The 64,210-nt window shown below is 50.9% G+C and overlaps 7 protein-coding genes and 1 long non-coding RNA gene across 16 annotated transcripts in view; 4 read left to right on the top strand and 4 right to left on the bottom strand.

Moving 5' to 3' along the window:
* Nucleotides 1-3,795: 3,795 nt before the first annotated feature.
* Nucleotides 3,796-21,585, bottom strand: LOC112874070. Of its 8 annotated transcripts, none has more exons than XR_003224882.1 (8): nt 21,398-21,585; nt 20,585-20,801; nt 8,250-8,327; nt 8,008-8,123; nt 7,408-7,481; nt 4,975-5,126; nt 4,422-4,545; nt 3,796-4,333 (listed from the first exon to the last, which is right to left on the bottom strand). It is a non-coding gene; the product is annotated as an uncharacterized LOC112874070 (long non-coding RNA). The 8 variants fall into 8 exon arrangements; XR_003224875.1 differs by having other exon boundaries at nt 7,413-7,481; XR_003224877.1 differs by having other exon boundaries at nt 7,413-7,481; nt 8,250-8,310.
* Nucleotides 21,586-24,665: 3,080 nt separating this feature from the next.
* Nucleotides 24,666-26,313, bottom strand: LOC112875806 (PIN2/TERF1-interacting telomerase inhibitor 1). Of its 2 annotated transcripts, none has more exons than XM_025939784.1 (4): nt 26,154-26,313; nt 26,004-26,057; nt 25,397-25,516; nt 24,666-25,018 (listed from the first exon to the last, which is right to left on the bottom strand). In XM_025939784.1, exons 1-4 carry the CDS (start codon nt 26,187-26,189, stop codon nt 24,887-24,889), a joined length of 342 nt encoding a protein of 113 aa, XP_025795569.1. In that variant the 5' UTR covers nt 26,190-26,313; the 3' UTR covers nt 24,666-24,886. The 2 variants fall into 2 exon arrangements, with proteins under 2 accessions (XP_025795569.1, XP_025795568.1); XM_025939783.1 differs by having other exon boundaries at nt 24,666-25,021; nt 26,154-26,312.
* Nucleotides 26,314-26,924: 611 nt separating this feature from the next.
* LOC112874120 (protein TIC110, chloroplastic) lies at nt 26,925-36,265 on the bottom strand. Its single transcript, XM_025937296.1, has 15 exons — nt 35,550-36,265; nt 34,925-34,984; nt 33,686-33,809; nt 33,492-33,560; nt 33,308-33,406; nt 32,448-32,514; nt 32,186-32,250; nt 31,625-31,713; nt 30,659-30,783; nt 30,474-30,574; nt 30,004-30,217; nt 29,155-29,309; nt 28,910-29,032; nt 27,654-28,631; nt 26,925-27,551 (listed from the first exon to the last, which is right to left on the bottom strand). Exons 1-15 carry the CDS (start codon nt 36,062-36,064, stop codon nt 27,294-27,296), a joined length of 3,042 nt encoding a protein of 1,013 aa, XP_025793081.1. The 5' UTR covers nt 36,065-36,265; the 3' UTR covers nt 26,925-27,293.
* Nucleotides 36,266-39,938: 3,673 nt separating this feature from the next.
* LOC112876717 (probable inactive receptor kinase At3g02880) lies at nt 39,939-42,597 on the top strand. Its single transcript, XM_025940885.1, has 3 exons — nt 39,939-41,154; nt 41,255-41,656; nt 41,750-42,597. The coding sequence occupies exons 1-3, from the start codon at nt 40,215-40,217 to the stop codon at nt 42,367-42,369; spliced, it is 1,962 nt and encodes a 653-aa protein (XP_025796670.1). The 5' UTR covers nt 39,939-40,214; the 3' UTR covers nt 42,370-42,597.
* A 595-nt stretch (nt 42,598-43,192) lies between these two features.
* On the top strand, nt 43,193-44,281 carry LOC112877038 (aquaporin TIP3-1). The gene is made up of 2 exons (XM_025941235.1): nt 43,193-43,440; nt 43,518-44,281. Exons 1-2 carry the CDS (start codon nt 43,293-43,295, stop codon nt 44,162-44,164), a joined length of 795 nt encoding a protein of 264 aa, XP_025797020.1. The 5' UTR covers nt 43,193-43,292; the 3' UTR covers nt 44,165-44,281.
* Nucleotides 44,282-46,754: 2,473 nt separating this feature from the next.
* LOC112878302 lies at nt 46,755-50,650 on the bottom strand. The gene is made up of 6 exons (XM_025942750.1): nt 49,918-50,650; nt 49,154-49,273; nt 48,992-49,045; nt 48,251-48,414; nt 47,425-47,601; nt 46,755-47,345 (listed from the first exon to the last, which is right to left on the bottom strand). Exons 1-6 carry the CDS (start codon nt 50,434-50,436, stop codon nt 47,129-47,131), a joined length of 1,251 nt encoding a protein of 416 aa, XP_025798535.1. The 5' UTR covers nt 50,437-50,650; the 3' UTR covers nt 46,755-47,128.
* Nucleotides 50,651-52,983: 2,333 nt separating this feature from the next.
* On the top strand, nt 52,984-55,970 carry LOC112875340 (alpha-galactosidase-like). Its single transcript, XM_025939160.1, has 14 exons — nt 52,984-53,304; nt 53,440-53,501; nt 53,647-53,703; nt 53,807-53,841; nt 53,985-54,088; nt 54,223-54,298; nt 54,414-54,472; nt 54,569-54,634; nt 54,735-54,818; nt 54,919-54,983; nt 55,084-55,166; nt 55,281-55,371; nt 55,463-55,656; nt 55,736-55,970. The coding sequence occupies exons 1-14, from the start codon at nt 53,126-53,128 to the stop codon at nt 55,829-55,831; spliced, it is 1,251 nt and encodes a 416-aa protein (XP_025794945.1). The 5' UTR covers nt 52,984-53,125; the 3' UTR covers nt 55,832-55,970.
* Nucleotides 55,971-62,311: 6,341 nt separating this feature from the next.
* LOC112874737 (alpha-galactosidase-like) overlaps nt 62,312-64,210 on the top strand; it is a 6,791-nt gene continuing 4,892 nt past the window's right edge. The window contains exons 1-2 of the mRNA XM_025938236.1: nt 62,312-62,573; nt 63,844-63,902. Of these exons, the coding sequence (XP_025794021.1) occupies nt 62,347-62,573; nt 63,844-63,902 (286 nt within the window). The 5' untranslated portion in view covers nt 62,312-62,346. The remainder of the gene's footprint in view (nt 62,574-63,843; nt 63,903-64,210) is intronic.

Below are 64,210 nucleotides of genomic sequence, written 5' to 3'. Positions count from 1 at the left end.
TCCAGCAGCATGGCTTCCTTTCCGTTTCAGCTACTTCACTGTGATGTATGGACATCACCCATAATAAGCAACGCTGGATATCAATTTTATTTGGTTGTTCTTGATGATCATACCCATTATGTTTGGACTTTCCCGCTGCGACACAAATCAGATGTTCTGGCTACTTTGTTATGCTTTCATGCTTATGTCCAAACTCAGTTTCGCACTAACATCTGCAACTTCCAAACAGATAACGGGAAAGAATTTGATAACCACGCGTTCCGCTCATTTCTGTCCACGCATGGCATCACTCTCCGTCTCACATGCCCATATACATCGCAGCAGAACGGCCGTGCCGAGCGCGCTCTACGGACGCTGAACGACAGCGTCCGTGCCCTCCTGTTCCATGCGGACGTCCCCACAACGTTCTGGCCCGACGCGCTTGTCACCGCGACTTACACGCTCAATCGCCGCCCTTGCCGTCCACGCAAAAATGCCACGCCATATGAGCTGCTCTTCGGTCATGCTCCAAGCTATGCCCACTTACGCGTGTTTGGGTGCTTGTGTTATCCAAATCTGACCGCCACTGCTGCTCATAAACTGGCACCCCGCTCTACGGCCTGCGTGTTCCTGGGTTACCCCGTGGACACCAAGGGCTATCGCTGCTATAACCCATCCACTCGGCACGTCATCATCTCCCGACATGTTTACTTTGATGAGCACCGTTTTCCGTTCAGGGACATGACGCCGCGGGCATCGACACCACCGCCCGTAGCCCCCGTCATCGACGTCGTGCCCGCGCCTCCCCGTCGCCGCCAAGCCACATCTCGTCGCCGGCACCCTGCGCCCTCCATTCAGTTTCCGGCTTTGACAACGCCCAGCGCCACGACACCATCATCAGGACCAGCACAAGCAGCGCAGGAAGGCCTTCCACTGCATCATCACCCGCGCCGACAGCAGCGACACCCACGACGCCGCCACCTCCTACCGCAGCGCCTGCGTCGCCCACAACGTCACCCACGCCGACGCCCACGGCGTCTCGCAGTGCCGCGCCCGCGTCGCCCACGCCATCACCCACCCCGACGCCCATAGCGTCGTCTCCAGCTGTGGGGCCCGCATCTGCACGACATCGCCGTCCTCAACGGGCACGTCTCCGGCCGCAACGCCTGCGTCGCCCATATCGCCGCCTCCGAGTTCTGCGCCTTCCGCACAATCGCTGACTCCTCCACCTGCAGGGCATCCAATGATGACACGGTCCCGGGCTGGCATTTTCATGCCCAACCCGCGCTATGCCAATGTCGCCACGACCGAGCACGAGCGTTCGTGCAGCGCTTCGTGATCCTGCGTGGCATGCGGCGATGCAAGAGGAGTTTGATGCTCTTCAACGGAACAACACATGGACGCTCGGGCCCCGGCCGGCCAATGCCCACATCATCACCGGTAAATGGATATTTCGGAACAAGCTCCGTCCCGATGGCACTCTCGAACGCCGGAAAGCAAGATGGGTTGTTCGCGGCTTCAACCAACGTCTTGGAGTCGACTTCGATCAGACCTTTTCGCCAGTGGTCAAGCCGGCCACGATTCGCATGGTCCTCACCCTCGCCGCATCCCGGCAGTGACCGGTGCATCAGCTCGATGTCAAGAATGCGTTCTTGCATGGCGAACTGCAGGAACGGGTCTACTGCCAGCAACCATCCGGCTCCGTCGACAGCATGCACCCCGATCATGTCTGCCTCCTCTCCAAGTCACTCTACGGCCTTCGTCAAGCACCTCGGGCATGGTATCAGCGGTTCGCCGGCCATCTTCAACAGCTCGGCTTCGTCTCCACCGGCTCTGACAGTTCCCTCTTTGTGCTCCAACGCGGCGGCGACATGGCCTGGTTACTGCTCTACGTCGACGACATCGTACTCACAGCATCCACGACGTCACTTCTGCAGGCCGTCATCCAGCAGCTGCATGAAGAATTTGCCATGAAGGATCTCGGGCCCTTGCACTATTTCCTTGGCATTCAAGTTCAACGTACTGCAGATGGCTTCTTCATTCATCAGCAGCAGGACGCGGACGACATTCTGGCACGAGCTAGTATGACGAACTGCAAGCCGGCAGCAACACCCGTCGACACCAAGCCCAAGTTGTCTGCAAGCGACGGCAAGCCATTCGACGACCCCACGTTCTATCGGAGCATTGCAGGCGCATTGCAATATCTGACGCTTACACGTCCAGAACTTGCATACGCGGTGCAATAGGCATGTCTGCACATGCATGCACCCCGCGACGTTCATTGGGCCTTGATCAGGCGGATACTTCGCTATGTCCGAGGGACTACACGCCACGGTATGCATCTACGCGGATCCTCTTTTCATGACCTGGTGGCATATACAGATGCCGACTGGGCCGGGTGCCCAGACACACGGCGATCCACTTCTGGGTTCTGTGTCTTCATCGGCGATTCACTGGTTTCCTGGTCATCGAAGAGACAGGCCATCGTCTCAAGATCAGGCGCTAAGGCCGAGCACCGGGGGTTGCAAATGTTGCCGCGGAATGCTGCTGGCTGCGCAATCTTCTTCGCGAATTGCACGTTTGAGTGCACGAGGCAAGCATCATATTCTGTGATAATGTCTCAGCAGTCTATCTTGCCCAGAATCCAGTGCACCACCGATGAACAAAGCTTGTGGAACTTGATATTCACTTGGTTCGGGAGAAAACAGCACTTGGGCAACTCCGAGTTCTTCATGTACCAACCAAGCATCAATTTGCCGATATCATGACCAAGGGCCTTCCCACAGCGCTCTTCGAAGACTTCCGAGACAATATGTGCATCAAGTCAGCCGATGCACTGACTGAGGGGGAGTGTTAGCACTATAGGATAAGCTAGGCTTACCGATTCCATCGGGTTGTTAGATCTAGCACCTGGTCCTTAGGCTAGTATATCGCACGCATCCGTTTGCCATGCATGCTACTGTTGTACATGTATAAAACTCACACGAGATGATCAATGCAATTGTTGATTGCCTCTCTATCTCTTTCACTGCCTGCTTTGCCTGCAGCGAGTGTCACACAGCAATACAGCCTGCAGTGTCGGGGGCCGTCAGCAAATCGGTCGGGCTTTATTTTACTCCCCACCAGTAATGATAAGATAACAGGAGGGGGGAGGGCGGTGAAACTAGGCCGGGCATGTGGATTAACGAATGTATGCGTATGTGTATGCATGTACTGCTGCTATGTATGGTGTAGTGAAAAGGGCCGGGATAGATCGTGCCAATCCCGATAAAGCAGTCGAAAGGGCAAAGCCCGAAAAGCTAACGTACGCGAGCAGCATGCAGCGTCAAGCCTGCCGGCGGTCCGACGAGCGAAACGGCGTGCCGCGCGCGAATGGAGGGGATCAGGGGATGGACGCGCCAGCGGTGATCACTGATGACACGATCTCTAATGGACACGCAACGGCTGCCACACGGAGTAGTCATCAGGGGCAGCGGCGCGGCAGTCCTCCCCGGGCCGGGCTCCTCTCCCCGCGGGCGGTTGCTGACATGATCTCTAACGGGCCAGATGTAATCGTTTGGGACTGACTGGGCTTGCAAGGACAGCCCAGGTCTGATTGTTTTTTTCTCTTTCGCGAAAGGGTCCTGCACAAATCCTCGTACACGAACAGTCATGCCGTGAGGAAAGGAGTGCAGCTCAATTTTACAGCAATGGTGGGTGTAGCGGCAACCACTCAAACGAATGCATTATCTGTTGCGCAAGCATTTTACAGCAATGGTGCCGATCAAGGGAGAAGCAGAAAAAGGAACTGGATGGGGTCGGTCACCCAAAGCCACAAAACAAAAACCCGTCGTATAATCCTTGTTGGGCACACAAATGGTATAATAATAAGTATCTAATTTAGATTCACACCCCCGAAACTTACAGGCGGCGACCTTGTGGTGGGTGTGCCCACGGTGTACCATCTAGCAGAGGACCCATCAACCGAAAACAGCGGCAACACAGTGTTCACTGATACATACACCCCCACCATGACCCACTCAAGAAACCAACTCCGACAGACTCTCACTAGTCGCTATGGTTGCCATCCATTTCCCCTAGAAATAGTGTGCCTCAAAACTGACCTCCCCAAAGCAGGTAGGCCAAGGCAACGAAAAAAACACCCCTCACCTGCGATCACCAAATCACAGACAGGATTCTGGCCCCGTGCCAGTCCCAGGCATCGGCAAAACTCAAGACACGACCCAACCATGCTGTAGTAATCACTGTGCAGTTGCCTTCTCCAACTTCTCTTTTGCAATTTCAGCTTTTCTTTCCTCGGCGTGCATAGTCTGCATAAGGCTCTGGAACCTACTTGGATCAGATGCTTGAAAACCTGTACCAAGAGATTACCACCTTGTCGGGTAACTTGGGACACAGGAATGTTTCGATAAGAATGGATTCGTGCATAAAACAATCCTTACCCTGGATGGTTTCGACAAAGAAAATAAATGGGCCCACCTCATCTATTGGTGTCTGTAGCTCTTCATCGTCGCTAAAATCATCATCAGAATCATCTTCTGAATCTTCTCGATGGAAACCTCTCACCTGAATCATGGAAAGCAAAAGAAATAAATAGTGTGCACAGGGGGCAACCAAACATTAAGGGATATGCCCAAACTAAAATCTCACATATTTTCTACAAAGCCTTCAAGTTCTCGCTACAAAAAATTTCTGCTTACTGGGGTTCTACTCAGATTCATACTAAAATGTCAACTGTAACTGTCCTCAGTATATTAGTAAAATATGCTAACAAAAAGCCTACTGCACTTCATTCACAGGTCAGCATTCCTGTTGTAATTCTGGACATTTCCATAAATGAAAATGAAGTACGATCTCCTTTTTTTATTAGTGGCTCTTTACACTAACTTCCCCATGATAGTGTTTTTGGGGGGAAATGATGACCTCCAAGTGAAAAGGAGAGCATGACGCCACAACATGCTAAAATACAAACCATGTCAAGAGCACGGCACAAACCTCCGCAAAACTCTGAGGATTGAAATTATTACTCCATCGCCATCTTCATTATCAAGACCAATCTCTGTCAGACTCAACTTCATCATCCTCTTCTTCATCAGTATCAAAGCCATCCAAACCATCTGCAGCAGCTTCATTCTGCCTCTTGGATTCTGCTTATTAACGCAAAAGATCAAGAGTCAACAGAAGGATTTCATGATGCCTGTATCTTTGAATCAGTACTGTCAGTTCCATAATACACTTCACCACAACAATATCACAGCAAAAGGTAAAATAAGCATAGAAAAAAGTCACTACCAAAAAGCATGCTGTGAGCATGATTAGCAAGGAGATCAAAACTCCACCGGAGGCTGATTAATTCAGCCAGCTGTTCAAAGTGTTAGAAGCACATATTACTCTATGAAGTGTTCGCCAATCATTAAACAATAAACAAGAGCAAAACTGGACCTGCAACTTGATCCTTGTAAGCCACAAGCAGCACTAGTGCAAGAACTACGTGATGGGTAACAACAACCTAGGGGCTTTTAATCTCGTAGCACTTGTTTTCTCTGCAGTTGTTGGGTTCCTATGTATTGGTACATAGTATATATGTATCTTGTAGCAGGACAGGGCTCTGGAGCTTGCGGGAGACAAGGCTCCTTGAATCTGAGGCAAAGAATGAATTTGGAGATGTTGGTTTTAAGGGGTAGAAAAGGTCTCTTACATGCCTTCAGAGGGTCCGTGGTTCTGTGACTTTCTTCTAGAAGGGAATGCAAGGGAGATGGGACACTAGCTCACTGGGGATCAAACAAGAAAGTGAAAGCATCCTCACATTATACATTTATAGCACCCAGGAAGCGAACATCGATGAGATAGAGGCATAGTTCAGAGTGAACCTAACTGAGAAAATATTAGCTGTTTAGATGACCTTGACATTTTGTTCGAGATATGGACCGAATGCAGGTGAGTAAGAAAATGAGAGTGGTAATTTGGCAACATGCAAAACAGAAGTGCCACAATAGGGAAGTTTCCAAAATAATCTACATATGTACACAGTAAATTAGCAACTGATACGGAAAATCTACTTACTAAAAAAAGATACCGAAAATCTACAAGAATTGAAAGAAAGCAATAAGAAGAAAGTGCCAGCAGCTATACGAATCTGATGCAAAAGCAAAACTGAAAGAAAATGAGGAACAGAGATCAGGAACAACTACTACTCCATTTCCATTAACATGATCAAATTGACAGAACTGGAACGTATTTGTTTTTGTTGCCAAAGTAATAAGAGCACATCAACCATCTGAAACACTACCCTCCCACTACTGCTGTTTTTACTCTGTTCACTCAGACAGATCTACTACAAGTTTGAGATGCTTCCCATTCTTAATTAGAGAGAGGGTTCATTTCCTGATTTCATGCATTCTCTTTTACCACCCTTTCACGGTTTCACCCTCTTCCAGCACAGAGGAATATACAGAAACATGAATAGATTAACTACAGGCATCATCTATTAGTGGCAACAAAAATCTTAAACAAGCAGGCAGACTGCCCGACATCCTAATAAAGGGATCATACTGAAACAAACATGGAAGACTCTAAATAATAAAATGAGTAATTCTCAGGCATGTGTTCTAGCTTGGAAGACATGCTGAAAAGCCTTTGAAGAAAACACAAAAGAAAATAGTAGTAACATAATATATTTGGAAACATCAATTCCAATCCGTGAGTCCTCGTGCCCTGCTTCAAGGTGCAATGCAAGCAGAACGATCGGAGGACCAATGGATGTGAATGTGGAAAATTAATGTGAACTATTAACCTATTTTTAGCCCCATGGCCTGCATGCTCCCACCACCATTTTATTGTTTCAGTAAAATATATGGATCATCTCATTCTCAAACAAAAAACCGAACCTCTCATATTGATAGCAGATCCATTAGGCCATGAACTCAGTTCAGAATCATTGAAAAGAAGACAGTATGAGCACTATACAACAACAACAACTTAACCTTTTGTCCCAACCAAGTTGGGGTAGGCTAGAAATGAAACTCACAGAAAACAAGAATAAGAAACACAAAAAGGTTAAGTTGTAGTATGAGCACTATATCAAAACAAAAAAAAATGAGCACTATACCAAAACAAAAAAAAATGACTGCACATGTAGTGATACTACCATACAAAGTTGTTAATGTACTCGTATTTATAAATCCAATGATCTAAAAGCCACAGTTATTTAGCCTCCCTGGCTTGAAAATATCAAAGCCCACAAATACATGTACTCAATTCGGAAACACCTATATGAACAAGGTTGGAGACGGCATCAACATCAACCTTGAGTTTCCAGGGTTGGCTGTGCCTAGGATCAAACGATTCCAATGGCTTAGCACAGGAACAAGATGAAGCTGGGGAATCACGTTTGTAATCTATTCATAGAGGAGAGGAAGAGAGGATCACCTCACCTCATCGCAGGGTGGCTGGAAGGAGTCGTCACACGTCGGACTGCTAGGCACCGGAGGTCCAGCCATGTACTGTGAAAAGAACTGTTTAGTTCAGCAGTTAAACCCAGTGAACACAAAACCATAAAAGAAAAAAACCATATTGAGCAAATCATTTTCGAAGTAATGCACTCTAGCTTTCAGTAATTCAGGTTATGCAATTTCTCAAAGCACATGTGTACATCATGTTTAATCTACCAAGCTGACTTTAATATTCTCCTAGATGCAACATAGGCCATACAGGTAGCAAACTTTAATAAGTGGAAGCCAAAATATAAATGTAGGTGCCAAAAAAAAGTGAGCAAAATAAAAGGCAAATCCGTGCATATTGTGCAGTTTCACACAATACGCAACACTAAAGTCACAGAAAAGTAACCGAAGAACAAATGGCCATTGGGAGTCTCAATCGGAATGCTGTGGATCCATTTCCTATCAGATGACTTCATCAAAGATATATATCTTTTGGTTCAAACTTATCATCTAGCTCCAAAAAAAAAAGTAGCAGGTAATCCTTTTGAGCAAACATACACATAAAAGCTTATGGTGATAATTAACTTACAAGTGCTAAAATGTGACCCAAAGCTACAGCAAAGGTGTAGTCCCAAGGTAAGCCCACCAAAACTGTTTGTAGGTAAGTTGAATTCGATAGCAGCAAACACCTTAAAAGCCATCGAGCTGCAAATAAATAGGAGAATATGCACAATTAGCTGAGGAAAAGCTGTTATATGGCAAACGCATGTCAATCTTGAACAGCAGAGCATGAGAGATTATAGGAGAATATGCACAAATAAATAAACTTACGATGACGGTTCAGCCAGATCACGCTTCACACAGATTGGTATGCATGCAACCACAAACGAATCTGATGCAAAAGCAAAACTGAAAGGAAGTAAGGAACAGAGATCAGGAACAACTTCTACTCCATTTCCATTAACAGGATCAAATTGAGAGAACTGGAACATATTTGTTTTTGTTGCCAAACTAACAAGAGCACATCAACCATCTAAAATACCCCTCCCAAGACTACTGCTGTTTCTATGGTAGTATTCACATCCGACAAGACATTAATGACAGCTACTTCTCTACAAAAGACAGACTCGTCCTCCAAGGCTGGTGGTATTGACATCCGACAAGACATTAATGATAGCTACTTCTCTACAAAAGACAGACTCGTCCTCCAAGGCTGTTCACGGCTCGGTCCTCTAATTGGCTTGGTCGAGCGGCGTCTTCTGGTTGTAAACCTCGGCGCAGTACTTCCTAGCGATGACGAGGTCGAAGAGCAGCTGGGAGCGGCTCTTCCTGCCCTTCAGGGCCTCCTCGGCGTCGTCATTGAGTGCCTCGCCGAGAAGCTTGACGGGCTTGAGGTTGGTCTGGGTGAGGTCCGCCGCTGCCTCCTTGAGCTTGTTGGCCGCCTTGCGGATCTTGGCTTGGAGAAGTTGAGGATGATGTGGGCGCCAAGGAGGTCGGTGAGGTGGACCACGCTGCAGCTTGCATTGTTGATGGCGCGGACGATGGGCACAAGGGGCTCCAGGCGCCGAGGAGGTCGGTGAGGTGGACCACGCTGCAGCTTGCATTGTTGATGGCGCGGACGATGGGCACAAGGGGCTCCAGCTTGGCGCCCCTCCTGACGCTCCAGTGCTTGTCTTCGGTCATCTTCTTCAGGAACTTGCACATGCCGGAAGCGTCGCAGAGCCTCTGCAGCTCCGCCCCGATCGCGAACTCGACACCCTCCTTAGCCCCTGCTCTCCTGACGAGCTGCTGCAGGTCCGTGAGGGAGGTGAACATCACCTCCCTCATGGCTCGATCGGTGATGGTGGTTTCTTGGTGCAAAGAAGGCTCTGGATCTGTGGAAATGGTAGTGGATTGGAGCGAGAGAACGGCCGCGCTTGTCAGAGGCGATCCGTGTGCTCAAGAGAGGGCGATCCGTGTGCTCAAGAGAGGGCGATCCGTGTGCGCGGGCTAAGAGCCGTTCGATCGAGACGCGGCGGAAGCATCTTCGCCGTCGATCGAAATCACAGCCACCCCAGGCGGCGGGGGAATCTTGGGCCCCGAAATCGAAATTGGCGCTCTGGGCGCTTTGGGCGGGCTGGGGCAAATTTTCTGAAATTTTGGCGCGAAGAGCGAATATTCGGCTGGCGCGCGGGTGGAATTCCGAATTTTTGGGGGCGGGGGTAGGCGGGCGAGCGGGCGGGGTGGGCCCCTTAGTCCATGTGGTGGGCTTGGCCTACCGTGGACCAAGCCTATGACGACGCCCGGGCTTGGTCCACCATGGACAAGGCCCGAGGATCTGCCTGCGCCGCCGTCGAGACGGCGGAGGCTAGTGTAAGAGAGGGGAAGAAGGCAACAGGATGCACGAAAGATGGGATCTTTGAGCGCTTACCTCCACCTGGGAAGGGTTCGAGGCCGGTCGGCGATGGACAGGAACGGCGGCCCGCCCGTGACGGCCGGGATCCCTGCGAAAGGAAGCTCATGTTGTTGAGGCGCAGGAAAGCACCAAGGGAGGAAAGAACCAGAGCTCGGGGGCGGCCTCGAGGCCCACCGGGACTGGAGACCTGGCGGTGGCGGCGTCACGGCCATGCCAGCGTCGACGACGACACGTCGGAGCTCGTCCACGCGCCTCCACGATTGCTGAGATGAGGAAAGGGAGACACAGGTCCTGAGCTTCTAGGAGAAACGGGCATCTGAAAAGACATGGAAGGGCTCACCGGAGGCACACGACGGCGGCCACCGGACGGGAGCCGGAGCTCCCATCGCACGGCGAGACAGAGAGAGGGAGGGAGAGAGGAGGGGGGCAGAGGCAGAGCGGCGACGCCGCGAAAAGAAAGAGGAGCGGGGGTTGTTGGTTGGGCACTAGGGTTGCTGCCGGCTGCGCTGCAAGTCACGCTACTTATGTGCGAGCGATCAGCGGGAGCGTCTGACTGTCACGGCAAGCGGGCCCACTGGCAGCCAGACACGGAGGCGGGTCCTTGCACTGGGCGCCTTCGCAATGGACTCGCTCGCTCCGCAGACTTTGTCGGTATCTCTTTCTTTCTTTTCTTTTTTTTTTCTTTTCTCGAGTTATAACTCTCTCCATCTCAAAAATAATGTAAATCTCACTTCCCAAAGAGTCAAACAATTTCAAATTTGATTAAATTTGTTAGTAGCAGAATTTTCACTCTCATTGAGAGTGTGAAGATGACACTAGAAGTTGGGAATTTTTCTGGGTTTACTTCTCAAACTCTACCACAATGCCATACCCACTAAGGTGTTGGAGATACATACTTATAGGCTGCTAGCCAGCCAAGGATATGCTGGTTGCTAGTCTAAGATGCCAAACTAGATGCTGTCCTAGATGCTATCCTAAAAGCAGTCAAAATGCTGTTGTCCTAGCTGCTCTAAAACTGCTGTTCTAGCTGCTCTAAAAGCAGTCCAAGATGCTAAGAAATGCTGAGAAAAACACCCTGCCCACAAAGACCAAGTACAGAGACTTATTCCCATCATTCTCCCCCTAAATCTTGTGCGTCGTCTTGTGGGAAATCTAGGCCATCCCGATCTTGGAGCAGAGCTCCAGGAACCTGATCCTCCCAAGCTGGTCCTTGGTTTTGATGTAGCCTGCCTTGATGCTCCCTTCCTCCAAACAGCCTCGGATGAAGTGGTACCTCACCCGGATGTGCTTGCTCCGTTCATGGAAAACGGGGTTCTTTGCCAGGACCAGAGCGGACTTGCTGTCCACTCGGAGATCCACCGCTCTAGCGTCTCTGCCGAGGAGATCACCGAGCAGTCGAGCGAGCCAGATCGCCTGAGTCGAAGCAGTGGAGGCCGCGATGTACTCGGCCTCGCAGCTGGACAGAGCTACCACCTGCTGCTTGACCGACTGCCAGCTGACGAGGCACTTGCCAAGGAAGAAGAGGATCCCACTGGTGCTCTTGCTGGTGTCAATGTCGCCGGCGTAGTCGCTGTCACTGTACCCGACGAAGTGTGCCACTCCGGGGCACCTCGGGTAGTAGAGGTCGTGGTCGAGAGTCCCCGCAACATAGCGGATGATTCTCTTCACAGCTTGCTGGTGCTCCGTCGTCGGTCGCTGCATGAACCGACTAACGTAGCCGACGGAGAACGCCAAGTCCGGCCGTGTGTGGGCAAGGTAGCGAAGGCTCCCCACAAGACGCCGGTACTGGGGTAGCGTCCACCTACTCTGCCCTGCTATCACGGCTCAGCTTCAGCCTCTCCTCCATCGGAGTGAGAGCTGGGTTGCAGTCGGTGAGCCCAGCTAGCTCAAAGACGCACTTGGCGTAGACGGTCTGCCGAAGTGTGATCCCGGAGTTGTCCTGGTGCACCTCGATCCCAGGTAGAAGGAGAGAGGCCCCAGGTCACTCATCTGGAAGGTGACCTTCATCTCTTCCTTGAACGCCGCCACCTCCGCAGCCTTGGTGCCGGTGATCACCAAGTCGTCGACATAGACGCCCACCAGTAGGACATTTCCTCCATTGCCCTGCCGGTAGACGGTCGCCTCGTGCGGGCTTCGCTCGAAGCCCATCCTCCTGAGCGTGGAATCCAACTTGGCATTCCATGCCCTTGGTGCCTGCCGCAAGCCATAGAGGGCCTTGCGCAGGCGCAGCACCTTGCCCTCCTTGCCGGGGATCGCGAATCCTGGCGGCTGGTGCACGTCGACCTCCTCCTTCAAAGCGCCGTTAAGGAACGCCGACTTGACGTCCATGTGGTGGACACGCCAACCCTCCTGGGCAGCCAGCGCAAGGAGGAGTCGCACGGAATCCATCCGTGCAACGGGAGCGAAGGCATCGTCGAAGTTGATCCTCTCACGCTGCAAGAAACCTCGTGCCACCAAGCAAGCCTTGTGCTTGATAATGGCGCCGACTTCATCCTCTTCAGCTTGAACACCCACTTAAGGGTGATCGCGCGGTGACCACAAGGGAGATCAGCAAGCTCCTAGGTGCGGTTCTTCTCTACCGCATCGATCTCCGCCTTCATCGCGGCACGCCATGCCGCGTCTTTCTCCGCCTCTGCGAAAGACCGAGGCTCGCCGTCGTCGCACGCAAGATGCAACTGCCCCTCCAGGTCGTGAGGCACTAGTCCCGGCACTGGCTGGTCGCCAAGAAGATCCTCCATTGTACAGTACCGCAACGGCTCGCCGTCGTAGCACGCGTCGATGCGCTCCTCATCGTGAGAGAGTGGGGTCGCGAACTCCACCGGGCTGGGCTCGACGTGAGCTAGTGCTGGAGTAGACATGCCCGAAGAACTGGCTGTCGGTGCTGGAGTGCATGGCGTTGCCGACTGAGGTGGAGCCGATGAGGAACTCGTCTTAGCCGGAGTCGTGGCTGGAGAGCATGGTGTCGCCGGCTGTGGTGGGGTCGGCGAAGACGATCTCGTCGCAGCCCGAGTCCTGGCTGAAGAGCGTGGTGCTACTGGGGTAGAAGGCGCCGGGGACGTTGAAGGCTCGGGGACTGGGGTAGGCACGCTCGTCGAAGAGGGGCTGCCTACTCCCCCAGATCCCTCGAAGTGGAAGTACTCGACAGTGAAGTCGTCGTACATCGGAGTCGAGCCGTCGTCCACCACCTTGTCCCACGCCCATCCCCGGCCTTCGTTGAACACAACGTCGCGCGCGGTGCGCACACGCTGTGTCTTCGGGTCGAGGATGCGGTAGGCCTTCGAGCCCTCCGCGTAGCCGATGAACACTCCCGGAGTGCTCCTGTCGTCGAGCTTGCTGACGTGGCCAAGCTCCTTAGCGAACGCGAGGCAGCCAAAGACCCGCAGGTGGGAGACCGCCGACTTGCGCCCATGCCAAGCCTCGTATGGCATCCTGTCGTTGAGTGCCTTGGTAGGCGAGCGGTTGAGAATGTAGACAGCCGTCACCACGGCCTCTCCCCAGAAGACAGCCGGCATCCCCCTCTGCTTGAGGAGGGCCCGGGCCATCCCTACAACCGTCTAATTGCGCCGCTCGACGACACCGTTCTGCTGCGGGCTGTACGATGCGGAGTAGTGGCGCTGAATGCCTTCTTCAACGCAATACGACGCGAATTCAGCCGCCGTGAATTCGCCACCGTTGTCGGTGCGCAACACGCGCAGCTTGCGGCCACATTCCGCCTCCGTCGCAGTCTGCGTGCGCCTGATGGCGTACGCAGCCTCTCCCTTGCTGCCGAGGACCATCACCCGCATGTAGCGGGAGTGGTCGTCGACGAGCAGCAAGAAGCAACGTCATCCTCCCAGTGTGGCCGGTGCCACCAGGCCACACAAGTCCCCGTGAACGAGCTCGAGCCGCTCCTTGGCTCAGAAGCTCGCCTGGTGGGGAAACGGGAGCCGTCTCTGCTTCGTCAACACGCATACGTCGCAGAACTGCTCCACATGGTCGAGGCACGGCAGGCCTCGCACCATCTCCTTGGCACTGAGCCGCTTCAGGGCCTCGAAGTTGAGGTGCCCGAAGCGCTCATGCCACTGCCACGCCTCATCGTCCCGACGAGCAGTGAAGCAGAAGGGTTGTGCCACCTGCACATGGAGGACATTGAGACGATTTGCGCCCCTGGTTACCTTAGCAATAAGGCGAAGCTGGCGATCCCAAATCCTCATGACTCCGTCCTCAACCATCACGCGCGAGCCGTTCTCATCTAGCTGTCCCACGCTGATGATGGAGTTCCTCAACGCAGGAATGTAGTAGACTCCGGTGTGCAGCCTGTGCTCACCAGACTTGGCGGTGAAGACCACGGAACCGACGCCCTTGATCTCCACGCCGGAGGCATTTCCAAACCTGATGAGGCCTCGAACGCTGGAGTCAAGCTCGGTGTAGAACTCCCGTCGGCCAGTCATGTGGTGGGTGGCACCGGTGTCGAGGCACCACGCGTCGGTCTTGTTGTCGCCGGAGCCGTCGCCGAGAAGGGTGTGTGCCTTCGGCTGGTCACGGTGGAGGAGAGCCGCTGCGGCCGATGCCGCTGGAGGTAGCTCGATGCTTGTGTGTGCCGCGTCGTGGCTGTCGACAGTCCCTGGCCCAGTGGCCAGACTTGCCACAGTTGCGGCAAACATCGTCCTGCGCCGGCTTGCGCTTGCCAACCGGCGCCACCCTAGGCGCCTCCGCTCGCGCCATCCTCGGCACGTCCTCGAGCCCCAGCCTGGGCGCCTCCCTGCGCCTTGCGCAGCTTGCCGCGCTTGCGGCAGTCTGTCGTGGAAGAAGGCTCCCCCTTCTTCCCGTCACCTCGGCAGACCTCCCACTGCTTCCCAGCGAAGTGGAGCTTGCCGCCAATGGTGACAGTCTGAGGAAAGCTGTGGCTCGTCGGCGTCGACGACCTTGAGGCGACCAATCGCCTCCTCGATCGACATCGTGGAGAGGTCCACTAGAGACGAGACCGAGCAAACCATCTGCTTGTACTTCGGGGGAGTGCAACGAAAGAGCTTCTCGATAGCTCTTTCCTCGTCGTAGGAGGCGTCGCCGAACTGCACCAGCTTCTGCCTCCGGGTGTTGAGACGGAGGGCGAAGTCGTCGAGGTCCTCACCCGGCTTGAATGCCAGGTTCTCCCACTTCTTGCAAAGTGTCTGCAGTGTGGACTTGCGGGCGCGGTCGCTGCCGATGCGTGCCGCAGCGATGGCGTCCCAGGCCTCCTTGGCATTCTCCTTCTGCGTGAGCGAGAACTGCATCTCGGGCGGGACTGCAGCAATGAGGGCGTCCATCGCCCGTCGATCCTCGTCGAAATCGACGTCGCGTAGTAGACCGCCTCCCACAAGTGCCGCACCTGGAGCCTGATCCTCATGATCGCGGCCCACTCGACATAGTTGGTCTTGGTGAGGATGGGCCACACACCATCCCTGACGACGGCCTGGACCCCGTAATGGCCTTAGCGCCGGTCTGGGGAGAGGGAGTCGCGCCGCCTGTGAGGGACGCACTCTCCGTCGAGCCTGAGCGTGTCGTCGATCACGGGCCATCTCAGCCTCCAGCTGAGCAACCCTCTCCCGCAACCGCTGGGCCTCCAACGCGCGGCCATCAGGTGCACCTCCGCCCGGAGCGCCGCCGCTGTGCGCGCCTCCCCCCGATGCGCCGCCGAAGCTCCACCGTCGTGCGCGCCTCCGCCCGGTGCGCCGCCACCATGCGCGCCTCCGGCAGGAGCGCCGCCGCCGTGCTGGCCTCCTCCGGGAGCGCCGCCAGCACGCTGGCCTCCTCCAGGAGCGCCGCCGCCCTGCCGGCCTCCTACGGGAGCGCCGCTATAGGCGTGCTCGGCTGCCCACCGCGCCGCACGCTCTCGAGATGCACCCATGGCCAGCAGCTCGAGGTCTGCGTCGGCGCTGTCGTCAGCACACACGGAGCTACTGGCATTGCTGCGCAGAGCATCGGCCTCTGCTGCCGCCGCTACTTCCGCCTCCACCTCCGCTCTGGCTGCAGCCAGCTCCGCTGCTGCCAGCCTCGACGCCCTTGCCGCTGCAGCAGTGGTCTCTGCTGCTGCCCGCTCGCGCTCCTCTGCTGCAGCGAGTTCGGCCTCCTGCTGGCGCCGGCCGTTCGAGGCGACCGAGTGCCGAGAGTGTCCTGCGGACATGGCGCGTTGCTGGGGGGCTGCTGCTGCTCCTCCGTGGAGCGGATCCTACATTAGAACTGCTGATAGTCAGATTATAGGGGGTTGGGTGGGTGGGGGAGCTGCCATCAAACATTGCCATCTCCCCAAGTACATGATGGAGGAGCCTGTCAGCCAATGATCAATTTCCTTTCCCAACCATCTTCTCCCTGTAAAGGCTCACATCTCATACTAGCTGCGCAAGGAAGGCTTCCCAGCAAACTTGACACTGTAGCTCAGCCGTCTCTCAAATCATGTCATGTTTATGGATACTGCTAACCATGATAATTATTTCTTTTTACCTCTTGGATTACCCCAATTATTATTGAACCTAATTAGAAATGCTGATAGTCAGATTATAGGAGGTTGGATGGGTGGGGGAGCTGCCATCAGACACCATATAAAAATATAATCTTTGTAAGGAAGAAACATATAAGCAGCACCAGAGGCTCGTTCCATAGGGCAATAGGAGCAGTACTACGCAGATCAGCAATATATTCCAATTCAGACCATGGCATTGGGCACAGCGCATCAGAAGAGATGAATAACAGAGAGGCCGAGCAGGTGAGGGACTGAGAGGTGACTTACTGTGGATTCGCCGGCGACACCTCTGCTCCTTCTGCTTGAACACGAGGCGATTCAGCGCCACGAACCCCATGGTTCCGGTTCCGAGGGCACGAAGCCGCAGCTGGCCGACCTCACTTCGCCCTTCCATCTCTCTGTGTGCGCAAGTGCTTTTGTGCTTGTCTCCCCTCTAGATCTATCTGCACCCCTGTCTCTAGGTACCTCAATTCCGCACCTCCCGCGCGCTCTCGTTTTCGATTCGAAATCGTCCGAAACAACTGAAGAGGGCGCTAGGGGAAGAAATCGAGTTAGCGCCGCCGGGTTGGGGCCTTTGGGTAAGGAGAAGGGCGGGGTCACCCTTCTTTTTTTCTTATGGTGATGAGTAGGGCTACAGAAAACAGATGCTCCGTGAGCAAATCGAGCTCTGGAATGCGACGTCGAAAGGAGAGCGAGAGAGAATTGGGTAGGAGGAAACCAATCTGACGTAATCTTGAATGGGCCATGATCAGTTTGTGTGGGCTTCGTGTACAGGCCTTCGTTATTTATGCGCTTTTCTACTTTGCGCTTCTAGACTACCATGTTTACATTTTCTAAAAAAAAGACTACCATGTTTACATAGTTTCCTCCTCTCAAAAAAGAAAACAAATTCCGAAACCGAGTTGGCTCCAAAAACTATTACTTCCACTGTTTTTATTTTCATATCGTACTAGGTTTATCCTAAGTCAAATTTGGCCAACTTTATAGCAAAAATAATAACACATTTACAATACAAAATTTGTTTCATTGAATCCACCATGAAGTATACGTTGATAGCGTATATGTTGAATATTATAGTTGTTGTTATATTTTTCTATAGATTTGGTCAAATTAGCTAACTTTGACTTAGGACAAAACTAATACGATATATAAATAAAAACGGAGAAAGTAAGAGCTAGGAGCCTAGGAGCCCAACAACTTTCCATTACAAAAAAGAAAAGGAGCACAGGAAGCAGGAAAAGGATGACGCGTTCTAAATGGTGATGTTTGCATACAGCCATCATGTTATAAGAACGGGTCACGGCCAGCGAACTTTTGGCTGAAGGTCTGAAGAGCTAAACTACTAGTCTCAAAAGTTCAAATCAAGTGCTAAAGGCACAGGGTGTGATACCACAGGATAGCCTGGACGTTTTAGCGGTTATGACAGGGGGAAAAAAAGAAGCAGCATTGTTCAGCTGGACACTACCAAAACATTAAGTTTACAACAACATGTGCAACATTGCACACTTAATTGTTAGATAACTTTGGTTTCTTCACACCTATAGCATGACACCGGGTACAAGGCTCCCCAACATTTAACTTAACTGAAGAGGGCACTCTTCCCACGATGTATCTTTTGATAACACCGAGTGCTTTATGCGCTTCCAACACTACAGGAAAATAGGGTATTTTCGTCGGCCAGAAGCCGACGAAAATAGGCCTAATGCCGACGAAATTAGGCCGACAAAATAAAGTCGACGAAAATAGGCGTTTTTTCGTCGGCAGACGAAAATATGGTCATATTTTTGTCGGCCCTCGTGGCCGACGAAAATATGTGCTCGTGGCCGACGAAATTACTTTAACTATTTTCGTCGGCCACCTCAGCCGACGAAAATACTTGGCACTATTTTCGTCGGCTGAGGTGGCCGACGAAAATACTGGGATCTGCCAGCTACCTATGATAGCAGCTATGAAACCCAATCATAAGCAGTTACTTGTCATATCCATAAGCAGAATTATAAAATATATCAACGCACAATCACCAAATACATCCAATAAGTACAATTAAAGAACGAGAAACGATGCCACATGATGTCGATAACCTCCAAAGCAGTTACTTAACATACATATCCATAAGCATATCCATAAGCAGTTACTTACTAACATATCCATAACATATCCATAAGCAAGGTAATGCAAGTTATCCACCGGAGGTAATGCGATGCCTAGACTTTCGACACGCTCCAATGCTAGGCCTACATGGCAAGTGCAAGGGCCTACAACGCGAAAACACAAATCAAGGAGGGGTAATATTATGTCCGCTGCCGCAATCACCTCTAGAAATATTACGCGCTGCCGATGGTGGCGTGGACGGGCTGGCAGAAACGCAGCATCACAGGAAACAACCTTTCCATGATGATATGGTAATCGTGACTCTTCAATTCATTTTTCCAGTTACAATGTTCACCGCCCGTTTCAGATTAGCTGAATATCCATCAGGAAATTTAAGATTCTTCAGCCATAAAAGAACCTCTTTCCTCTCCACAGGCTTAAGATAGTACTTAGCACGTGGCTTCCCCATATGGCCAGCTTGATTGGGTCTCAGAATAAGGGTTGGCCGAACACATATTTCAGCTAAGTCTTGCCGAGCTTTGAAATTATCTTTAGTCTTATCTTTCAAATCAAAAACCATACTAATTATACTTTCAGCAACATTGCGCTCTTGATGCATTACATCTAAATTATGTGGAAGAATCAGAGCAGTAGCATAAGGAAGGCTCCAAATAGCAGCTATATGAGTCCAATTATGCTCCTCTTTGACACCTTCAAACCGATCATCTGTGGCAATTAACCGACAATGGCTTGCTACAATCTCCTAACCGGTCAAACGCTTGGGTGGGCCCTTAGTAACGATTGTATCCTTGCGAAAGAGATCTCGTTGAGTCCTGAACGGGTGATCATGAGACAAGAACTGACGGTGACAGTCAAAAAAGCAGAATTTGCCACCATATTTCAAATGAAAAGCATCTGTATCACCCATGCATATCGGATAACATAGACGACCGTGCGTGCTCCATCCCGAGAACATTCCATATGCAGGGAAATCATGAATAGACCAAAGAAATGCTACTCGCATATTGAAGTATTCCTTCCGACTGCTGTCATATGTCCTAACTCCATTCCACAAGTCATGCAGCTCATCAAGCAATGGTTCCATGAATATATTCAAACGCTTACCGGGATTGTCAGGGCCAGGTATAATGAGCGTCAAAAACACATACTCATCTTTCATGCATAATGATGGTGGAAGATTGTATGGAATTGTTATCACTGGCCAACATGAATAGGGGGCAGCATTTGAGTTAAAGGGAGTGAAGCCATCAGTGGCCAACCCAACACGCACATTCCGGGGGTCACTTGCAAAACTTGGATCATAATGGTCGAGGGCCTTCCAAGCCGTACCATCAAAAGGATGGCTCATGCATCCTATATTATTACGAATTCCCTCTTTATGCCATCTCATATGTTTTGCAGTCTTCTGAGATAGGTACAACCGTTGAAGCCTTGGTTTCAATGGTAGGTACCGTAACACCTTAACGGGCACACTTGTTATCTGCACACTTCCATCTTTTTTCACCACCTTCTTGTATCTGCACTTCTTACAAACCGAACAGTACTTGAGATTTTCATTGTTCTTCCAAAATAACATGCAATTGTTCTCACACACATGGATTTTTTTATACGGCATCCCTAAACCAGCTAACAACTTCTTTGAGTAGTAAAAGTCCATCATTGCATCCATCCTATTTTCGTTTTCCTCAAACCTATCAACTAGGTTGTATGGCTCCTGCTCCTGTGGCTCCCCATGCTCATACCACCTCTCATAATTCGGCATGAAACCCCACTTGCATAGGTGACGCTCCATATCAATCTTGACTTGACAAGAACAATTCTGACACTTGTTACATTGACACTTTGCCAAACCACCGCCGGGAGACAAGGAAAATACATGATCAACAAAAGCTTGTGTGTTGACCATCCACTCTCGCGTAGGCATTCCGTTACTTGTCCAACCATCATACATCCAACTTCGATCGTCTCTCATTTTCTCAAACTAGCTACTTCATAACGAAAGTGAGAAATGTTACTTCATTAACGATACCAAGCAAACAATAATTATCAAGAAAATGTAACACAAATATTTTAAGAGTAATACAGTTTCTGGCCTTAGAGTAATGGACAACAATGCATCACTAAATTTAATAGTTATTCGGTCAGTTCAAAACTAGCATGAAACATAACAGGCAAGCATACCTGTGGGCGGCGGTGGGCCGCGGGGGCACGGCGTGGGGCCTCGGGGGCGGCGACGGTTGCCTGCGGGGCGGCAGTGGGCCGCTGGGGCACGGCGTGGGGCCTCAGGGGCGGTGGCGGGCCGCGGGGGCACGGCGTGGGGCCTCGGGGGCGGCGGCGGCGACCTTTTTCTAGTTAAGGTAGGCGCGAGGCGGGCGGCGGCGGCGGCGGCGGCGACCTTCTGCAACAAGTAATGGAGATATAAAATTGTGCCAATTCACTTAGTTTCATATATGTTATTATACTCAATCTAGCCAGACTAGTGTCTTTGATCTTTCCTTTAGGTTGAAATAGCTGAAAGATTGACCTGAATATTAAAAATTTGTGGGAGCATTTGTGAAAATATTTAATTTGTAAATGTATCTATGGTGTATTGATCTGCCTAATTGGATGTTCTGATATAATGTATGGAGTTAGTAACATGATCTTGAGCCAAACATTCGGATTAAAGAGCTTGATTATTGAAATGAAAGGACACGGTGTGTGGGGTTTTTTTGTCCATATCTACTTGCAATTTCAACGCTAAGCAAGATGGCTAATAAGAACGAAGTCCAGCTATAGCTCAATAATTTGATCAAGCAAACTAACTGTCGCTAATTGGCAAGGTTCGTCCACGGCGGCTGTAAAACAAGCCATATGGTACGTTGAGATATCATCACTTAATCTAAGTTGAATATAATTAGGATCATGTGTGCTTGTGTTATGTACTTTCTGCAACAAATAATGTACTTTCTAGTGGGTCTTGTTGTTTGTTGAGATTCTAAAAAGATTGCAAACCTGATGGCCGATGGCTTCTGTATGGGCAAAAAATGTGCAGAGTAAAAAATACTGCTACAGAGGGACGCGCCGGGGCCTGCGGGGCGGAGGCGGCCGCGCGCACGAGGCGGCGGCGGCGGCGGCGGCGGCGGGGGCCGCGCGCCCGAGGGCCGCGCGGGGGCCTGCGGGGCAGAGGCGGCCGCGGGGGCCGCGCGGGGCGGAGGAGGCGGCGGCGGCGGCGGCGGCCGCGGGGGCCGCGCGGGGCGGAGGAGGCGGCGGCGGCGGCGGCGGCCGCGGGGGCCGCGCGGGGCGGAGGCGGCGGCGGCGGCGGCGGCCGCGGGGGCCGCGCGCCCGAGGTGGCGGCGGCGGCGGCGGTCGCGGGGGCCTGCGGGGCTGAGGCGGCCGCGGGGGCCGCGCGGGGCGGAGGCGGCGGCGGCGCGGGGGCCGCGCGCCCGAGGCGGCGCAGGCGGCGGGGGCAGCGGGGGGAGCCGCGCGGGGCCGCGGCGCGGCGGCGGGGGCAGCGCGGGGCCGAGGCGGAGGCGGAGGCGGAGGCGGCGGCGGTGACGGCGGGGGCGGTGGGCCGGGGGGCTTGGGCGCGGGGGAGATGGAGAAGACTCGATCTAGTGTGCGTGTGTGCGTGTGGGAGCTATAGCCAGAGATCCAACGGCGCACTAGGGTACCGATATTTTCGTCCGCTGGGCTGATGAAATTAGATCTAATTTCGTCGGCCCGTACCTGGTCGACAACAATGGTCACTTTATTTTATCGGACACACACAGCCGACGAAAATAATATCACTTTTTCGTCGGCCAGCCCCCGGTCGACGAAAATAAACCCTAATTTCATCAGCCTTTTGTGGCCGACGAAATAAATAATATATTTTCGTCGGCTTTCTTTGGGCCGATGAAATTAGAAATGGCCAACGAAATTGATCGGATTTGGTGTAGTGCAAGATGAAATCCCTGCGTATGGACCTGAATTCACCGGTTCTTTCAACACAGCACCTACTACCAGTGTTTCCATCCTCTTTCGGATTATATATGGTGTCCACTGTAAGACTTTCAAGTGACGTTGCTTTTTCCAGAACATAACATGTTAGCTCAACCATGCTTTTAGCACAGAAGAACCAATTGATCTGCACTTTCTTGAGCCTGTCATGCTTGTGCTCAGGAATCTGCCTCATGTGTGCATCCCCAGAAATCGAATCATGCTTCATATCACCCGTATGTTTAATCTACATAGGATCAGTGTTAACAGCAATTAAACTAAATGGCTCCAAATCAGATACTAGATGTCTTTGCAAGAAGAAAGTCTCCAAGAGACGAGAAGCGTCCAGAAATGAAACCAAAGACAAATAATGATAGGCTGGGGGGAAGCGATGATAATTAATACATAGAAAAAACTTCAAGTACTTGAGGTGCTGGAATTTGTCAGCTACCATAGGTGCATTAATCCTCTACATAAAGATATTCCAAATTTGTTATGTTCCTGAGCATGGCTACTGTTATGCATCATAAAACTGGTATCTAATAATGTGATTATGCCTCATTTATCGAAGATATGTTAAGAGTTTCAAGATGTGGCACAATGGAAGGAAGCTTGGTAATAGCATAACTGACAATGTCAGGCTTACGTGGAAAACCCACATTTAGGTTCTTCAGTTGTGATGATTTTTCCAAGTGACATTTGATCTGGGTCACCACATAAGTCAAGAGTGGAGAGGTTTGGAGCTGTGCTCTCCATCACTTGAAGGCTTTTGCACCAAACTACACTCAGGTAGCTGAGCCGCTCCAGCCAGAATGGTATCTTTAGGCAGATTACCTCATTGCATATACCAAGTATCAACTGCTCCAAAGCAAAAGAATCGGAAATAAGATACCCTAACTCATCCCCTGTAATGCGCACTTTATCAAGATCCAGCTTTGTAAGACTTCGCAAGCAATCAAATCCAACCATGGGTCGGAAGGCACAATAGGTGAGGTGAAGATTCCGAATCGAATTCCCACACCCATTATGTAAAATTGAGCATGGGAAGTTGTAATCTTCCCCATGCAGCAAAGGGCAACTTCTTCAATCCCAGGTGTGATAGCATTCTGGAGCCAATTATTGAGACGAAGTGTTGACATTGCAATAACCAGGGATTACAAGCTCCAGTATCTTCACGCCAGAGCCAAAGTGATTTTCCAGAATGTGGTCGACTCTGCTAGTGAAATCCATTGCAATATCACTCTTTTGGCCTTTCTTTTGTGTCAAGCCAAGTGCTTTCTCAGTTAAGGTTAACTTGGGGTAGCATCTCCAAGAACGTAGAAATGTGCAAGATACACAGGCAGAATGGGCAGAATCTCGGAGTGGCATCAAGGAATGTATATGGCCCAAGATATCCTGCACGAGCATGCGGCGGCATGCGCGGGGGAGCACCAGGCAGCAGCCATGGGGAGCATCGGGCCGCCAAGCAGAGGAGCTCACGTGCCCGCGCAAGGGGTTGGGGTGTGTTGGGGGGGGGGGGGTGTTAATGGGGCTTAATAGTGTCAAGCAGGGGTGGTTATTAAGGAGGGAGAGCTTAATGGGTATCAATTGATCTTGGAGGGGTAGGAGGGCTAGGGGGCTTGAGCTCCGTAGCCCCACGCCCTCTTAGTGTCAAGATTACGTAATCTAGAAGATGTGCATACTTTAGCCTATCAGGGGTACTTGTTGGACGTTGTATTAGTTTCTTTAATTTAAATATATAATAAGAGTCAGTTAGCTCATTTTGGATTGTTTTCTCATAGAAATCCATTTCTACCTAAAGAAATCTCATACCTTATCACTTCCAGATAACTCTTTTGAAACCATCCAGTTTACCTTAAGTATATTCTTGGTACTAAGACTAAGGTACCATTCGTAAAGTTGCAGCAGCACCAAATCTATGGAACTGGTAAAATTTTAGGGCATGTACAACCCCATTTAATACCCTGTCTCTTGAGGGGTCTCTAGGGGGGTAAGTGAAAAAAAAAACCAAGAGACGGGCTCTTCGTCAAAAGCCCGTCTCTTCACGATCTTCCATACACATTGTCTGTTGGCTGCATTTATTAAGAATACTGTCTAAGGGTCTCAGGGTTGTATGAGATAATCTCTTAGCTGTCTCTTATACATTGAAAACTGAACAGGGGTCTTAGGGTTGTACATGCCCTTATTAACTGGAAACATCCATCACACGACGCAGCTACCTTAAACCCGCAATCTGAACGAATGGCTAAACTGTAAAAATGCAGACAGTCGGGTAGGGGTCCAAAGGATACGATTTCAGATATAAGTTCAAATGGCGTAAAATACACCAAGGATATCGAAACTGGATATTACAAACAACCCAAATCATATTTTCCAAGAACCATCACATGTAATACAGCAACACATATTAGTGAGAATTGAATGACAATTGGATACTGGCTCACATTAAATGGGATGACGAAACATACTATGCGTTTAATAACCTGTACATTCGCCTTATCAGTCAAGGTCAGTAGCTCTGCTTTACACATTATCAGGCCAAAATTCCCTAAAGAAAGCCATCTCCAATTCCTTCTCTTGCAATCGCTTCTCCTCTTCTTGCATCTTCCTTATCCTCTTTGCAGCTAGCTTTGCCCTTTTCTTTGATTGCATGTCCTGGTGCAATAGTGACATGTTTGAAACAGTTAAGTTAGAATCCCTGTCTGGCAATGTGACAAATAAAAGTAGACAAGTCTTCCAATGTGACAAATAAAAGTAGACAATTTAAGACTTTCAGGAAGAACGCAACAATACTATCTATTGTCTACCGAATCAAAATAATATTCCACAAAAGCAATGCATGGAACCATGTTAATATGTCTATAAGAAAAGTGACCTGTCTCAGCTACACAACAGAAGTCATTAAGTAAAAGAAATGGCCAAGCCAACCATATTGTGGACTAACAAACTACAGATTAAGATTTACAAGAAATGAGAACTGCAATGATACAACAATGAAATTGATGCACTAGAAGAACCTCATTGCTGGATTACCTTGGGCTTTTGGGGATCTTTTTCAACATCATCCTCCACCTTTGGCTTTGGTTTTGGTTCTTTAGAACCTAGACCACGCTTGTTGTTCTTAACACGAGTCTCTACAGGCTCCAACCTTCCCTGTTCCACAAACAATAGGGGCTAGTGAGTAGGCAGAGAGAAACAGAACAGAGCAACTGGGCAGATCGACACTGCACACCGGCTAAATCAAATCCCAAGTAAATCACAGTTTCTTACATAAGATCAACAAACAGCTGGAACCATACAACTACTTAACTAGAAACCCTTCTGAACTACAAAATCCAAGTAATCAGCTGAAGTCCTACTACAATCAGAAGAAAAGGGTTGATTTTGCCATGCCTTTTCACCTGATCTTTCAAAAGCCAGTGCAATTCGGACCGTCCATTTCACCACTCATCTTATAATTCAACCAAAAACGTAACAAAAGGCAACAGCACTTCCAAAGCACGCGGATTCAGGCATCAGTGCGACGTTCCAGTGCTATAGCTACAACTGATACCACTAAAATCGGTCCAAATCAAATTTTGGGGGGGAATGGAAATAAGAAACAATGAAGCGGGAGGAAGCGAGAATCGAGACAACGGACCTGCTCTTGCGCTCCGAGACCGGTGCCCTCCTTCCAACCTGACTTCTTGAGCAGCTGCAGCAAGTTCAAGCAACGAATCAAACCCTAACCAACCTTGGTGGGGTAACCAGGGAAATACCGGCCCCGCCGGAGATGAGGCGACGCACGGACCTGGAATCCGATGTTGGAGGAGCCGATGGCCGCCATCGCCTCTTCTGCTCTCCTCCCTTCCGGCGCCCGGGCCGCCGCCGCGCCGCTCTCCGCTCCCCTCTCCCCTTCTTTTTTTTTAAATTTTTGTTGGTGCCTCGGTGTCCCGTTTGACCGCGACCCGCCGGCGTGTGGTTTGGGTCAGGCCTCGTCGTCCCGTGTCGGGCTTGGGCGGTTGGGCCCTTGCCGTGCCGTGCCGTGCGCGGCTCAGACTCGTGCGTCGACCTGGGCTCTCGAGTCGGTTCCGACCCAGACTCCACCACGACCGCCCGTTTATTATATCGAGGCGTGCTTACTTTTGGATGTCTTCGATCCGGCAGCGTTTAAGCTCGTAACCACATTTTCATGCTGTTATTGAGAATAAGCAAATTGTGAAATCGCCTAGCCCGTCAGCATGAAATTTGTGGTAATTCAAGAATAAGAAGTGCTAAATCAATTGCTTTCAGATCTTCTTGCCCCTAGCCGCAACACCAAACAATCCGCTTTGACTGCTTTAATACGATGCATCGTGAAATCTTAATCCCAAGCCGCGTACCAATTGATTTAGGACTGTCTTCTATTAGTGGCTAATTGGCTGCAGGCTTGTTGCTACCTCAACGGCAAACGCAGGCACTATTCCACACTGTAAATGTAAAGATAGGTAAAGATGCGTGTGGTGGTTTATACGTACCAAAGAAAAATGGATAGGTTGAACATGCTACATTTTGCAAACAGATTTGTGAGGAATAAGCAACATAAGGCTTCAAACTCCAATTGGCACTTATGATGGGTTAACAACAAAACCAGGTTACAAGCAACGGTTGCAGTCATAGCTGTTATTGTAATACATGTTGAATGAAGAGAGGAAAACATTAAACAAAACAAAAACGCTTTCAGTGTGGTATTGGAAGAATGCAACAGCAGAAGAGCGTCACCAAATTTGGTGTCACAAACTTGTCTATACAGATAGTCATATGTCAGGATGTGGCGTCGCTTAACTTTTCCAAAAACATGTATGCCCCTAGCTACAATGGCAGCTGTTGGCCACATCACCAAGTTCGTTCGTTGGTTGGTTGGCAAGGGACCTCAGCTCTGCTGGCTACCCTAACAAAATTGTGCCCCTTCCTAGAACGTCAACTCCTCTTTTTCTTCAGCTGCTGCAGCAATCGGCAGTGTTCCCTCCGAGGCCGCGTCCCGGATCTTGTTAGCCTTCTCGTTGCTTATGCCGAGCAGGTACTGCAACCTTGATAGCTTCTCTGGCTTTGGTATGCTCTTCAGGTAGATGGCATACAGGTCATCTAGCTCTCCCGGTGTCGGCCATGACAGAGGTTGTGATGCAGGGACAGCGGCGTCACACGCGAGCAAGTCATTCAGAGAAGAAAGCTGCATGGGGAAATTTATAGTTAGCAGGCATACACTCATTAGATCAAGTTTCCAGATAATCGAACTTTTCAAGGACCAAATAAAGGGGCAATTTGTACATACCACGTTGTCTCTCTTCTTCTGCCGAAGCAAGGCAATAGCCTGCACAAGGGAGTTCTCCAACCTAACCTTTGCAATATCCTGCACAATTGACTTGGCCTTCTCAGCACTTATGATGAGATCAGCTGGGACCTTTACATACACTTCCTCTTCATCAAAATCTCCTGTTCCTGATGAAAAGATCTCCTCAACAGTTTTTCTGTAAATGCTTTCCCGTAGTGGTTCCGAAATCAAGCTATCTAGTTGGAAGTTTGCTTCTTTCAATCCTCGGACCTGCTGTATACCGATCTGACCCCGAGCAACAGAAGCTTCAATTGCAGAAGACAACTTTGTTGTTGTGATACCCTTAATGATTTTCTGTGCATTTTCAGTAGGCAAACCAAACTGCTTTTGGATCTTTGCAAGCTGGTCGGCCTTGGCCTCGGTTAATTTCCCATCAGCAAGAATTACTTCTGCCTGTTGCACAAAAGCTTTTTCAGCAAACTTAATGTGAACATCTTGAGCTTCTTTGCGAGTTAAACCAAGTATGTCACCCAACTGTTTCAGCATTAAAAACTCTGAATCGTCTTTCTTTGTGGAGATTGCTGTTCCAAATGATACGTTCGTTGTCTCCCCAGTTATGCAGAACATCAAGTATGTCTCATAGAGCTCAGTCCTGTCTCTCAATGGAATGTCATCCTTGAGGGTTATCTCTTTCTGGACTGACTTTCTCAGCTTTTCTTTAAGCTCTTTATCAGGTCTAGTCTTTCTTAATGTCTCCAATGATTCCCATTCATATTCATCATCCTCTTCCTCAGATTCCGAAGTCACGCTTGATGCTTCAGTTTCAGCAGTTGGAGACAGCTCTCCTTTAATGTCAGCTAAAAGCTCACTAACAACAACTGTGTTGAAGGAAATTAGCTTCTTCAGCTCTTTTGCAATTTCAATGCGGTTCCCAGCTTCTTTTGCTCTCTGAATGTAGCTCAGGAACAACTTTCGTACCTGACCATTTGAATGTGACTACTTAGAATAGTGAACTGAATTTGCTTAAGTAATAGACTATCAGAGAAGATCATGACAAAATAAGCTAGTAGATAATAATCTATCATATGTAAAGGGAAAATACATACTGCTTTGCTAAACAATGTGACTACTTAGAATACTGAAACTGAGTTTGCTGAAGGAATATAATAAAAGAATATAAATAGATTATCAGAGAAGATCCCGAGAAAATAAGCTAGTACATAATAATTTATCATATTTAAAGCAAAAATACATACTGCTTTACTAAAGATCGCCATGACAGCCTCCTTTTTCAAGTTTAGACTTTGTGCTGCCTTCTTAACAGCCTCTCGTCTGTCAGCATCATATCCATCAACAGATGCAATGGCTTCCTTGACAACCTGTAATGTCCAAACAAATGTAAGAACACTGATACGGAACAAGCCATCAACTTTGCTACAAGATATGGAACAAAAGCCAAACAAATGCAAAGAAAGGTGCCGCAAAAACTGTTTAGTATCACCTTTTCAAACAATTGGCCACAGATCTCAGTATGAGCAGCGTCCACAGTTTCTTGAGGGATGCAGAGACGCACTTGGAATGCCATCAGAGCTTCCACTTCCTCCTTGCTCAGCTCTCCATCAGCTACAAACTGCTGAAGCTTCTGTCTGTAAATTTCTGGATTTCAAAGTAGAGTTAATACACATTGATATTCTGAATATAAAGTGAATATGGCAAGACCAGTGTTCTTTGAATTACAGTCTGTGAAGCCATAACTCAGAATGGCTTAGTTTGCATGGTGTATACAAACAATTATCAGTGCTATTGAAACAGATGACAGTCTTCTTTTGTTCAAAACATATTCGGCATGTTTTTTGCCAGTTAAATTCATCCCTGGTCATAGAAATACATTCCAGGTGAACCAAACACACAGTTATCTTTCCAAAAGATATACTTCCTACAGTCAAGGTATAGCTTTGACAACAGCATTGTAAAATAGCAATGAAGCAGTATTGCTAATGTCATGGGTAGTTGCCTGCACCCATTGGGCTGGCTAGACATTGTGGTAGGCCAGATCCCTCGGGGTTACATTTAGTTAGAATAAGATTAGAGATTGCATCCTTAGGAGTCAAGTAAACCTCTGGCCTCTTTCTATAAAATCAAGGCAAGCATGATGTAAACCGATCTATTGCCCCTGTCCCCTTCTATCCCAGCCCTTATAATGCGGCCACCGCCTATCAGCGATGTTGCGCTGCTTGGGTTCAGGGCCATTGAGATCAAGGTTCATAACACTAGTGAGCAAAAACACTTATTCACCACATCTATGCTGTAAAATTAATGTTGCAAGAAGGAAAAGGAGTCAAGATGGTACCTTCATGCATCTTACTAGCAAGTTCAGGGTCAAATTGCAACTTTTCACAGAGAATTTGGAGGAATGCTGCTTTGCTAGGGACTGAAGCCAGTTCAGTGTTAAATGCTTTAGCAAGTGTCCTTCTGTATATGTTAGATTTGACATCAGACAATATTCCTTCTGCTTCACGCTTCCCCAGTCCAAATATATTTCTCAGTTCATTCAAAGGAGCAAGCTGCATTTTTTAAGCATAGAAAAACTTCTGTTCAGATATTACCCAATAATTCACATCGATATGATCACAGCACATGTGCAGAAACAATACAAAATGATGGTGATCTATTAATTGAAGAGCAATGCAGCATTGCAATCAAGCTAATTTACTGGTGGGGCTTATTTCAATTTGCCATTGCATCAGAACTAGAACAGGATTATATCAACTTGTCATTACACAAGCCTTAAACAAGAAATGAAAATATATATGAAATCACCTTCTCATCATCAACAATTCCGTCTGAAAGTACTTCTGTAGCATAGGCCTTGTAGAGTATCTTGAGATCATCAGCCCTCCTATCATGATCATACTCTCCACCTATCCGTGCCAAGCACCAACAAAACAATCTTAAACAAGGTCCAGCTCAATAAAATGTGATTACAAAAAGCTTCACCATTTTACCTAATGAAATAGGGCCAAGTCCACAAGCAAATCGATCAGCCTGGGGGTGCTTGCTTAATGTTGTAAGCAAACTATTAAATTTAATAACAATCTTCACTTCTTCCATAGCCTGAGTTAGACTATCCCTGTAATCACATGGTTCAGTAAGGTAAATCCACCGATGCTCTGAAATGGTGCATTTTGAATCTGTAAGCTAATTAAATTCAGAGGATTGGCCACTCGGCTACAAGGATTCATACTTTTGCTAATTACATGTCAAACTCAAATGTCATGCAATTCCGTATGTATCATCATGGTCTTCTCACATTCCATCAGGAGGAGGACGCCTTGGCTGCTCCTAATAGTAGCTAAAATACTCCATCTACTAGTAAAAGCGGGCATATATGTACAAATTAACCTAAGCACCTAAGCAACTTTTCTTGGCAACATGTCTACCTGATAGTTTATATCAGCAGTCCTCAAGTTCAAATCTTAAATAGAGATTCAAAGTTAGTTTATATGAGCGGTCTTCAAGTTCAGATCTTAAATAGAGATTTCAAGGATGCTATGCGGTTGCCCATGATAAACAAGAAAATCCTGGAACCATGCATTCATAACAACATGAAAGGGCCATGTATGGAAAAGGTTGCACATAAATACTGTTGGGTCATCTCTTGTTTTAAAAAAGGTGGCACATAAATACTTTATGGATCATCACTTGTTTTAAACAAGGGGCAAAAGACAGATTATTACTGATCGCCATTTACAAAGTGTTTTCTCCATTATATATGCCCAGAATTGCCAAAACATCTACCAATTGCGAAGTGCAAACCGATATATCAAGTTTAAGAAAAATGGCTATGTCTTTTCCTTCCAACCATAGGCTATTTAGTTAAGAACATAACTCAGGTTTTCATGCACAACATCTAATGAAGTAATAATGGAATCTGGTAACATGCTTTTGCAATAGATAAGTAGGTTCCATACGGAATACGTGACTTCAAGATGTCTAACGCTGATGAAATGTTTTCTTCAACTAGCTTCTTCACATGCTCCCGGAACATCTCAGTTGCAATCTGCAAGAAATGTAACAAATTTAGGACGTTACTCAGCAACAAAACATGCTTACATTAATTCCATTTGTATTTTTCCCCAGCGTACTTAGACGAACACGAATAACAAATGAGCAAATTCCCTCAGTGCCATGAAAAATTAGATGTCTTCCCTGTGTGCCATAAAAAATTTTGAATTGCCCTCAGTGCCGTTGAATCTAAGATTTATCCCCCTCACTGCCACAACCATTAGGGGTCCGTTTATTTTTAACGTAACATAGCTGGGAGAGGCATTGGCATCACATGAAATAACATTTATACCCCTGTTACACTGACCTTTTTTATTTTTGTCTAGCCTGTTGACTGGTGTGTGTATATACATAGTTAGCATGGATATAAATGGTGATGTGCTCTAACCATTGTTGAAGATTTAAGCCCAAATGAATTTAAAGCAAATAAGCAGCACTAGATATTTAGAAGAAAAAAAAAGGGTTACCTCATCAGAAAGTTTATATGCAAGTTGTGCTCTCCTTACATCAATGAGTGTGCCTATGTCAAGACCTGAAAAGAGAAAACACTTTGAGTTCAGAATGTTCACGAGATGCATTGAGAGATTATCAATGCAATGAATATAACAAAAGAAAATGGCATTGCTATCATACAGTGTACTACTAATCTCTTGGCAAAGCAAATCTTAAGAACAGTATAACTTCAGAACTGTACTAACGCCTAAACAAAATTACATGTTACAACAGTACCTCTCCCAATAGACTTGAGCTGCGACGAGTATAAACTCTTGGCATTTTCCCTCATAGCAATGTCAATCTGGAAACAAACATAATATCAAATTAGAAATATAGAAACATAGAAGCCATCACCGGATTAATGTACAACAGACAGGCAGTTCAAAATAGTACGTGCTCTGAAATATGAACAAAAAAAATCCATCTAGTGCAACTGCCAAACACCCTGTATTCTCAAATTACCGATAGAAAGGTTCTTCCCATTCGTATCCATGCTAGTCAAATACAATTTTGATGCTACTTAAAAAGGAATAGCATTTTTATATTGCATGCACAAACTGTATTCTCCTGAAGGGTGGAGTTTCAAATGCCATTTATGTGGGTAACATCACATGCACTGTGTTCATCATTTTTTTCCCCTTTTCTGGGGATGGAGGTGGGGAATTTTTTGTGCTTCTCATAAAATTGGAGATGTCCAAACACACCAACCAAATATACACTACCAATATATATGTACCTATTAAAATCAGACACAAGATGTATTTTCTATTAAAATACCTCAATACCCTTACAAGTTACATTTTGTTCTTAACAAACAATGATATTAAAGGCCATGGCAAGTCAAAAAATATGTTCTCATTTGGACCGACCGAGTAGTGGCATTAACCCTCTGAAACATCCAATGCATCAAGAGCAGCGGGGCACTATGTAAAAAGCAAGCTCATCATATTTAAAAGAGACTTTTCATGACTACTGAAGCAATATTGTCAAGAAATTGGACGAAACTAGACTTTAAAATTCAGAATGAAAAAATTACTCTGAGAGATCGAGCATAAAATGGACGAAACTAGACTTCAAAATTCATAATAAAGTACCTGAGAATCAGTCACCCCGAAAAGACGTTTCCATGGAAGTAGGAACGCAGATTGATCTCCAAAGACAAGATTTGACACATAAATTAACTTTTGAAATGCCTGCAAAGAATTTGACATGGTTATAATCTGGGTCAACAGGAAGTTTAAGTATCTTATTGATGTATCAAAGCATAAACAAACTTACCCGCCTTTGTTCCATGTCAGCATCACGGTCACTCGTTTCTAGCCTCTCTCTGTATATGCGTCTACCAATCTAGTACAAGCAAAGAGGAAAAGGTATATTGGCATAAAACAGAAACATGGAAAGTGGAAGGAAAAGAATAAGAACATATGAGACAGATGATAAGATATGAAAGGGTTTGGATCAGGAGTCCATACCTCCATGTGCATGTTAGCAGCATCTACATCATCAAGCCCAAGAGCTCTTTTAAATTTTATAATATCCTGAACCTCGCTACCTTTGAGATCTTCATCTCCTGGAGGAAGTACTGAGTAAACATACCTGCATAAAAGCATGACCAGGACAAGGATGAGCAAATAACTGATGTTCAGAAGGGTCAGACCTCTTGAGGAATAAAAATGCTGATACATGAGTACTGGCTATTATATATGCAGTAGGTTTTTTTGTATTTACTCTATAAAGGATGAGTTCAGGTGCATATGAAATTGGAAGGCTGCAACTCTAAATTGGAGCCCTCAACCCTAATGCACAAATACAAACATCACTAGCAACACCATCAAATGACTAATGAGCTTAGCATTTGGTTTGTCTCAAAAAAAAAGAGCTTAGCATTTGGTTGTGTTGTTGAAGTTAGCTCTGTCCACAGTTGGAATTTACGAGGAAAAATGTTGGATCAATGATTACACTGCAGCAGGACGATGCACGACAGTATTTCAGCATCGGCATTGCAAAACTGGAACGGCCAGGGCAACAAGCCAACAAGTATAGCAGCATCTGGCAGCTTAATATGCGCGTCCAGCAAGGATTCTAGGAGATTGGTGTCCATGTTGAAAAATTTAGAGCAGAATAAGCATATTGCATAGTTGGTCAGAGAGCACGATTTGAAGCAAATAATAGTGAGAATATGGAAGTTAAATCAAAGTTAGCAGAGCTAGCACAGGAGGCAAGAACGCGGACTGTAAAAGGAGGTGTGTTCAATATCAGTATCAGGAAAGTAAGATAGTACTCTATTTGCTTCCCTTGACCACTCTACTTTCCTCATCTCAATCCATGGTCTAATCTCCCTTCCAATACCTCTTCATCCCTTTCAAGCCATGTTATCAACCTTCCTATGTGCGGCAGTTATCGCAATATAAACCAGCGTCCACATCAACTAGGGCAGCTGATAATTGCATATTTGTTTCCATAGCTGAAATTCATTTAGTTGCCTGAATTCCCTAGTGTAGAAATAATGCTCAAGATAATCCCCTCTAGGGGCAACATAGTAGTGATAATTACCGAGTGTTGCTCCAACCAATTCAGCACCTCGATCCCAACAGAATTGATGCATGTACAACTATACAAGGCCTAGAAACCATACTGTATGGTGGCTATGTGCATGCCCATATTGACAAGCATAGGTGCCAGCTGAAAAACAAGAGCATCAAAAAGCTCACCTGGCATACAAGTCACAGAGCTCTGCTTTGAAGGCTGCATCCTGTGTGCTAACTCCATATCTAAAACAAAAAATTGTGCATCATAAGAACATGGAGAAAGGAGTAACAGCAGCATCATTAATTAGCTTCCAAAAGAATTAAAAGAAACAATAGCAGTTAATTATTCGGTTTAAATTCCCAAAAGAAAATATTAGCCCCCGCACATGGAAATTACACATAGCTTCTTTTAGCATCACAAATAACTAGCTAAATCAAAATTTATTGGCATTCCAACGATAAATGGGACTATGGGAACTTCAAAAGTAATTGCCCAAATAAACCATGCGTGCCAGACTTCATGGCAATTTTTTTTTTTGGGGGGGGGGGGGGGTATCACAATAAAAGGTTGAGCTAATCAAAATGCTCGTATCTATATGCGAACACTATTCAACTAAGGGGCCCTTCATTGGAACCAGAAGACTCTACCAAATCCACCATAAATATTAGAATAACAACTATTCATTCAGAACCAAAGCTAGCATGGCTGACAAAAATACCAAAACTAGCCCCGTAATTTTAGTAGCACGGCAGCAGGATCGTTCGAGCAATAAACCCAATGCAGCAACAGCAAACAAGACCAACTCACTTCTTCGCGATGGCCTCCACCTCGCCGCTCTCCATGTTGGTGGGGTCGTCGTGGCCGGCGACGTAGTTGTGTAGCCCCACGGCGGCGACCTCGGGCACCACGGAGTTCACCGCGGCCGCGCCCGCCACGCTGGCCGCTCCGAGCACGGCAGCCCCCGCCACCGCCACGGCGCGCGACCCGCCGCCCGCGCGGAGCCCGATGCCGTACCCGGCCGCGATGGCCGCCGCGGCGACCGCCAGCTCCGCGGCCGTCCGCGCGGCGGGCGGGAGCGACTCCACCAGCGGCTGCACGCCCGTCAGCTCCCTCCGCCCGCCGAACACCTCCTCGCCGGGGGGCGCCGCCTCGCCCGCGTCGGCGGCCGCTGCGCGGGCGCGGAGGCGTAGCCGCGCCGCGGCGGGCCTCCGTGGCGGGAAGCGGAGGAGCGGGAAGGGTTTAAGAGGCGAGAAGAGGAGCGGCGGGCAGGCGGCCCCCGCCGCCCGGGGCGAGGGCCTAGCGGACGCGAGCGGGAGCTCCATGCTCGCGCGCGGGAGGGAGGGAGGGATCCCTGCTGCCTGGCGGACGCGGGTGTGGGGACGCGCCTTCTTCCCCTCGGGCCTCGGCGGCGGCGGGGCGGGTGGGGTAGGATGGATGGGGAGGGAGGGAGGGTGGCGGAGGAGGAGGAGGGGGCGCGGCGCGGGCGAGCCTGAGGGCAGCGGATAGCGTTGGGATGGGGTGGGGTGGGGGATTGGTGCGGCGGGGCGGAGGGGCGGCTGGACCGAGGGTTTGCTTGCCCTGCCGGTGGCGCGGGCGCGGGCGCGGACGGGCTCGAGGGGCCCCGCCGTGATCTTCCTCGCCTATTTCAGGCGGTCTCCCGTGGTTCCGTGGTACACGGCCGTCTGCTCGCTTTGCTGGCTGCGGTCGCCCGGCACGATTTGTGCCGTTGGACCTGGATACTGTGACTTGGCTTCATTTGGCGTAGGAATTGTGGTTCCCGGATGCAGCAATAGATTTGGCTGGGTCCAGCGTCTGTGGTCGTCGCGCCTCGCGGTTGCTATCCGTCGTATTTACATGCGCCTATGCTGGTGATGTTTTAGGTGTGTTCTCTGCCTCTGCTGGTGATATTTTTGGGTGTGTTCTTCGCCTCTGCTGGTGATGTTTTTGTTGCGTTCTTGCTTCCATTTTCACGTTGAGGATGAGAATGTGAGTGTGAATACTAGTGGCATTCCGTGGTATAGCCGTCCTTTTTTTATGAGATATTGTTCCTCTACGACGGTATGACCGTGGTGATTAGGTTTGTCACCACTCTCAGAATAAGAGGTCAAACTATTTATCATGTAACAGGTGTAAGAATGGTGATTTCTTAGTAACATGGTAAGATGATGCTAGCAGGTTAAAACTTGTAGTGTATGCACATTTCGCAAGATCATTAAATTAATGTTCAAATGACTTTGGTTGAATTGTCGATACCATCTTCTGTTAACGCGAAGTTTCTCTAACCTCTACATTGGTAGTAAGAATATTTTTATGGAACCGTCTTGCTTTTTGCTGCACATCTTATCTTGTTTTGTCCATCTTATCATCCTGCATCTTTCGCTATGCATATGGTTGGATTTGATCCAACTTTCATCTCTCCTGTACTTTCGTACTTCCCCTCCAACATGTTCAGTGAGCAACAAAATTGATACTCAATTATTAATTGTTATCTATAATTGCACCAATATATGCATGCTATTAAATAAATCACTGGATTTGCATAATTACGCAAACCACTCATCAATATCTAACGAAATATAGTTAGCAAAATGCTCCTTTTCTCGACAGTTTAAACTTTCAAGTAAATTGTACATGATTTCCATATTGTTTCAGAGAAAATTTAAGCTTAAAACTAAATTGATGGCATTGATATTATAATATTAATTTTTAGGAAAGAAGTACCTTCCACCATTGACCATCCACGTATTATTTGACAATGAGAGTAAGACACTGAGCTCCAAGTGGAACAAGTTTTTTTTTCCTCGGACCCGGCGGCACCCCACATCATAAGGTAGTAGGTTGCATTAAGCGCAAGGTTAATAACGCAGCCGGCTGCTGGCTGCAAGGATCTTTTAGCCTATCTCTCAGCCTACTGGTACAATAATTAGCTTTTCACCATTAATACATGATTCACTTGTCTCTCTCACAAAAAACTTTGGTTCTTATACCGAAACTGGTTGTAAGCTTACGAACCGCTTCTCCTCTCTCTCACCTCCTCTCTCCTCCACCTCAGTATTCAATCTGCTTACATTTTGCCATAATACTTGCTCTAAGCAAAGCTCAAAGGGGCCTGTCAGTATGCACCTGCATAACCTGCAAACACCGGCTGTTTTCAACATGATCTCTAGCTTTCCAAACCACAGACGCGCAGGTACATAACATGTCAGTGTCAATGCCTCCTTTTCCCGGTGCCTATTTCTCAAGGATCAGACAGTGATTTACAGCCTAATAATCTTCTGACAGAATAGCTTTAGTCTTTAAGCACAAGATCCTCGCAATCACAGAGCCTGATGCTTCTTTGAAGCTCCAAAGGAAAAGATTGCAAAAAACAAAAGGAAAGGAAAGGAAAGGATAAAGATGAGGACGGTTTCTGATTCCCTGCACTCTCTTCCTTGGGTCTTCAATCTCCTTTATTTATCCAACCAGCTACCAAAAAGTGTATAGGTTGGATCTTCACACTGGTGGCTTGTAGGAACAGTAAAGGTCAGCCTCCCGGTGCGTGTCTCATCAGTTGAGCGCCGCAGATCGTATCAGATCCCGGCCGTCCAATTTTTATGGTCCACTATCCATCGTTTGGTGCAGTGCAACTACCCGGAATTAAGTTAACTTTTTCCAAATTTTCTCAAGGAATTTCTCAGCATGAGCTTTTTTTTTTACAAATACATCACACACTTATCTCTATACAATGTAGAAAGAACTCATATTCCTATGCATGCCTTAATATAAGTTGTCTAATTCTACGAATATGGTAATTATGAGCACGTAAGTCCATTTGCTCAAGTTTAGGTGGATAGATTCCATCATAAATCTATAATCGATCTTTTGCCTCAACACAAGAACTATACTATCATCTAGCTAATGATAATATGACCGTAGGCTCAGAGATAATTGTGTCTCTAGTTCTTCTCATTTTAGGATTGTAACAAACACTATGGCTCGAGCTACAGAACACTATCTTAAGCGCCGGTGCAACCTCCTCTCCTTTCTTTTTATTTTCCTCCTTTTTCAGCCACCGTGGAACTAGCACTTGAAATCTAAGTAGATACGTATTTAGGAGAGCGTATCCGATGCCTTATGTATGCCCAGGAGCCTGGTGTAAGAGCCAAACGGTCGACTAGAGCCGATGTGCTATGCTTCGCTAGCTACATTGCACTCTGAAACATTATCTTCATTCTCAAATATATGACACCATTGACTTTTTCATTCATTTCACCATTATTCTTTTATACAAATATTATTTACATTTCGATAATAGGCCTAGTTGTACTAAACTTTTTAACTTTATTTAACTAGTTTATTAAATAAATATTGTTGTTAAAAGTTCGAGTAAAAAATTAACGATGTCATATATTTAATAGTTAAGAACAGAGCTAGTACAATGTACAGGGCTTAGAACAAACTAACCAGCATTTAGCTTGTTCTAAACTGAACTCGAGCGTTATAGCTTTTGTGATCTTTCTGTTGTTTCATCAAATAAAAAACTAACTAAAACTTAGCACTTTCTGAGCGCACTGTTATTTACACCGCCCCAAATTAAAGTTATTAGTATGTCTAACATAAAGTATATGATTGTGGAGCGTGGGGCTACCGCAATTACAATTAGTATGTCCACTGGAATTTCAGTTCACTCCTGTTGCCTACGGCTAGGACGGGGATCCGGTGCCAGTCGCAACTGCGACGGCAAGTTAGGGACTGCACGTGTTCTTCCGTCCGTCCTGGAAGAACTTAACCGCCTAGGTTAAAAGCTAATCTGCAGCGACTGCACGCATTCTTCCGTCCGTTTTCTGCATGGTCTTGCAGTGTTTTGCCGATTTCATGGCTGCTCAGCTTGGATCCAGCGATCCACACCTGCTTCTGCTTAAAGTGCAATCGCTATTGCGACTGCACATGAAAACATTGCAACATAAAAATTGTATAAATTAAAGAGATAAATAAGAAGAAAAGTAAAAGAAAGATCGTATACACACATCCTGCTGTGAGCAGACGACAGATGTAAAGACTGGAGTTCAGGATGCGTCTGCATGTCTCCAGTCTCAACCAATTCAGCACTAGGCCACTTGGGCTTGTCAGCTTCAGCTTCAGCTCAGCTCTTCTCCCACACTCCAGCTGCGTCCATCGGGATCGGTTGGCCCGTCGCTGCAGCCGCGACCGAAACTGCCGAGATGTTCACGTCGAATCCACCCAAAATCCAGCTCCCTCCCTCCCGCTACCACCAGCACGCACCACCGCCGCCTACCACCACCCGGCCGGCGCCCCTCCCTCCGTCTCCACGTATCTTTATCATGGTTCTCTCCCCCGCCCGCTGCCTCCCTTGCCTTGCACATTCGGCTAGCATCCGGATCGATTTGTTTACCACCCCTCATCGGGTCGAGTGAGAAGGAAGCTGCCGCCATGCACGTTGCTTGACGCGAGCTCATCGGGGCCGACGACGCCATGAGCGGGAGCAAGCGCGACGACCGGCGCCGGTGGCGGCTGTGGCGCTGGGCCGTGGTCTCCTTCGTGCTCGCGACGGCGGCGGCGGCGGCGGCGGCGGTGGAGGCGGGAGGCGCGGAGGCGACGGAGCTGGACCTCGAGGAGCGCCGGGACGAGCGGCGCGACCTGCTGGCGCTGCGCGACACGCTGCGGTCGGCGCTGGACCTGCACTCCAATTGGACGGGGCCGCCCTGCCACGGCGGGCGCAGCCGGTGGCGCGGCGTGTCGTGCGACGGCGACGGCCGCGTGGTGGGCGTGGCGCTCGACGGCGCGCAGCTCACGGGCTCGCTCCCGCGGGGCGCGCTCCGCGGCGTGTCGCGGCTCCAGGAGCTGTCCCTGCGCGGGAACGCGCTCCACGGCGCGCTGCCGGGGCTCGAGGGCCTGCCGCGCCTCCGCGCCCTCGACCTCTCCAGCAACCGGTTCTCGGGCCCCATCCCGCGCGGGTACGCCACGACGCTCCGGGACCTCGCGCGGCTCGAGCTCCAGGACAACCTGCTCAACGGCACCCTCCCGGCGTTCCGGCAGCGCGGCCTCGTCGTCTTCAACGTGTCCTACAACTTCCTCCAGGGCGAGGTCCCGGCCACCCGCACGCTGCGCCGGTTTCCCGCGAGCGCGTTCGACCACAACCTCAAGCTCTGCAGCGAGGCCGTGAACGCCGAGTGCCGGGAGGGCACGCCGTCTTCCGGCGCTCCGGCCGCTGGAGCCGGCAGCGACGGTCCGGTCGTGAGGCCGGCAGGCGACCGCGACCGGCCGGCACGGAAGCACACGCAGTTCTGGCTGGCGACGTGGAGCGTCGTGGCGATGTCCCTCATCGCCGCGTTGGTGCCGTTCGCGGCCGTGCTCATCTTCATGCACCACAAGAAGAAAGGCCGGGAGGTCCGTCTCGGCGGCCGTGGCGCAGGTGACGATTCGGTTCACTTCCGAGCACCTTTTCTCTTTCCTCTGCGACGACGTTCGTGCAATCTTGTTCCTGACAGAGACTTGTGCTTGGCACAATGCAGAAGTGACTGGAGCAGGGGACATCAAGGACAAGGCGGAGCAGGGCCGAGGGAGCGGCAGCCGGAGCACGGACTCCGGCAAGGGAGCCGAACTGCAGTTCTTTCTCGACGACAGCGCCCGGTTCGACCTCGACGAGCTGTTCCGGTCCACGGCGGAGATGCTCGGCAAGGGCCGGCTGGGGATCACGTACCGGGTGACCCTCGAGGCCGGCCCCGTCGTCGTCGTGAAGCGGCTGCGCAACATGGCGCACGTGCCGCGCAGGGACTTCACCCACACCATGCAGCTCCTGGGCAAGCTCCGGCACGAGAACGTCGTCCACCTCGCCGCGGCCTTCTACTCCAAGGAGGAGAAGCTGGTCGTGTACGAGCACGTCCCCGGCTGCAGCCTCTTCCAGCTCCTGCACGGTACGTCGGGGTCCGTCCGTACGCGCGCGTCGCGCCTGGCGGCTGCCACGATCGCCATGGAAATTGAACCTTGCTCTGCTCGCGCGTGCACAGGGAACAGGGGCGAGGGGAGAACGCCGCTGCCGTGGCCGGCGAGGCTGTCGATCGCGCAAGGAATGGCGCGCGGGCTGGCGTACCTGCACCAGTCGCTGCCGTACTTCCACCGGCCGCCGCACGGCAACCTCAAGTCCTCCAACGTGCTCGTCTTCTTCTCGGCGCCCGCCGCCAAGGGCAAGCAGCAGCAGAAGCAGGCGGTGCCGAAGCTGACGGACCACGGGTTCCACCCGCTGCTCCCGCACCACGCGCACCGGCTGGCGGCGGCCAAGTGCCCCGAGTTCGCGCGCGGCGGCGGCGGCCGGCGGCTGTCGTCCCGCGCCGACGTGTACTGCCTCGGGGTGGTGCTGCTGGAGCTGGTGACCGGGAAGGTGCCCGTGGAGGAGGACGGCGACCTGGCGGAGTGGGCGCGGCTGGCGCTCAGCCACGAGTGGTCCACGGACATCCTCGACGTGGAGATCGTGGCCGACCGGGGCCGCCACGGGGACATGCTGCGGCTCACGGAGGTCGCGCTGCTCTGCGCCGCGCCCGAGCCCGACAGGCGGCCCAAGGTGCAGGACGTCGTCAGGATGATCGACGAGATCGCCGCCGGCGACGGGGCGGAGCTTGCCGGACGTTGAGCTCCACGGCGGTGCTGGGTGTGGGCTGATCGACACGATCTTCTTGGTTTGGAATTTGTATGATTTTGTGTCTCAGTATCGGTTTCGCCTTAGTTTTTTTTTTTGCTCCTTTTCATTTGTAAGTAACATTGTAATCGAGCAGGAAGTAGTGCCAATGCTCCCTGATCGATTGCTTTGCTGCATCGGAGAGAAGGATGTGAAGCTAGTTTGTTTAGTGCTGAAACTTATGAGCCGTCTGATTGCCATCCACGGCTGCAAGCAGGTGAGCACAAGTGCTCAGCAATGTCGTTAACTCCTCGCACCGTCACACGGGACCAAACAAGCACGAGAAACTAACCGAGACCTGCCCGTCGTTGACAAGCAAGGAAGCACCGAGACACAAACCCAGCCACGGGTCTACATCGAAAACGGTTTCCGGCACCGTCAGAACGGAGATCGATCGGGTCGGGTCGGCATCGGCATGGCGACAAGCGATCGCCATGGCGACGGATAGAGAGCCGCATCAGCATGCATGTACGTACGTATCCGTGGGGAAAAGGCGCACCTACTCGGTCGCCGTGATGTGCCCGTGCCCTGGCCGGCGGACCCCGCGGATAGGGATCAGCACGAGCGCTCGCGCGTACGCATGGACGGCCGCCCGCTGAGACGTGCCGCCCAGCTGGCCCGGGGTGCCCACACGTGGCGCGGCCGCGCGCCCGGCCCGGCCACGTTATAAGCCACGCGCGCCGGCCGACGCCGCACCTCCTGACCGGGCGCCCCGCCTCTTAACGCTAGCGCGGCAAGGCCAAGGCGGTGATAGCTAGCTAGCACACCTGGTCTCTGGGCGAGTGGCAGAGGGAGGAGGAGGAAGAAGAAGCTGAGCAGAGGCGGAGGAGATCGAGGTCGCAAGCAAGGTAGCGGCTGCTAGCTCGATCGGCGCGGAGATGAGCACGGGCGCGCGGCCGGGGCGGCGATTCACGGTGGGGCGGAGCGAGGACGCGACGCACCCGGACACCATCCGCGCCGCCATCTCCGAGTTCATCGCCACCGCCATCTTCGTCTTCGCCGCCGAGGGCTCCGTCCTCTCGCTCGGTACCTATACTACGCTCCTGTAGCACGCAAGCATGGCCTCCTGGGAAGCCCGGAAGTGACGGTTGCGATGCATGCAGGGAAGATGTACCACGACATGAGCACGCCGGGCGGGCTGGTGGCCGTGGCGCTGGCGCACGCGCTGGGCCTGGCGGTGGCCGTGGCCGTGGCCGTCAACATCTCCGGCGGGCACGTGAACCCGGCCGTCACCTTTGGCGCGCTCATCGGCGGCCGCCTCTCCCTCATCCGCGCCGTCTTCTACTGGGTCGCGCAGCTGCTGGGCGCCGTCGCCGCGACGCTGCTCCTGAGGCTGGCCACGGGCGGGATGCGCCCGCCGGGGTTCGCGCTGGCGTCCGGGGTCGGGGACTGGCACGCCGTGCTCCTGGAGGCCGCCATGACGTTCGGGCTCATGTACGCCTACTACGCCACGGTGATCGACCCGAAGCGCGGCCCCGTGGGCACCATCGCGCCGCTGGCCGTGGGGTTCCTGCTGGGCGCCAACGTGCTGGCGGGCGGGCCGTTCGACGGCGCCGGGATGAACCCGGCGCGGGTGTTCGGGCCGGCGCTCGTCGGGTGGCGGTGGAGGCACCACTGGGTGTACTGGCTGGGCCCCTTCCTCGGCGCCGGGGTCGCCGGGCTCGTGTACGAGTACCTCGTCATCCCGTCCGCCGACGCCGCGCCGCACGCGCACGGTGTACACCAGCCGCTCGCGCCGGAGGACTACTAAGCCGCGCCGGCGCGCGGTGGCGCACGGTGACGGCGTGCGGTGGCGTCTCCTCGGGGTCTGGTCGGGTCTTGTGTTTGTTTGTGGGTTTTCATTACGCATGTGTCTGAACAGTATGTGCTTGCATTACAGTTCGTGTTGTGTGAAGTGGTTAATAAGGGGCCCGTACGTGCCCCGTGGATTTCCTAGTGTTGGAGACGGTGAATCAGGCGATGTACATTTCACGGTGTCAGTAGCAAAGCGTGTAATAAGTCTGAAGTGAAAAGAGCAACACTACTTGTATATCATCGTGTCTGCTGCCTGGCTGCTCTTTCGACACATTTGTGCTACCGCTCCGTGTAAACATCCTGCTCTCCCACTAAGGGTTGTGGTTCGTGAGGGCTAATTGTTGTGGTTCCTGACGGCTAGGTAAGCGTTGTGGTTCCTGACGGCTAGGTTCTTCGGGGCTAAACTTAAACTTTAGCTCTACGAGAATTAGAATCTTGTCATTTAGAAACTAATTTTTTAGACTAATTCACGTCATTTAGAAATTAATTTTCGAAGTTAATCTAATAAGGTATATTAATTTATGATTAATGGATGGTTACTTATGCTAGCACCATTGTTGCTGTTGCAAATTATAATAGATTAATTAGGCTCATTACGCGAATTACGCGAATTAGCATTCATCTGTAAAAATGTTTTTAAGCAAGTTTTATTTAATACTCTTAAATGAGAAGATTCCTTTTTATACGACGGGGCTAAAGTTTAGCCTTTAGAAATTAAACGGGGTCTAAACGTGTGTTTGGTTCCACGGACTAGTCCCTATCACATCAAATATTTGGCTACTAAGGTCCCGTTTGGCTCCGGAGGGATAAAGTTTAGCCCAGTCACATCAAAGAGAAGCTTACAAGTATTAAATAAAATCTGTTTTATATTGCCATTTAGAGTATTAAATAAAATCTATTTATATTTTTTTTGCATGGATAGGTGCTAATTCGCTAGATAAATTTAATAAGTAATTAATCTATAATTTGCAACAATAATGCTACAGTAACCATCTGTTAATCATAGACTAATATACTTTATTAGAATCGTCTCGCGAATTAGCCCAGGGATTCTGCAATTATTTTTGTAATTAGATTTTATTTAATCCTCCTAAACAATAAAATTCTCATCGGTGTGATAGTGCTAAAGTCTAGCCCTCCGGAACCAAACATCCCCTAATTAGAAGTATTAAATATAGACTAATTATAAAACTAATTGCACATATGGAGGCTAATTTGCGAGATGAATTTATTAAGCATAATTAGTCCATAATTTGACAATGTGGTGCTACAGTAAACATGTACTAATAATGGATTGATTAGGCTTAATATATTCGTTTCACGAATTAACGTCCATCTGTATAATTAGTTTTATAATTATCTCATATTTAATATTCAGTCCTTCTAATTAGCATCCGAAGATTTGATATGATAAGCACTTAATTTTATTGCCTGTTCTAAACACCCTCTAAAGCCGTAAGTTCCTATTCCCTTCGTTCCAAAATAACTTCTAGTGTTACGAGTAACTCGTAAGCTTCTCTAGGTTTGGCGTTCCATTTTGTGACAGTGCAGGCTTGTACTTGCATCTCCAATACATCCTCTGAAAGTGGTAAAAGAATAAAGTCAAACAGCACGATCGTCAAAAGGTTAGGCAAAATATGCATTTTGGTCCCTCAACGAGGAAGGTAAAGTTCGTCCCTCAACTTTGAAATTGATCAATACAGTATTTAATTTTTATTTTAATATCAAACTCATCCATGTGCTGGTATTACACTCCATAATTTACATAAGATAAATGTAAAAGATACTTTTTTACCCTTGGTTTGTTTTCCCCTCCTCAATTCGCACCGTGTCATTGTTCGCTTAACTTTTCGCAACTGCAATATTTTATACGGTGATACGTAGTTATGCAATAGTAACTTTAACTTCACTCTCCATGCGTCAACGCTACAATACAATGCATATGTAAATAAAATTCTATGTTCCAAATTAAACACCTGTGATGTTCAGCTCTTAAATTAATTTAGAAGAGGAAGGAACTAAGGTAAAAAGGATTTTTTTCATAAATCTCAATTATTATGGAGTATAATATTAGCATAAGAATGAGTTTGACAAAAATAAAAGTTGAGAAACTATATTAACCAATCTAAAAGTAGTTAAAAATAGTTGAGGGATGAACTTGACCCTGACCTTAAAATTTCTGCCAAAGTAAACGTCTATTCTGCCAAAAGGTGGTCAGTAGAAGAAGCCGAAGCAAAGGCGCACCAAGAATAGAGGAGCGGGGTAAACCCCGTCGCTCATCCACGCCACGGTGCAGAGCCGCTGTACCGCTCTTCATGAACAACGAACCCACGCGGCCACGCCACGGGATCCGATGGATCACTCTCACTCCACTCCTGGCGCCGGGCGGGCACTGGTTGCCGCATCACAGGGGACTAGGGGAGAAAAGAAACCGAGAAAGCCAGCAAAGGATGTCTGAACGGTGGCAGACGTGTACAAGTCCCCTTCATTCAGGCAAGTGTTTCCCAGAAATCCCATTCAAACACGCCATCAAACGGAAAATCGGATTCAAAAAATGCAAGGTTCCAAAGTATCAGAATACGTGGGGTTCGAAGCAGATTTCTCAGTGATTTCGCAGATTACAACTTCACGACTGGAGTAAAATGGGGCTGGTTAGATGACCAGAATAAGCTATATGTCACTATCTCTGCAGAAAGGCTTCGAAGAATCTTATACACATTATTCTGATCCCTGCGACATACATTCAACACAGGCATGCGCTTCCTTGCCCAAAAGTCTATGGTAAGAGTGGAAACAAAAAAAAAATCATGTACAGGTGAAACGTCAATATCTCCCTTTTCCTCCAGGTAAATGCAGGCTCCAGCACCGTCCTGACCGGACGAACTGCATCCAATTTGGCAAACATGAACTCCAGTAGGGGTCAGTGGAACTTATGGTACTTCGCGAAATGCCTGGCGACCCACGGTGCGAGCTGAGTGTTCTCGGGCTCCCTTTTGTTCTTGTTGTAGTAGTCCGACCACAAGGCTGGATATATTTCGGGGTTGAAGCCGTCACGGTATACACAAAACGGTAGCCAACCTTCGCTATTCATTCTCCGTTTTCTTTCCCGGGGGTACGCCAAAGGTGCTTGTACGTACCTAAATTGGAGGAAATGTATAACATTGTTGTTAGGATAGGCATTTTGCATCTTGATCTTAAAAATGGACAGATCAGTACCTGATCTCATCAACCACAGAATCCCAACAGAAATGTGTGTGCCCAAAAACATGGCAAGCTGCTCCATCTTTTCTGTTGCTGTGTATATCTCTCAGCCTCCTCTCCAGGAAATCAGAACCGATGACCTTTGGAAGGTATGGGTAATAAAGCATCCGTTTCTCCGGACACAACTCTTGCCTGTAGAGTTGTAGACAATACATCAGTCTGGGACCATGAGCATGCAGGTTGTACATTAAGACATGCTAAATTCTAGTGCAGAAATTTTGAAGTAACATGGGAAACCCAAAATATAATGGGGTTAAGAAAGGACAGTTAGAAGACTAAAGATATGCTTCACATTACAGTTGGTTGTGCAATTGAATGTAATTAGACATCAGAAAACTCTTCTCCTCTATATTTCGAAGCATAACATGCCAAATGGCTAGTTCAGGAAAAACTGGTCAAATTGAAAATCACTGTTGCAGCTCCAAATATAGGTTATCCACTGGCAATTCAACAAGAGAGTGCATTTGCTAAGAATGATTTCACAATTTGAGGTGTTCTCATCATAATTAAAAAATACGACAAGAAATAGAGTGCATTTGCTAGGAATGGTGATTAAGAAAGAAAGAGATGCATGGTGAATTGTTTAATAGGAATGATACCCCTAAATTAAGCTATACTGTGCAAGTGTCATCAATTTATAAATATTAAAGAGCTTACAAAGAACAGATCAATTGATGCACGTCAAGCAATGCAATCAAGCATACTCTCAGAACTAGGGATCAAACAAACTACAAGGGGCTTCTGAAACTGTAAGGCCAAGATAAGATGAAAAGGAACTCACCTTGGTACAAAGTGTGAAAATGTTAGTATCTGCTTGCTGCTATTTTTTACTTCTTCAATAGCATCATGGTTCTTGTCATTCAACTTGTCGAAGTAAAGAGCAATAGACTCATCATCATTTGCCAGGTCTGAAGGCCATTTACAAGCATGAAAGTCTTTACAAGCCTGATCAAAGAAAACCAGAAATTATCAGTTCATAGATATAAGGAATTTTATGATTAATTGTGCCAATTTCTAAGAAAACCAGAAATTATCAGTTCATAGATATAAGGAATTTTATGATTAATTGTGCCAATTTCTAAGAAGAAACTAAGAAAGAGGGCAATCATGGCCTGCCTAATCATAAAATATTTGTGCTTCAGTGTGTGTGAATGCAATATTTCCCATTGCGCATCACAGTACGGATACTCAGACAGTGAGTTTGTTAGTGGCCATGTTAGAAGACCTAGTTTTTGAGATAACCAATTTTGCAAAATAAACCAACTGATCCTTTTGCTAATATGGAATCCACATAACATTGTAAAAATAGCAAATCTAATTATGGTCTGCCCATCCAGGTCAAAGAACAGGTTCTGGGTCATGTCAAGGTGGAGGTGATGCAAATTATAGAGTACAGCTCATTATCTGTACTCAGAAAGAAACAAAATTCAAGAGATCTTAAACTGCGCTAATTGACTATTGTTGGACATACTGTAACAGTTATTTGCAAATGAGGAATATGTTGAGGGAAAGGCCAGCCTACCATCTCTAGAGAAGGGACACGCACGCTGTTAACATCCTTCTCCTTGTCAAAGCTCTGGAGACAAATTAAGCAAGGTGAGAAAGCAGGATAATCCTCGGAATGTAGTGCATTATAATATGCCTGTAATGTCAAATGTATCTGAAGCAAGGAAAATTAAACGACCTTGTGATACCATGAGAACAATGGTATGATTCCCAAGTCACCTATCATTCTTGGGCCTGTATCCACACCCAGCTCACTACACGCATCAAGCAATGCAGTCAGTTTCTCCAGCGAATCCATCTGGAAGGAATAATTTGAGTAACTGAGAGAGCCTCAACAATGATACATTAATGCTGTACTGATTCAGTAAAAAAAGCTAAATGCTGTACTCAAAAGAAGAATATAATGTACTAACTTAATCTATGCTTTGGCTAAGAATGCAAGCCCATTTCATCCTTTTCAGCTGTGCCGCATGCTTTGAAGCATAAGTGGCAGCTAAGTAGCTAACAATTTGCATCATAAGATACTTAAGAGCTCCCTCCCAAGCCAACAACAAGTAATCTGTTAGTGTCAATTATCTAAGTGTGATTGTAAACATTGCTGTCAACATGTAACTACATTCACAAATGAAATGTAGTTCGGATAGACAGGAATGCTAGAAACCAGTGAGTAAAAAAAAACATCCGTACACTTTCCGCATCTAAAATTAGTACTATAAGCTGGCAGCTCAGTAAACAGGGGCAAGCACGAACCAGGCTGCCGTAGCCAAACAGTTACAATGTACCGTCGGATCAAATTCAGCTACGGCTAACTGTATCGCTGAAGGTGGACTAACCTATGACGGAACAAATACGAGAAGGCATTTCGTCAAACACCTTGCTTGCGAGGCAAGGAAGGCGGAGAGGAGGAGCAGAGGGTGGGGGAACGGAGGAGGATCGACTCACGTAGCGGCCGCCCTCGCGTCGCAGCCAGAGGTCGTGGTTCCCGGGGACGTAGAAGACGGCCCCGAAGCGGCCCCTGAGCACCTCCATGGTGCGCGCGAAGTTGTCCCTGGTCTCCGCGACGTCCCCCGCGACGACGAGCGCGTCGACGCCGGCGCCCTCCCCGGCGCCGACCTCGGCGGGGAGGCGGCGCACCCACTCCATGTTCTCCGGGTAGTCCGTGTGGAGGTCGGACACCACGAAGACGCGCGTGGTGGCCCCCGGCGCCCCGGCGCGGGCCCGCGCCGGCACCGCAGCCTGCGGCGCGGGCGCCGCCGCCGCCGCGCAGCAGCGGACGGGGGCGCCGCGCGGGCGGGGGCCGCAGCCGGGGACCCGGCGCCGGCGGCGGCGGCGGTGGTGCGGCGAGGACGGCGGGGCCGCGGCGGCGCCGAGCAGGTGGTGGCGCGCGGCGGCGGCGGCGCGGGAGGTGGTGGCGGAGGAGGAGGAGGTGGTGGTGGAGACGGCGGGCAGATGCGGCGTCATGTCGGGGGAAGGTGGCTCGCTGCAGCTCGGGGGCCGGTCGGTCGGTGGCTGCCGCAAAATCTGAAAAATCCTTTTCGCTTTCCCCTCCTCGTTTGGCTCTCGCCTTACTTTTTCAACGAACGGCGAAGGGGCAGTTTGGTGATTTGCGAAGGGGGTGGAGGGGGGGAGGCGGCTCACCCTGGAGCTCGGCGCGCGGATATATACGGCATCGCGGCGCTGGCGAGATGCGCTGGGCCTGGCTGTCCTGGCCTCGCCTCGCCGGTGAGTTGGTGGGGAGGAAGGCGCGGGGGGTGACGACGTGGCAGCGGCGCGGGCGGTGGGTGGGGGCCGAGGGCGTGACGGAGCGAGCGGGGGAATGGATTGGGTAGTAATAAAATATAATCCCGGGTCATTAGGAGGGCGCGCTATGGTTATCGCCGTGCGCCGTGCGGGCTAATACTAATCTTTTGCCGCCGCGCGCTGCCCCGGCGTGACCGCCGGCTGCTGACACGGGATCATCGCGCGTTCTTTTCTTCTTCTTTTTTTGAATAGCAGATGATGAGAGAGCGGCCATTGGCGGTAATGCATTGGCTGGAGACTGGAGAGGGCCCCGGATTGGCGGTGGATGGCAGGTGGGACCCTCCCCTTGCTGGCTTTAGGTTATTGTGGGGGCGGGCGTGGAATGGGGCAGTGCTGCGTCGTCAAGCCTGGCAGGAGTACTAAATGATGCCCCGCGCACGATTTTGTTCACGGACTCGTGCGTCCAGGCGCCGAACATCTGAACGGCGTGCTGCCACTCGCAGGTGCCGTCGGTTCCGTGTCGTTGAATCCCTTTTGACAGAAACAGGTCGATAGATAGCTCCGTGTTAGCTCAACATAGAACCCCGGGAGCTCCCACAACTTGAAGATGGGCCTAGCTAGGGTGCAGCCAGCTTGGAAGTCGAAGCAGAGCCGTCGTGCGCCGTGCCAAAACTGACGCTCATTGCCGCGGCATTAATTAGCCTCCCCAAAGCGCATTCAGTTCAGCGCACCGGAAAGATAAAGGAAAGTAGTAGGTCCAAGCGACCTGGAGCGAGCCGTCACGCTATCGGCCCCCGTAAAGTAATCACGGGAGATTTGAATACGTCATAGTACGATCCGCGTGCTTGTGTCCCACGAGTGGAGCATTCTACGCGCCCCCGGCCTGAATCCGACTATCCGAGGACGAAACACATCCAGAAGACTGACCAGATCGAGGTGCTCGCACTTGACGATAATGACCATCGCCTTAATTAGACTATTAGAGTATCCTAAAAGATTTCTCGTACCTTACATCCTCTTTGCATTACCAATAATTACTATTATATTTTTGATAATAGTTGCTGCAGTAAATTACCAAAATTCAATCACCAAGAACAGAGTTGAGGGATGAATCCCCTCGTTTAGATGAGAAGGAGGTGTATTTTAATAATTATAAAAAAGTTAAGTAATGAGGATTGAATTGGTAATTTGATGGAGCACTCTAATTACCAAAATATTATTTCTTTATTAGAAAGAGAAATAAGTGATCAGTTGAAAATCTCTCGTACGTTAATCAGGAAGGCCGGTTGGACTCCCTCGCCGCGTGCCGCTCGGGATCCGGTATATCCTATCTTATCCGAAAAGGCTGACGGGAGCCCCCATACGTCCGGGACCTGCCCGTAAGCTCCTGCTACGCGCAGCGTAATGTAACTGGCCAATCATTGCTCATCGGCGACGCGAGCGTGACGGGCGTAAATGGACATGGTTGCGGCTTTCTCGTTGGGGGTGCGGCGTGTCACGTGTGTGATCGCGCGCAATCAGGGACCTAGTACAGCGATCGGTTTGGGAGGGAGACCCGGCCCGGCGCGGGCTGATAAGCGGTGTGGACGGACGGGAGAGGCTGGAGACGGCGTCCCGGCCCCGGCAGCGTGTCCAGCTGCCTGAACAGGCGTAAGCCAGTGCGTAGCCGAATGCTTATCCTGTTCCCGTCTTCTTATTCCAAAAGCCTAAAGAATCTAGCTCAGAAAAAAAAAACCTAAAGATTCCGTACGAGACCGTGATGTCATGCATGCACCGGGAACCCGGCTCATCTCCCGATTCGTGCACAGTACTAGACTAGTACTAGTACTAGTCATGCCACGCCAGCCCTTCCAAGTACAGTATCTCCGCAAAAAGTTTGTTATCCTAATCCACGATCAACGGTAGAACACACACGTCCTCCACCCCCCATGCTCCCGTCACGTCACGCCCTCCGGATAACGTTGGGTTGGGAATAAACCCCGGTCGAATTGATTCCGATTCGCACTTTGCAGTGGGCCGCTTCTCGTGCTGGCCCGCTGCGGCTGCTCTCTCGCGTGCGCGCTCCTGCGGACTGGGCGCCGGGTGGGCCCAGGTGGCTTTAACGGCCCACGTGGATCGTCTGGCCGCCGCTCACGTGTGAGGCGTCTGGGCGCTTCTGCGCGCCGGTGCCGTTTCCGACGAGGCGAAGGCGACGCATCGCATCGGTCGGCGTCTGCGCTGGAAAAAAAAAAAGATGGAATAAAGCGCTCCTCCCCTCTGCAGTCATCAGTCGCGACTCGGGAGGCTATAAATAGCGGGGAAGCACAAGTGTCGATCCACGAAGGCAGGGAGTGACGGGAGCACCAGCGAGTGATAGGAGCGATTGTTCTTTCTGGATCTCGTGCAGCGTAGAGGTTGGTGCGGAGCGGCCATGGCGGGTGTCGCCAGTAATCGTCGTCGTCGTGGGTGGCCGCCGGCGAGGCTAGTGCTGCTGGTGGTCGTGGCGGTGGCCATGGCCTGCGTCGCGGCGCAGGGCAAGGTTGTGCACGTGGAGGAGCCGCACCGGCGGAGCATGCTGGCCAATGGCCTCGGCTCCGCTCCTCCCATGGGGTGGGTGAGCTTTGGAAGCACTGAGCACCATCTTTTTCTTCCTTTTGTTCCCTGCTGTGTGTTCTTCGGTACGTTGTTTGAGCACCAAGCTCACCTGCGCGCGCGTGCTGATCCGAGTCTGATTCCTGACCGCAGGTGGAACAGCTGGAACCACTTCCAGTGCGACGGCAACGGCGAGGTGGTCATCAGGGAGACCGGTAATTGATTCTTCAGTCTCATGGCGCAAGTCGGAATGTGTTTCAGTTTTCAGTAGCAGTCACTCGAGCCAGCCTGCTGAATTCAGCAGCTGATGAACTTGCTCCCTGTTTCTTTCTTGCTTGGTCGATTGCCTCCCATGTCCAGCTGACGCACTCGTGTCGACCGGGCTCGCTGCTCTCGGCTACAAATACGTCAACATCGGTGCGCCACCTCACCCGCTCTAGTCTCTTCTTTTCGGCAAATAAAATAAAATGAAAACAAAAACTTGATTGAACTGGATTACTATGTGTTCTTTCTCTCTCAGATGACTGCTGGGCCGAGCCAAAACGTGATGCAATGGTACGCGCGAACGATTCACCGATGCCTGAATTCTGAACCTGACCGAACTGAATGAAATTTGTGCCGAGAGCTCGCCATTTACCCGAGGGTGGTAAGGTAGTATAGCTGACAAGCTTGCCCTTCACCTGCGCCGGCCATCGCAGGGTAATCTGGTGGCCAACACGAGGACCTTCCCGCACGGGATCAAGGCGCTGGCGGACTACGTCCACAGCAAGGGGCTCAAGCTCGGGATCTACTCCGACGCCGGGTGAGAAGCGACGCTCTGTTACTCTGCCTCTGGCCGTCGAGCAACACCCACCCCCTTCGTTTCTTGCCCCCCCCTGCCCTGCACTTGTTGTGAGCCACTGTTCTCTTCTCCCCGTGCTGATAATTCCTCTGCAGGTTCCAGACCTGCGCCAAGGTCCAGCCCGGCTCCCTCGGCCACGAGGAGCAGGACGCCGGAACCTTCGCGGCATGGGTGAGTGATCTGATCAGCACCATCTGATGCTCCTACTTTTCAATGGAGGATCGTGTCTGATATGTGATCTGAACACTGTTTCGTGACCGGGCCACATCGGCTCTGCTCCTCGCAGGGAGTCGATTACATCAAGTACGACAACTGCAACAACGGCGACCTCAAGCCGCTGGAGAGGTGCGTGGCACAATGCCCTACCCTGAGACTCCTCCCGACCATCAGACAGAGCCTTTCCCTGCGAATTTACCTGAAAGGTTTGTGGCACGTGGACAGGTACCCCGAGATGAGCAAGGCCCTGATGAAGGCGGGCCGGCCGATCTACTTCTCGCTGTGCGAATGGTACGGTAATCTGGCTCTGAATCTCCGACCACCGTGACCGTTTTCGTGACGATCGACTTACTGAAGTTTGTCGCCGGTGGTTGTCCGACTCGTTGCTCAGGGGCGACATGCACCCGGCGCGGTGGGGCGCGGCCTACGGCAACAGCTGGAGGACCACCAACGACATCGCCGACACGTGGGAAAGGTCAACACCTCATCTCCCCCGCCGTCGGCGCCGCCGCCGACGCCGTGCAGATTTTGTTCGCTGAGAGGCTGATGTCGTTGCTGCCTGCATTTCGTTCCAGCATGATCGCGACGGCGGACCAGAACGAGGTGTGGGCGGAGTACGCGCGCCCCGGCGGCTGGAACGGTCGGTCCGGCTTCTCCGTGTCCAGCCACGCTTTCAGAAATATACTAGCTAGGACAAGTTTTCATGGACGAATTCGTCGTCGTCTTCGTTGACGGTGCAGATCCGGACATGCTGGAGGTGGGCAACGGGGGGATGACGAACAGCGAGTACGTCGTGCACTTCAGCCTCTGGGCGATCTCCAAGGTGACAGGCAGTAGTTTCCTCTCTGCGTTCTGCTGCAGGAAAGGCATTTTATTCTCTGAAAAATCTGAACCCTGTTCGTCTCATCGAACTCGTCCGATGGATGCATGCGTGTAGGCGCCGCTCATCATCGGCTGCGACGTGAGGCACATGTCGCAGGAGACGTACGACATCCTGGCCAACAGGGAGGTGATCGCCGTCAACCAAGGTGAGCGCTGAGCGGTGGTCGTGGCATTCCCAGCTTCGGTGCTTGCGTTCGGTTTACTGACGGGAGCTGCTGTCTCTGCCTGGGCACGCAGATCCGCTCGGCGTGCAGGGGAAGAAGGTGAGGATGGAGGGGAGCAACGAGATCTGGGCGGCGCCGCTGTCCGACTACCGGACGGCGGTGGTGCTGCTGAACCGGCACGCGACGGACGAGGCCACAATCACCGCGCACTGGGACGACGTCGGCCTCCCCGCCGGCACCGCTGTCGAGGCCAGGGACCTGTGGCTGGTACGTAAAACGCCCCGCGCGCGCCTCCACGCTGCTCGTCGCGTGGCGGACTGACATTCCTGTCTGATGTCGATGGCAGCACAAGACGCTGGACGCCGCGTTCACGGACAGGATGGCGTTCGACGTCGCGCCGCGGTCGTGCAGGATGTTCGTGCTCAAGCCCAGGCACCGGTGAAAAGCAGGGCGCGGCGGTGGCGGCCCCGGGGCGCGTGGGCGGACCGAGGGAGCGCGCTGATGGCCGGCGGGCGGCGGCGACACCGCGGCGTCGGTGTGGTGGGTATTGGGCGATTTGCTTGTACTGCCGCTACTTTGCATAAACGGCTACGGATCGGGGATTTAAGAAAGCGTTTCTTCTACGATTATTTTTTTCGGGAATTACATTTTTTTCTGCGCTGGAGCTGCCCGTGGGCCTTTGCCACGGCCTATCGACGATAAGCGAAAGGCGGCCCAGTCCAGGCCGAGAAGTCCCGATTTCTCGTGAAGTCACCAAACGCCGTCGTCGTCAGCCGTCGCTCTGTCAACCACCACTCGACTCACCGGCGGACAACACGGCCAGGTTGTCCTGTTCTGAGTTTTCTTTTCAGAGGAAAAAGAAAAATGTGACGAGGCGAGTCGAGATAGAGGATCCCAGTTTGCTGAAACATTTTGGTCAGAGATCGGCACCGCACGCGACCATCTCCGTGCTCTGCTCCCCCGCCCAGCGGGCTGCGGCAGAGTAGTCTAAGGCCCCGGGCCACACCCCCTCTGCTTTCATACATCTTCGTGGCGCCACCGCCCAGCAACCACTTTGGATACCATCAAAGATCGACCGGAATCGAGTCGACCACCCTTATCGCTGCCTTGTCATCGCGTGTATAGCTTACCCGGCCGCCCGGCATCTATGCTCTGGGCTGGGATGACGCTTGTTGACTGTCCTTCCCTTGCAAGAAACATCCGTTCACGGATAAAGCAGCGCATCCACATCCCTTGGCCATGATGCCATGGACGGCTCCATCCTCGACGGAATGGAATCATGGCCTCAGGCGCCAGGTGTTGCGCGCACAAGGGAACACCTGTAGGCTATAGCGCTCCCAACTGTCCAATCACGACCGGCTCACTCTCTCCAACCACCGCCGGCATGGCGCTGGAAACATCGTTTCGTGCACGTATGCATGCGACGATTGGAGCTCATGGTCAGCTTGCTTGGGACCAGAGAGTCTGGGAGACGACGTTCCAGTGAGAAAATACGACGCCCGCAGGCCGCAGGTCCTACCGACTGGCGTCGTCGTCACTTGCCATTTCGCCAACCACTCGCGATGACGGAAGGCACGCAGACAATCGGGAGAACTTGTTCTTCCGAGCATCTTAAGAAAAGAAATGTGGCTGGAGATATGAAGAATCCCGCTGTACAAAGCATTTCGGACAGGGAACGATACAGGACCAAGCAGCAAAGCTCGAGAGTGAGATCCCCTTCGCTTCCAAGTAAACAAACGCAGACACGCGGTTGTTAACTGCCTTGAGCCACCGCATCTCCGCCCTGATGCCAAGCAAATCAAAAGGTGGTAAGTGCTTTCTTCCATCGAGAGTAGTAAAGGGGGCAGCTGATTTCAAAAGGCAGTGAGTTCTATTCTACTACAGATACAGGTGTGCAGCTTCCAAGCCAGACAGCAGCGAGATGGAATCCGTGTGTCCTTCGTTCCTCGGCCATGAAGGTCCGATCCGGTCGCCTAGACGATCAACTGTTCATGGTCCCTCTGATGGAATCATGGTGCCAGGTGTCGCGTGCGCAGCGTTGCAACAATACCGAGCGGTCGAGTCGTCGCTATACATGTAGTGATCTGCTCTGCTCACTGTTTGTGCGGAGGTTGGCGAGACGGCGATGTCAGCCTCTACAGCATAGATACACACGTCGTCGATGCGTTCATGGTTCATCTACGCGGCTGATTGGTGGCGGGTGGCTAGGGACCAGAGAGTGTGTTGCGCTGAAAATGAAGGTTCAGACATTCAGACTTCAGAGCGTTGCTCGCATGCAGGTCGTATGGTCTCGGCCGGCGGAGCACGACGTCCTTCGATTCGCCACGTAGGTGATGCACGTATGGTCTGGATAAGGAGGCTGATGTGGCGTGGATCAACAAGCTTTCGTCGAGCTAGAGTCCCCGTCTCGGACAGGGACACGGCTCGAGAAGGATGTGCGAGTAGCGACGGTGACCAGTGGCACAGCGAAGGGATGTCAAAGGTGAGACGACGAGGGTACGCCGGATGCAAAGTTCCCGCGCAAGTTTAAGGGCCGAGATGGAAACCGCGTCGTTTCGGCGGCCCCAGGGCGCACGGGGCGCGTACGTGCAGTGCAGGCAAGGCCAGCCGGCGACGGCGAGCAGAGGATGCCGGCGCCGCGCCGCGATCGGCGCCTCCCGGCACGTACGGCATCCAGCTCGTACTCCTAGTATAGGGCAGGTAGCAGGTAGCTGCCGTCTTCCTGGCTGCTACTACTTGCCAGCTGGGCTGCAGCCCCACCACGCCGGGCGCGCGCGTCGCGTTCCTTTCGATCGCGTCTCCGCCTCGCGCGCCGACGCGCGCGAGGCGTGCGGAAACCCTGGCAGCTGCGGCCCCGGCTCTGCTGCCCTGCCGTGTCAGCCGCGCCGTCAGCCGCCAGAAGCAAGTGGCGCGCGCGCATGTGTTGGTTGGGCGGATGCAGTGTTGTCCTGCCCAAGTCCAGCACTCCGGCTGAGTTTTTTCTGCCCGTCACCATGGGGTTGGTTGGCGCCTTGCCGTGTGTAAATGTTTTTTGATTCACTCATCAAATTTGATCGATCAGTTAAATAATTTCCCACGATACTCTACCTGTGTGGAGAGAGTGGTGCAAACGACCGAAAGCGAGCCTCTTCGGTAGTGCTGAAAGCCTGAAGTTTTAGCAGATCTTATACCGCCTTTCGCGGATTTGTTATCCGGGAAGCGTAGTCGGCGTATCTTACTCGTGCCCAGATACAATCAGTCAGTCGCCACCAGGGACCATACCGGAAGGTGGAGCACCCTCCAATAGCTCAAGATTACGCTTTCGGATTATTGCAGAGGTCAAAACACAGTCCAAGTGCATTCGCAAATCCACAAGCGATAGACAGCATCAGCAGTAATGTTCTGCACTCACAAATCCACAAAGCGATAGACATGCATCATCAGTAATATTTTTCCTTTTCTATTTTATTGAGCGACACGATAAGCATCGAGTTGATTACTGCACAGCCACATCGCTCTCATGGGGGCAAAAGAAAAAAAAACAAGGTCGCCGTCGAGTTTTCCCATCAGTACGTAGCACAACGCTTTCAAGAAACAGAAGAAAAATTCACCCAATCCAAGGCCTTCTTATCTGATGAACATTTGCGGCCGGCGATGGGACTCCCACGACCGCACGACGTAACCAAGTCAACGATGCGCCGTGCCATTTTTATCCTTGGATTGATGATATGATGCTGGCGTTTGTTGGCCAACTCCGTTTTCTGTTTTATCGCATCTGCCCATTTCTTTTTCGTTTCAGTCACACATCCACTGCTACACTCTACAGGCTAGTAGCGACCACCATCATGCAGCGGCTACTCTGATTGTTAATGGAAGGATTAGACGCCAAGCGATCAGGTGATCGCATGACGACACCGTCCACTGACGCGACTCGGGGCGGCGGCGACCAGGGCCGGGATCACCGATCGGTCGCTGTCCACTAGCGAGCTCAGCTGCACCGAAACCCCCCATCATTGAGCCACCGGCAATGCCGGTCGTCCGAGAGCTCTGAATCTCTCTGAAGGTGGCCGTCGTCTGAGAGTCTGAACGCTCTCCATGGATTTCCGGCTCTCGAGGAGCAAGCAGCAGATCGGATCCATGGCCGGAGTGGGGGACAGGATGGTCTTTATCTCTTGTGTCGTGCGTCAACGTCCGGCTTTACATGCCCATCTTCGGTGCCGTATGCGCCCACTCGCTCGCATGGCCACCATGGCGACGGGAGCTCTTGGGCAAGCACGCATTGGAGTCGTCCTACTATGATCATCGAGCATTGACAGTGGTGGCTAACCTTTTGTTTTTATCATTAAGCTTCAGGCAGGCGGATCAATAAACTTAATCGCTTTAAAAAGTGGTTAAATTTTATTAGTATTTTTTGTTAAGTCTGTATTAACTTTTTGGCGCACTCGATTCATATGGAGGCCAGGTCGGTGCACGGCCGTCTGACATGCGGTGTGTGTTGGTCGAAACGGGCAGAAAAAGTTTGATATACTACTGAACATAAAGAAAATGAAGGTCACCTAAGAAAATGTTTGTAGTGGGGATATTTTAAGTCGGCCACTTTCACCTCTCCAAAAGGTCATGCATGCATGGCGCCAAAAAGGAGAAAAAGGGTCGGAAATTGTTGCTTGAAATCGTCGTCGCTTTTGCTTTGAGTGCGCAGGAAAGGGAAGGGGCTGGCTTTCGCTGCATCCCCCCGAACTAAGAACGGCACCGGTGGCAACAAGTCACTACTGACCATGAGATGATGATGAGAAGGGAAACACACAAGAAACCGTGAAGTGGTTTAGTGATAGCACCTCCTAAACAACCTTGTCCAATTTTCTAAGTTGCTGACATGCACTTTGCCATACTACAATAGGAGGCATGGCCATTACTTTGATTGATCCGTCCTCAGCCGCATTAGCGGGTGGATTTTGTCGGGGCAGGTGACCTAGGTACAAATCCTTGAGTGCTATGCCTCATCACAAATACAAGTTCTATTATTTAAAAACCACAGATTAAAATATAAAATTAGCAATTTCTTTTGCCCATCCTATAAATGTACACACACTCAAACCTATAATTAGAAGGAAAGTCTCTGGGAGACCGGTTGACCGCTCGCTCCGCTCATGTCGTCCCGGGGCAACCCGAGCGGACCGCCGTCGCCTCCCCGCGGTCCCTCCGCCTCCCTCCCTCCACCTCGCCGCTGCCATAGTGCCTCCGCGCGGAAGTCCGCCGGGGCTCAAAGATGGCGGCGGTGGGGCCTCCTCTTCCCATGAGTTTTTTTTCCTCCCTTCAACTATTTCTCTTCCTTCCCTAACTCGACGGTAAGCATGGTGGAGGCTCCGACGTCGGCAGCTGGCACTACGGCTCGTGCGTGGTTAGATCCGCCTCGTGACGGGCCGGATCCGCCTCGCGCCGGGCCGGATCTTGCCCCCTCCTCCCTTGTGCCGGCAAGGCTGGGAGCACCACTGTCGAGTTGCCCCTGCTGGCGGCCAGCGTGGCTTTCCCGGCCCTGCAGGTCGGTTGTGGCCGGACCTGGTGCTTCACTCCGATTTGGAAGCATTTCCCTGCAGATCAACGCCGGTGCTCTTGCTCTCTGTCCGGCGGCATCCTCCAGCTGTGGATGGCAAATGGCCGGACAGAGGCCGCGGTCGCGCCCATGTCAGCAACAGGCGGCGGCCATCGGCGGCGCTGTGCCTTGCTGCTCGTGCGAATTACCAAGGATTCAAGCAGCAGGGTACGCGGAGCCTGCGGTGGCCTGCGGGGCAATGCCGCGCTGAAGTGTGCCATCTCGCGACGCTGTCCATCAGGCTTGCCGTTGCCCTAGCTCTCTGTCATCGTCTCCACTTGTCTTAGTGGTTGTGGTGAGGGTGCGCTGGGCGCGATAACAGTCAATGGTGGTGTGCCTCGCTGCATCGCGCGAGCCGCTAAGGGCTCAAGTAGCAAGGTGCATGGTTGATGGAGTCGCCAGCGAAAGCCTTATCGGAAATCTAGCCGCCTCGACGACGACAACGTTCTTGACGTTGTTCACCTCCTTGGAGGCGTCGTTACTATGATTCCATCTTTCCAACACTTGGCCGGTTCTTAGAAGTGACGACTGATAGGCAGTGAAAGCATTGCGTCCGGTGCGCAGGAAGGTGCCCACCTTCACACACCAAAATATAGTGCAGGCTTCCAGCTTCCAAACTCGAAGGTGATGCTGTGAGTAGAGTACAACATAGCTAAGGGTATAGGACATATCCTATCCCCTATCCCTGTAGTTCCGGGTGTGACAGTTACCTCATATTCTTGGGCTGTACTGTTGTAGGTAGTGTGGGGGCTAAAACTTAACCAGCTGGAGCACTATGCAGCCTGCCCAGCACAGTAAGAGACGAGCCTGATTTGTATTTCCTTAGACGGTACAGCACTATTTACGGAACCGGAGCTTAAATTTATTCAGACTACCAAACGTCCAACAAGCCTGCGCGGCTCCTGTGCAGCCTACCGGTCTCTCCCTCAACGACTGGACTGTCCATGATCCGGTTATGCGTGCCACATACTCCTCGAGTAAACTCTGAAAAGCTGCAGGGCAGTACGAGAGCAAAAGATTTTGCATGTGCCATTGCCCATGGTCACTGCTAATGACGGCTGGGCCCCAGAATCGTGAAGGCGTGAAGCGACTGATCGTTCACGCGCGCCAGCTCGTGCTACCGATTAATGGACGCAAGAGACTAGTTGGCTCGCGACACAAGTCAAGCAGCGCGGAATAAACGAAAATAAAATACAGTAGAATTTACTGACGCCGCGGGACCCACCGCGACCGTTCCCGCGGATATATAAACGCCCCCCGGCCCAGTAACCGCGTCCCCAATCCGACAACGCCCCAACCCCTCTCCTCCACAGTCCCCTCCCCGCCCGTATTAACTGACGACGCCCGCGTCGCTGCTCTGCCAGTCGCAGCAGAGCTCCGTGCCGGCCATGGCGCGCGGCCCGAGCACCCCGTCGCTGCTGCTGGCGCTCCTCGTGGCGGCGGCGGCCGCGACCGCGTCCGAGGCGTCCAGGGCCCCCGCCGTCGGCAACTGGACGGAGGAGCTGCGCGGGGCCGCGAGGCGGGGCCGTCACGTGCACGGGTACGCGTGGCGCTCGCGGTCGCGGTCGCGGCGGCGCGCGTTCGAGAACGGCCTCGGCCGGACGCCGCAGATGGGGTACGTACGCACGCACACACACGCCTCGCCCCCGCCGCGCCATTGCGGTGCGGCCTCCCTCCCCGATGCTCGCTCCGCGTCACTCCTCTGCTTGTTGTTGCACGAAGCGTCTTCTCGATCTTGCTGGCCGCGTTTGCCGTGCCGTCCGCTCGTCGCCCGGCAATGGCGGCACCAGCAGCCGGACTCCAGCGATGGGGAAACGATGGCCGGGTCGCCATGGGCGGAGAGAGCGAGGGGTGAAGTGAGAGGCGAGCCGCTGCTCGCGGGAGCGAAACTTTTGGGGGGGAGGGAACGGACATGTCCTTGGCTTGCGTCGGAAGCGAGGGGCGACGCACGACGGGGTCAATCCCGTTCTGAAAAGAGCTCTGCTTTCATCATGGCTGGCTGGGGCTGGGCTCGACGCCGCCGGCCCATTGTTAAAGCCCCTTTTGGTTCCTTGCTTGCCTCCCCGACGCCTTTCCCTTTCCCCGGCGTCTCCGCCGATGGATTCTTGGTTACTTGCCGGCGGCAGAGGAGGAGGAACAGGTGCCCGCGGCGCACGTGGGCGACCCTGTTTTCTTCTCCTCCTCTTGCCCGGCTGCCCCCGCCGTCCTTTTCACCGCCCGGCTGGCTCGACGCGCGCAGGAATTTTTCGCGGGATACCACACCCACCGTCCACCGACACGTCACGTCACGGCTAAAAATTTCCATTTGGGTCGTAGTGGCACGGTGGAGGTGTAAACTCTCTTGGGTAAACGGGTGATTAGAGATACGGCCATAGACTGATAGCGGCCGGGAGGGAGCATGTCCACGGAAATGGCAGAAAGATCCGCCCTTTTTTGGGCGCTTTCGCCTTTTTCCATTTGTTTTCGCCTCGCGCCTTTTCCTGCGTGTCTTTGGTGCCGGCGTGGTTCAACTGCCCGGCCTCGAGGCAAGTTGTCGACCCGCCACTGTTCTGGGCGAAAGAAGAAGGAAAAAAAGGAAACAATTTGTTCACCAGTACTGTTAAGTAGTTGGGGGCTTCGGTTAATTACCTTGGGTTCGGTAATTTCAGTGGGTGCTTGACTAGTGTTGCCGTCTTAACACCACTGTCTAGTACAGTACTTTTTAAAGTTTACTTGAGCTGCTGCTACTTGTAATGTAGCCGTGACGTCAGGGTCAGACAAGAGCAGCAGCAGGGGTCAGGCATGTGTGCAAATCATGCTTGCATCACGTGTAGTACACTGATTTCTGCAGTAATTAATCAGTTGCTAACTCTGGTCTCTCTGGTGACGAAATGTGCGTGGGTTAGGTGGAATAGCTGGAACCACTTCGGCTGCGGGATCAACGAGGACCTCATCAAGCAGACAGGTACGCCTGCTCCTCCTGCCCACACCACCTCCAGTTCTCCATCCAGCACCTTTTCAGTTTTCACCCACGCCTGCTTGCTCTCCTTCTTCTTCCCTGTCAATGAAATGAAGAATATAAGAATCTTTTGCGTGTTCTCGGAAAGAAAAAGGAGGCGGAAAAAAATACCTTTGCATGTTTAGGAGTGGGGGGGGGGGGGGAGGATCTTATCCGCGAGGTCGAGTCTGCCGTACCCCTATCCCTTTCAGCTTTTGGGACTGCGCCTGCTTGTTTGGCAGATCCGATCGGTTAGGCGTTCTCACGTTAGCGCC

Source organism: Panicum hallii, chromosome 9, assembly GCF_002211085.1.
Source record: "Panicum hallii strain FIL2 chromosome 9, PHallii_v3.1, whole genome shotgun sequence".
Classification (NCBI taxonomy): domain Eukaryota; kingdom Viridiplantae; phylum Streptophyta; class Magnoliopsida; order Poales; family Poaceae; genus Panicum; species Panicum hallii.
This window is presented reverse-complemented; position numbering and strand designations above follow the sequence as displayed.

Coding starts and splice junctions, on each gene's coding strand:
- LOC112875806 (XM_025939783.1), bottom strand. CDS start 26,189: ATGGCGGCCATCGGCTCCTCCAACATCGGATTCCAG. Junction 25,517..26,003: donor GTCTCGGAGCGCAAGAGCAG/GTCCGTTGTCTC, acceptor TTTGTGGAACAG/GGAAGGTTGGAGCCTGTAGA. Junction 25,022..25,396: donor AAGATCCCCAAAAGCCCAAG/GTAATCCAGCAA, acceptor TCACTATTGCAC/CAGGACATGCAATCAAAGAA.
- LOC112874120 (XM_025937296.1), bottom strand. CDS start 36,064: ATGGAGCTCCCGCTCGCGTCCGCTAGGCCCTCGCCCCGGGCGGCGGGG. Junction 34,985..35,549: donor GTGGAGGCCATCGCGAAGAA/GTGAGTTGGTCT, acceptor TTTTTGTTTTAG/ATATGGAGTTAGCACACAGG. Junction 33,407..33,491: donor CTGACATGGAACAAAGGCGG/GTAAGTTTGTTT, acceptor AATTCTTTGCAG/GCATTTCAAAAGTTAATTTA.
- LOC112876717 (XM_025940885.1), top strand. CDS start 40,215: ATGAGCGGGAGCAAGCGCGACGACCGGCGCCGGTGGCGGCTGTGGCGC. Junction 41,155..41,254: donor TCTCGGCGGCCGTGGCGCAG/GTGACGATTCGG, acceptor GGCACAATGCAG/AAGTGACTGGAGCAGGGGAC. Junction 41,657..41,749: donor CCTCTTCCAGCTCCTGCACG/GTACGTCGGGGT, acceptor GCGCGTGCACAG/GGAACAGGGGCGAGGGGAGA.
- LOC112877038 (XM_025941235.1), top strand. CDS start 43,293: ATGAGCACGGGCGCGCGGCCGGGGCGGCGATTCACGGTGGGGCGGAGC. Junction 43,441..43,517: donor GGGCTCCGTCCTCTCGCTCG/GTACCTATACTA, acceptor CGATGCATGCAG/GGAAGATGTACCACGACATG.
- LOC112878302 (XM_025942750.1), bottom strand. CDS start 50,436: ATGACGCCGCATCTGCCCGCCGTCTCCACCACCACCTCCTCCTCCTCC. Junction 49,274..49,917: donor GACGCGAGGGCGGCCGCTAC/GTGAGTCGATCC, acceptor TATTCCTTCCAG/ATGGATTCGCTGGAGAAACT. Junction 47,602..48,250: donor TTTTCACACTTTGTACCAAG/GTGAGTTCCTTT, acceptor ACAACTCTACAG/GCAAGAGTTGTGTCCGGAGA.
- LOC112875340 (XM_025939160.1), top strand. CDS start 53,126: ATGGCGGGTGTCGCCAGTAATCGTCGTCGTCGTGGGTGGCCGCCGGCG. Junction 53,704..53,806: donor CTACAAATACGTCAACATCG/GTGCGCCACCTC, acceptor TTTCTCTCTCAG/ATGACTGCTGGGCCGAGCCA. Junction 54,089..54,222: donor GGGATCTACTCCGACGCCGG/GTGAGAAGCGAC, acceptor ATTCCTCTGCAG/GTTCCAGACCTGCGCCAAGG.